Source organism: Erigeron canadensis, chromosome 8 (genome assembly GCF_010389155.1).
Source record: "Erigeron canadensis isolate Cc75 chromosome 8, C_canadensis_v1, whole genome shotgun sequence".
In the NCBI taxonomy this organism is placed as follows: Eukaryota; Viridiplantae; Streptophyta; class Magnoliopsida; order Asterales; family Asteraceae; genus Erigeron; species Erigeron canadensis.
This window is the reverse complement of record NC_057768.1, coordinates 16,188,979-16,261,067: the sequence shown is the minus strand read 5'-3', so window position 1 is coordinate 16,261,067 and position 72,089 is coordinate 16,188,979. Positions and strand designations below refer to the sequence as shown.

Genomic DNA, 72,089 nt, shown 5'->3' with positions numbered 1-72,089 from the left:
ATGCTTTAATCTACAAAACCCATTTTTGAATACGAAGGTACAACTTGTTCTTGAGTGCCACGACTTGTTCGTGTGTTATTTGATCTTGAAAAGCATTAAAAGTGTTATTGGTTAGTGTTAGTGTGCATATATGTGCTAGTGCTATGTCTAAACAAGTTCTGAAATCGATCTAGACATTCGTTTGTGTTTGTTCAGCCCGTTTTGGAACTGGGACGGTCCTGATGGGACGATCTTGAAGCCAAGATCGTCCTAGGGCAGCCCTGGTTCTATCGTGCTTGCTCGTTTGATCTCGTGTGAAAGTTGTGTTGTGTTGTTGTGTTGGTACACTCCTGGGTAACTGATCTTCTAAGATCGGTTTCGCTCAATCTGTGTTCTTGAATAGGAAATGATCTCGATCTTGTACTTAGTCATGTGAAACGATCTTGTGCTTAAGGTAACTAAAACGATCTTGACTTGGCAACTAAAACGATCTTGTACTTAAGATAACTTGAAACGATCTTGGACTAGTCAAGTAGGACGATCTTGAGCTAAGGAAATGGGACGATCTTGAGCTAGACAAGTAAGACGATCTGGAACCTTGGAACCCTATGACGACCTTGACACTCATAAGGCATTAAAACGATTTTAAAACTAGGAAGATCTTGTACTCTAAAACGACCTAATCATGAACCTAATCACCAAATCAATCCTTAGTTTCATTATCAAATGATTTATCACATTCAAGGCTACATTCTAAGAATAATGCTAGTTCCTAAAACAATCTAGAACTAGGTTCATTTTTGCAAATCCTAATCGAGTACATTACAAACATGTTTCATCTTAATTATTAAAGTACGAGTTCCATGAACGACTAAATTGAGTTCTTAAACCTAAAGTTTGTTATTAAAGACGCATTCAACCCTTTAACATGGTAGTCACTTATGTGTGAGTTCAAAGACGTTCGGATCGAGTCCAGTTCTAGTACATAAAGTTCATTCAACCTCTTTTGAGTCAAAACGTTCAAAGATCTTCGAGGACCAAATCATCAGTTCATCAAGGACATTTCAATGATTAATTAATCACATGAATTAATACGTGTGTTCATTTATGATCAATGATTTATATATAGGTTTCCATCAAGGTGTACTTGGATTTTGATAGATATAACCTATCTATCTCGGTGCTTGTTCTCTGTGCTTATAAACTGTGCTTGTACCAGATCACTGCGAGTTTCGTAGTCCCTTTTTACTTATATAAATATTTTGGGGTGAAAGGATACTCGTGCCTTTGTGTCTATCATCATTTATGGCTATTTGACTGTACTGTATGATGTGCACTATGATACTTGATACTTGATGCTTGATACTTATGTTGGAGTTTGAGATGCTTGATACTTGATACTTATGGTGGAGTTGGAGGCACCAGTTGAGATACTTGATACTTGCACCGTTAGGCCTGGTATACCGTAAGTGTTGGTTGCATAGTAAAACTTGATTCTTGCTATCATAAGTAAGTTGTTAGCCATATTGCTGTGTGGAGTTTGATGATATTTCGACCTGGCACCAAATCTTGATTCTTGTTTACAAAACCTACGAACTCACCAACCTTTGTGTTGACACTTTTGAGTATTCCTTTCAGGTGTTCAAGCTAATCATGGCTAGAATTGGAATTGGGACTTGTAGCAGACCCCAGGCATAGGATTTGGAGTTTTGCATATCTTCTTTTGTGTTTGATGGCATTAGGCCTAATCTCTTCCCCTGCGTGGGAATTTATCTCATACTTTATTTGAATGCTTGGAAACTTGAGGTTGTGAACTGTGTTGCATGTTTGAATTATGAAATTGACTATCCATGCTTAATTTATGCACACATATAGCTATTCCAATGTAACATCCATGTGCGCGTGTGCTTTATCTTGCATCCCTAGTTTTTCGCCTTAGTCGGGGTGTGACATATATTTTGAACAATTCCTATAGTAATGCTAGATCTTTCACAAAATTTAAGGACTAGATCAATTAATTACTGAAAAGCAAGCATTCTCAGCCATATATCTGAATATGTTTCCCACAAGAACATTGTATAATTTAAGTTCAGATTCAGGAAACCTTGCTACTTTGTGTCTACCAATATATCCCAAATTGTAATCACTGAACTAAGCAGGTATATTACGATTAAGCAGACTTAAAAGCTAAGTATCCTCACTTCTAATCATCTTACAGCATTAACTTAAATCTCTTCATATTTTTGTCATTTTCTGATTTTTCACATTTTTATGGTTTTTTATGACACCAAGAACTCTTTTTTTGTATTTTTATGACTCTAGCTATTTACAAACACAAACTTACAAAATCAGTTCTTTGAGAGATTTAATATGAATCAGCATTCTTCATCCCATTGAGAAGAATTAACTTCTCAAACCGAATCTTATCAAATGCTTTGGTATACAGATCAGCTAAATTATCATCGGTTATAACCTTTTCCAAATGAATTAACTTCTTTTGGGCACAATCACGCAAGAAATGATGCCTAATATCAATATGCTTGGTGACCTTATGCATGACAGGATTATTTGTAATGTCTATAGCTGACTTATTGTCTATTCTAATAGGAGTATCAAGAAAATCCATACCGTAGTCACGAAGTTGTTGCTGAATCCACAATACCCGGGAACAACAGCTACCAGCAGCCATATACTCTGCCTCACATGAAGACTGAGCAACACATGTCTGCTTCTTGCACTGCCACGATACTAATCTTCCTCCTAACAACTGACAACCTCCAGGCGTAGACTTTCTGTCATTGTTACAACCGCCAAAGTTCGAATCAGTATATGCAACAAAATCAAACGTTCCTCCCATTGGATACCATAGACCAAGCCCTTGGTTTCCCTTAAGATAACGTAGAATACATTTTGCTGCAACCAAATGTGACTCTTTCGGACTAGCTTGAAATCTAGCGCAAAGACAAACAGCAAACATAATATCTGGACACGAAGCAGTCAGATACATCAATGTGCCAATAATAGCACGATAATAAGTTGCATCCACAAGTTCATCTTTTGGATCAAGAACTCCTAAACCATGATTTTGCTGAATAGGAGTACCATATGTCTTGGATTCTAACATTTGAAACCTCTCGAAGATGTCATCGACATACTTAGACTGGTGAATAAAGAATCCATCTTTCCTTTGATCAACTTGCAGTCCGAGGAAAAATTGAAGTTCCCCCATATCAATCATTTCAAATTCATTTTTCATGCTCATTTCAAACTCTTTGCACATCTTTATATTAGATGAACCAAAAATGATATCATCCACGTAAACTTGTACAATTAGATAATCTCGCTTCTTCCACTTGATAAATAATGTGCTGTCTATCGATCCTCTTGTAAAACCATTTGTCAACAAATGTGTCGACAACTTTTCATACCACACTCTGGGTGCTTGATGCGATCCATAAAGAGCCTTATCCAGTCGATATGCTCTTCTTGGATAATTAGGATCTTCAAACCCCGGTGGTTGGTGAACATATACTTCTTCTTTGACTTCACCGTATAAGAAGGACTCTTAACGTCTAACTGATACACCTTTATACCTTTGAAACTTGCATAGGCTAAAAAACCTTATAGCTTCAATCCTAGCAACTGGTGCAAAAGTTTCGTTATAGTCATATCCTTCTCGTTGTGCAAACCCCTGAACAACCAGACGTGCTTTATTTCTAGTAACGATCCCTTTGTCATCTTGTTTGCATTTATATACCCAACGAGTTCCAATCGGTTCTTTACCTCTAGGCACATCTACTAACTCCCAAACTCCAAGTTTTTCAAATTGAGCTAATTCTTCTTGCATAGCTTCAACCCAACATGTTCCCGGTCTATAACCCATGAAAAATCCCTCTTGAACCTTTGGATCAAACTTTAACTGAGGTAGATACTTCAAGAAAGTACACGGTACACCAAATGGTTCAACATTATGTAAATTCGGTTTCTTATTATGTAGAAGCTCATAACATGTCTTATTATGACGCTTAACTACAGTAACCCTATTTAAAATATGACAAGTTGTATTCACTGCCTCCCTCCAAAACATAGTAGGAAGCCCTGAATCTCCAAGCAGAGTTCTGGCTGTCTCGATTAGAGTCCTATTCTTTCTTTACGGTGAACTGTATTGATGTTGGATTCCTTTTGACAAACAAAAGACATCCATCACATTATTCTTAAATTCAGTTTCGTTGTCACTCCTGATTCTCTTAACACGAACTCCATAAATGTTTTCAGTTTCGACAAAGAAATTTATCAAAATATGCGGAGTTTCATCTTTCGATTTAAGAAAGAATACCCATGAGAATCTCAAGTAATCATCAGTAACCACCAAACAGTAGTACATCCCACCAATACTTCTTACATTTACTGGACCAAATAAATCCATGTGAAGTAATTCGAAAGGATTGGCAATAGAGTTTTCTTGCTTCAGTTTATGTGCAGACTTTTTTTGTTTACCTTTCAGACAAGGTACACATCTGTCTTCCATTCCAAACCGTTTCATGGGAACGCCGTCAACCAAACCATGTTTGACAATGTCATTCATCTTTCGGAAATTGATATGTCCCATTCTTCTATGCCATAACAAAGATTCAGATTCTTTTGCTTTCGATAACAAGCAAACAGACTCCTTTGGATCATCAACACCTAACACAAGGCTATAGATGTCTCTCTTCCTAGGAGCTTTTAGCAGGATCCAGTCATCAGGAATAACATATCCTGGTTTCAATATAAGTGCTTCTTTCTCAGTTAAATGGACATTGTTTCCCTTGTCACAAATCTGAGAAACACTCAATAGATTATGTGCTAACTGTTCCACATAATTGACTTTCTCCAGCGTAATCTTCCCATTGACAACATCACCTTGGCCCGAGATGTTGCCGCCCTTGGGACCTGCGAAACTAACATACGAACCATTTACATCTTCATAATTGGACAACACATTCTTGTCCCCTGTCATGTGCCGAAAGCATCCACTGTTAACATACCAAAGACTGATAGGCTTCCTTGGTTCTCCCTGCACATCAGACAATAAAATGGTTAGTTTCTGAAGGGAACCCAAACCTTCTGAGGTTTGGATTTACCGAATTCATCTTTCATAATTAATTCGGTCCAATATCCATCGCTCTGTAAAGGAGCCTTGGATAAGGATGGTGTCATTGACTGTTTCTTAGGTGAAGTGAAACGAGTCTTAGGAGGTGAATTCCTTGGAGAGTGAGTACTAAATCTAGGTTGACTCCCAAATCGATCATAGAATTTAGATAAACTATTAATTCTAGAAGGAGGAGATCGGTTTTGTTGAGCCATCTTCCTAGGTGAATAACTCCTTTGAGGTGTACGAGAACGACTCGGACTTACACTACTAGAAGTAGTATTCTGTGAAGGTCCCTGTCGTTTTAGTGTCTTAGATCTATTGAAATTAATCCCTTGATCTATAACTGTAGACTTAGCATATGACACATTTTTAACTTAACATAATTCTGTGCATCTTTATTATCAGGATGTCTTTTTGCATACCCCTTATAATAATCTCTTATATATGCACTCACAAAATTGTGGTGAAGCTACTTGTTCAACTAATTTACCCTTTCCTTTAGTATTAGGAATATCACCAACATCCTTTGACTTGACTTGACTGCCATTCTTAGGATTCTTGACCTTCCTATTTGGACATTCAATAGCTATATGACCTTTCTCACGACAAGTATAACACTTCTTTGCTTGTTGTTTTCTAAATTGACCATATTCTATTTTAGGGATTGGTATACCATACTCCTTCATTTCATTTATGGTATCAAGCGTCTGTATTGCTTCTTCCATAGTTCTTGCTGGTTTAAAAGGAGCATAATGTCTATCCTTATATGAAATTTGTTCAGCTAACCATTCTTCTTTATTTTTCACAAACCATACTTTATCAATTTTTGATTTAGGTTCAATCCTATTTATAGATACTTCTTTATCATAGAAAACTGTATCACAGTCTTTCAATGTGTAGTATACTACTTCATCTGGATTAAAATCTAATTTCGTTTGTTGGTGATCTCTTTGTAGAAGTAAATCAGAATCTTTAATCACGTTACTTTCCTTCTTAAGAATAACATTTTCAGTAGTTAAACTAGTTAAATTTTCTTTCAATATTAATACCTCAAGTTTCAAATCTGACACTATTTTACAAACGTCAACTATAGAAAACAAAGAACAAGATACCTTCTGATCTGCAACCCTGCAATCTGCCATGTATGCAACAAAGTCTTCAGTTGTCATACCTTCAGGTATCACGAAGTTCTTCATTTGTTCTTCAATGCTCTTCATAGAAATGTCATCAGCAGGACTCGATGACTCTTCCTTTTCTTCAGATGCTTTCACTACTGTCATAGGTTCACTCTCAGATCTTACAGTTTCAGCAACATTATGTACATTTTGCTTAACTGTCTCAAATGCACTTTCTTCACTTGAGTATACAGCATAATCAATTGTTGCGGCTACCTCATCATATAATTCTACCATGTAGGCTTGATTCGAGGTATCATCAGATTGTGTATCCCATTGATAAGTACCATCCGGATTCTGAACAACAACGGCCTTTGACTCCGAAAACGGTGACGAAACTGGCTGTTGTGGAGTAGCAGGATACGTAATCATTGCTTAAGTTTTCTGATTACTTGGAGTAATACCGCCTTGATTGTAATTTTGACGACCAGCAACGGTATTATCAATCCTCTTAGGTCGTTGACACTCTCTTGCAAAGTGACCAAATCCATCGCAATTGAAATATTTCACCTTGGATTTGTCAAAGCCTTTGGTGCCATTACCTATAGGTCTCCCAGTTCTCTGAGTGAATCTTCTGACCTTAATAGTGAGCATAGCTAGCTGCCATTGTAGATCCATTTCTTCCAAATCATCAGGATCTATTTGGTTATAATCCTCATCAATCACTGCAGGATCAGTAATCTTTCCTCCAATAAATGCTTCATGAGCATTACAAAAGGCTGAGTAAACACTCATTCTACCTTCTGCAGAACTCATATTCATTGGCATAGAGTGAAAAGATTGTACATTGCTCTTGACATTTGTATTTGTATTGTCATAAGCAACATATCCAGCAAGACCTTCAGCATCTACTATTGGTGTAGCTTCTGCACCACTTAGAAATGCATTGTTCCCCGAGCTAGAACTTGCTAAATGAACAGACTTAGCATGATACAATGATGGATCTTGAGTGAAATCCGAGTAAGTATCTTTAATTCTTCTCTTCATGTCTCTGTTCTTCAGCTTGGAAACTACCTTTTCAAAGTCCCATGTACTGTATTCTTGATCATCTTGCAGTTGATGAACATAATCAGTCCATGTCTTAGGCAGTGAGTCCAAAAACTTATCGCCTAGCTCAGTTAAACAACCTCAAAATATGACAACTCAGTAGTCAAATGACTGAATCGAATAATAATCTCGTCAAGAGATTCTCCTTTCAGTCCATTGAAAGCTTCATACTGGCGCTTCAGAAGTTTGATAGTTATCTTCTTCAAGGTTACATCGCCCTCACAATATCTTTCAAGAGCGTCCCATAAATCCTTTGAAGTAGTGTATTTCTTGAACAAGTGTACACTATCTTGAGGTAAGGCCATAGTAAGAGTGGACAAGGCCTTTCCCTCAATTGCGTACCTTTTTCGTTCTTTAATCGGCATATCAGCATAAGTATACCTACCGATCACTCCATTCTTCTCATACGAAGGCCAATCAAAACCTTGAGTTATCACAAGCCACATGTCCATGTCAGTGAGACGAATGTAGTCTTCAAAACGTCTCTTCCACATCCAATAGTTTTCCATACGGAACAACTTTGGAGGTGTGTTTCCACGACCAACCTCATGATCGTGCATGATCATCTGACTGATAAGTAGGGCATTTGGTGAATTTGCGGCAGCTGGTATGGTAGTCATTTCAAATCTTTTGAAATCAAATCAAACGAAATAACACAAAAGGGATGCGTGGCATGAAGTCAGACGAGGATCGCACGAAGTGCACGTGACACGAAGTAGACACGAAGTACACTTGTCACGAACCGTAGCACGAAGAGCAGTTCGTGCAGACGTGGCACGAAGTGAACACGAAGTCACTGGATGACGTAAGCACGAACACGAAGTACACCTCGTGCTGACGTAAGCACGAAGTGACACGAAAATCACGAAAATGGTAAATAACACGAATTTCGAATCAAATTTGCAATCAATAGCAAATCAAACGATCTTACACCTTCTGGTAATCAACCTTAGGGCTCTGATACCACTTGTAAGGTACCCTATTGTTGTGTGGATCGTAATAAGACATGATTTGTTATGTCAAGAGTGCGGAATCCTCTTGAAATAACTAGATTGCTATTGCCTTTTGCTGATTAATGAGTAATTAATCAACCCAAGCATATGCACAAGACTTTTGGTTCGTGTAGGAGGTCACACGAAGGAACAATTAACCTTAATTCGTAATTTCGTGAATATCTTCAAAATGATCAACTAAGATTAACCTAATTCCGTAGATTAGGTCTTGTATTTATACTAGAAGCGTATTGCATTGTGTGGGCTTAGGCCTTAATCGAAGATTAGGCCCGAAACAATAAACCAATCGACTTGCCTCGTGCTGACGTCAGCACGAGGGACGACCCTTTGGCTCTTTGTTTAGCTTCGTTTGGCTTGTACATAACATCCAATCATCGTTTAAGTGTTCTACGACACTTATAAACCTTGATTCTATGTTCTTGTACCTGCAAAACAATATATAACACACAAACATAATACAAAACATAAACAGATATAATATTGAAGTTCAAAAGTAATCATTAAATATCAACACAAGTTAGTTGTTATTCAAATGATTACAAACATAGTTTTTAAAAACATAAACGATAATCAAATCTATGTTGCGATTGTCACAACGAATCTGCATCTACAATTATTTTATATATACAAAAAATTTATAGATTATTATAATATAAAAACAAAACTTGTTTATTTTAATAGATATAATATGCTAATTTTATTAATAAAAAAAACAATATATCTATGTCTCGAATTTATAATAATCTACTAATGTAAAAAAGGTGATTGGAAATTTTAAAACGACATGAATCATTACCTATGTAAAAATGATATTGAATCTTAACTAATAATTTTATTAAAAATATCTGTCGCTTTTAGACAACTTATACAAAGTAGACGAAATATGAATTTTATTTTCTTTTTTGTAAAACCAATCTTATGATACGTATATTAGTAGTAGTTTACGAATCATATATATATATATATTATAAGACAGTTGAACTAATGATTTATTAACCAATCAAATCGCTCAGTTTTATCAAATTGATTTTCGCTTATGTCATCATTTAGATTTATTACAAATTAAAAAATTCTAATACTCATTATCCAAATATATTATTATATTAGTATTTATATTAATTTGTGGAAAAATCTCATTAATTTACACTTTTTATTTTCCATCAATAAGTTACACTTTTTAACTCAAATATTTAGTTTTTATTTATTTTTAGCCATCAACTTAAGAGAATTTAATAAAATTTATAATCATTTAATTAAATTTAAAAATTTTAATATATGAAATATTGTATTTAAAAAATTATTTTAAAATCTAATGACTTATTAACAAATATTAGATTAGATTTTTATAAATTAAAATATTAATATTTAGTTTAACAGATGACGATATACAACATAATAACAGATGACGATATACAACATCATTATCCTAAACACAACAGGAATCACAGAACAAAACACGATTTACAACAGAGGGTTACTTGAATACTAAATCTAAATCAATATAAACTCCAAACAAGATTCATTCTATCTCTTAGTCGAAAATGTTTTATATATTAGTTTTGCGTCTTAATTTTTAAAGTTACAGTAGTTACTCAAATCAACAGTCCTAATTGCTATCAAAGAATATATAAAAACAATCCTAATTGTTATCTAATTAACATAGGACAAGTGATTGAAAATAAACCTATGCGTGTCATGGGTCCGCATCATGATCAAATACATATACTTGAATGTCAAGTACAATATCACAAGTATTTTTATATTTTAATTCTTAATTATCTTTCATAATAATGTCATATTATGAGTACAATTGGTTTCCAAATATTCAATAATAAGAAAATGTGTTTTGTGGAATGATTACGGCAAACAACTCATCAATATGTCTCGCCTAATAATGACAGCGACGAACATATGATTATTGTACCACAAGTTGCAAAATATAACACTTAGGACCGTATATATTCAAAATTATAAGCTTTTATTACTTAAATGTATGAAGATCTTATATTGATAATATCGTAAACCCCGTGTCCAGCATTGAACACGGGTCTATAATCTATTCAATCTATAGACCAGTTCAATGGACGGATGGTCTTAAAATATATTAACCAAAACTAATATGATTCGAGCAACCATCAATATGACCAATATCATAACTTTATCAATACGAAAGATAAAGAAGAAACATATGAAAATTAACTCCATATAAATATTGATTCCAGTTTACCTTTTTTTTTCAAATTTAGTTCAATAAAAAATTTGTAACAAAATATATAATTTGAAAAATACATATCAATTCATCAACAAAGACCATCTCGAACGTTTTGATTTTCTTCGGGTTGTTTCAATCCGAAACAATCCATAAATGCACAACACGGAGTCATAGATGATGGTTAACATGTGTTGGTTAAGATCTTCAAGATGAACTAATGTGGTCTTATTTTTTGTTGTTGAAGAAAAGCCATACGAACATATAATGGAAAACAAACTAAATTAAAAGAGACAATAATAACAATAACATAAGAATGAAATGTCAAATAATAATAATGATTAAATATGAGCAAAGTATATAAACAAAAAACTCTTTTGATAGTCGATCGTAGTTTTTTTTTTTTTTTTGGCCGTAGGTTTTTTTTGGGTTGATATATAATATGTCAGGGTTTTTTCTAGGTTGTATATATAGATAAATAATTTTTGGGAGACTTTTAAGGATAAAAAGAGTTTTTAATTAATAATAAGTAGGTTTTTTTTTGTTAATAATATGTGAGGTTTTTTCAAGATTGTATATATAGATAAATAATTTTTGGAAGACTTATAAGGATAAAAAGAGTTTTTAATTAATAATAAGGTTGGCCATTTATTAAATTAAATAAAATATTAAAAAGATAGAGGATTAATAAGGTGGAAAGATTAGGCTCAAAGAAAGGAATTAGGGGTGACAAGTGTACCCACAACCTACTCTTTTAATTATATTATAGATAAACTAACAGTGATTTATTAGACTTAGTATAACTTTGGAACCTTCTTTCATAAATGTAAGTGTGGGTTTAACTTAAAGTTTATAAATTATTAATTATTAACTTTTGTGAATAAAATTATCTTCACTTTATTTACATTAAAGTGCACAATTTTTTTTTTTTTATATTAACTTGTTTATAAAATTTTATTGTAATTTTATATTTACGAAGTTATGTACATGAAATATTTTAATATAGCCAACAAGGAATTAGCCTAGTGGTAAGGCAAGCACTTGGTGGCCTTAAGGTCTCAGGTTCGATCCCCGCTGGCGACAAAAAATAACTCTTTTAAGGTACTCGTTACCAATGAAGCCTAAACCCATATGTGAAGTTTAAATACGCGGGTTCGATCCTTCGGGGTGCCCACATCATGTGGGGATTAGGATGGAGTTATTTTACCGGCATCATATGGCTCATACGGGGTGGGTCGATGGGTATCCGATTGTGGTACCGGGGCTAGGATTCCCCATTACCCTAAATATTTTAATTTATTGTTTTTATAATTTTGTTAAAATAATGAATAGTTAATGACTCAATGAGCAATCATACTTTTTAGTCGTCATTTAACGATTAAGCTAAGCTTATTCCAATTATTAATAGGTGATATACATCAATTATTACAAGCATAGTGCCCGTACGTTGCGACAACAGTGGAGATGAAGGGCTGTAACATCCTAAACATTTCTATTATTGCTTTGACATTGACCGTTAGTTGACTTTGACATCAAATTGACTCTCGCTTATGTCATCATTTAGATTAACTATAAATTAAAATTCTTAATAATCATTATCCAAATATATTGTTATATTAGTATTTATATTAATTTGTAGAAAAAGTCTGATTAATTTACACTTTTTTTGTTTTCCTTCAACAATTTACATTTTTTAGCCTTGAATATTTAAATTATATTTATTTTTATCCATCAATTTGAAGAGATTTATTTTTAGCCATCAATTTGAAGAGATTTTTAAATGAAAAAATTAAAAAGTTATAAAAAGTATTTATACTTAAAATTTTAAAGTAACAATTGTCAATAAAATCAAAAGTCCTAATACTTATAAAAGAATATGAAAACAATCCTAATTGTTATCTAATTATCATAGAACAAGTGATTAAAAATAAAACTATTCGTGTTATGAGCCTGCATCACGATCAAATACATATACTTGAATGTCAATTATAAGATCACAATTATGTTTATATTTTAATTCTTAATTACCTTTCATAACAATATCACATTATAATTACAACTAATAATGTAACAAGTGCCTTGTGGAATGACTATGGCAAACATTTTCATCAATATGTATCAACAAATAATGATAGTGACGAACATGTGATTATTATACTACAACTTGCAAAGTATAACACTTAGTCGTATATCTTCAAAGTTATAAGTTTTTATGAATTAAATGTATGAAGATTATATCATAAGTTCCGTGTCCAGTATTGGACACGTAACTAAAATCTAGTATATACTAAAACAATCTTTTCATCGACTATGTTTCCAACAGATATCACTTTATTGATGCATCTTTCACACCACCACGTTATCAATAGCTAGCGTGAACACTAATGATATTTCTTCAAAAGTAAATAACTTTTAACATATTTAACTAATAACTTGAAGTTCTTAACTGGGTTTTAGGTAAAATAAAACAAATAAAACAATAGATTTTTCTTCGGTGATAATCACCGTGCATCATGAAAATCATCGTACATCAATTGCTTCGTGAATCTTCGTGCATCAGTTTAACCATGATCTAAGGATCAAAATCCTGTCTTATTTGTTTTACTTTAATACTTGTTTTACAATATCCAACCCTTTCTTAATTATCTATAAAGATCCCTTTGGAGAAAGAAGGTATAAAAGGAGTACAACAAAGCATAGGCGTACAAAATAATAATAATAATAATAATAATAATAATACAACAAAGTATAGGGTCAAAAACTCGAAATACAAGAAAGAATTGCTTTCTTCCTTTATGTGAAAACCAAGCTGTCTACCTAAGTGCAACCCACGTTGTACTTCAAATATTTTCTTTCATTGATTATATACATGTAATTTTGGTTCAATATATATATATATATATTATAAGTGTTGGCTATATATCTTGACCCTTAGATCATAATAAAATTGATGCACAATATATAATCATTTCTTCTAAACTAAGTACTCATATGGTAGTATATCATGAAAATCGCATCAATATATACTAGTCATATGTCTATGGGTTGCGTCGGTGTAGTGGCATTGGTGGTGGTGGTGGTGAAGGGTGCCGACGGGTATGGTGGTGGCAACAACAGTAGCGATGTCGTTATTAATGTAAACGTAATTGATATAAATGGGGTAATGTAGTTATTTAATTAAGAGTTAGGAATAAATATTGTAATTAAGTTAATTAAGGGTATTATAGGTATTTCAAGTAGATATTATAGGTATTGTAGGTGGAGATCATTTAAAATAATGAATAAAAAAAGAAAGAATATTTATGGTTATCGATAAGTTAGAAAAAATAATATGGAACTAAATGTTTTATAATATAATATAGATATAGATATTTGTGTTTAATCAATTTTCATACATCACTTTTATCATGATCCATTATTATCTATTAAAAGATGTATCTTATTAGTTTTACTTTAATATTTATTGAATAATCACTTACCTTAAGTAAATAATCGAATATAAATCATCAATTCATCAATAACTAGTTATTGAACCCGGATCAACCCGAACCGTTTAATTAAAAAGTTAAAACCAAAAACTATATAGAAATATGTATGTAATGTGTTGTCGATACATTATAATTTGATATGGAGATAGCAACATCTTTATATATAATAAAGAAAGATTGTTTTTCAAAAGTATTTTTAGAAAGATTATGATGTGTCATGATCACACATTTTTTTAAAAGTTTTTTCTTTCATTTATGATGTCATATCTGACAAAAAAAAAAAACTCACTTAATGCTTATTTAAAATTCCTAATCAAATTCTTAATCTTTTATTTGAAACAAATAAATCTTAATTTTTTCTATAAAATATTATGAAATGTCTTTTTATACTTTGTTAACGCAACAGGTACCCTTATTTTACGTATCATTGTATTAGTCGATTCACTATCTTCATATCAATTATAATATATTGATAAGAAAAATTACATACATTCTTTTACATTTTATTGGTTTTAAAATTTTGATTACAATGCCCGGGTTGAACCTGGGTTGCTTAGCTAGTACTTATAAAGATGAACATTAATATATTAAACCGATTAAGGTGATGAAAAGGTAAAAGAACTACGTTAAAGAAATGGTAGATATGAATTTAAAAGTAAGGAGTTAAGATAAAATCGATCATTTTTCATATTAATTAAAAATAAATAAATTAATGTTAGACAAATGATATGAAAAAATGAGATGGCCTAATTAAAAATATATTAAAAGAAAACAAAAATGATTATGACATCATATATGTTTAAAAAATAGTTTAGAAAAAATATTGACATACCACATAGGAAAAAAACTTCTAAAAAGAATTTTGTTTTATTTATATAAGAGATGTTTTCTATAAGAAAGAAATGATAGTAACTTACTAACTTAAGAACCATTTAAGCAAGGAAAATGATTGATCTTCCTAAAAGTTAGCCTAAAAATCCTCCTAAAAGCTTAAAAATGTGACAAGTGAAATCCACTTAATCTCTTTCCTAATCTCCTCCTTGATTTTCTACATGTCGACATCCAATGAATTAGGAGGATTTTTAGGCTAATGAATTAGGAGGATTAATAATCTCTCAGCAAGCAAATATGGTTATCGCCATTTTACTTCCAAATCTTCAAAATTTGCCAAATCTAGTTAGAATAATAAAGTAACAATAATAATAATAGAACAATGATTAAAACCGACATTTTTGATTTTTTTTTTTTTTCCGAACATTCAGTTGGTATGCGACATTAGAAAAACCTCATCGTATAAGCCTTACACCTAGACAACAAGATTAACATTTTACTGGGAAACAAATATAGTTGAAGATTGAAGTAGTTAGCACCCAACAATCATTTTAGAAATAATGATCTAACGTCTTTAAAAGCCTTGGGTTCAAATATGTGATTAACATTTAGTTTTAGCTTGAAAAAAAATAACTATCTATCCTATAATTAAAATAGAAGGTTAGTTATACACTTGACATTATTAAGAACTCTTTTTGAGCCTAAAACTCTTTCTTATTACTCTAGGTGCTCTCTTTTTTATTTGGATTTTTTTTCTTCTTTTATTGTTTATTAAATTCATAATTATATTTAATACTTTATCATAAATATTTTCCTATCAAAACAATATTATCAAATTTTAAAGATATATATTATCCTTAAAATTATTCCAAAGAATTCTTATATATACAATCTAAATTTTTAGTAAGCATTTTCATTCATATCATTCTTTCCTCCTCGTCTTAAAAAAAAACCACAATCATATATGCCTTCTAAAAAAATTTAAATATCACTTAAATTTATTTATGTTATTTTGTTAATCCTTGTTTATTATTTGATATTGAATTGTTATATTATTGTTATTTTTCTATATCTTTTAGTTTATCTTGTTAATTGTAGGTTGGTTATGACTTCTTCTACTACAACAAAAGGTTGTATTTTTTATAATTTGTTTTGTTCATGTTTGCTCATTAATTTATTTTGCTCACTATTTATATTTTTTTTAAAATTTAAAATGTGAACATATATTTTGTTATTTTTTTTAGATGAAAGAGAGACCATACTGGTTAACTTTGAAGATTTAAATCCAACACATATTAATCATCGTCTAAAACTATATATGTGATGTGCAAATGGACCCTTCTCTCAATTGTCGATCCTACGTTGGATTGGAACAACGTGAAGAAACTCAAAACATTTGAGATATTTTTGTTGATGCATTAAGCATGTATTTTTCTAAAACAAATATTTTGTTAAATTTAATGATTATTTTATTTTGTTGATGATCATGGATTATTTGGATAGTTTTAAGTTTTTATTTAATGTATTTGAACTGATTTATATTTTACTGTTAAAGGTTTTGGTTTTTTGATATTTCTTATTAAATGTTATTTTGATATTTACTTTTAATATATATATATATATGGAAAAGTGAGTATGGAGTTGTCACACATCTAAATTGTGTGAAAAACCTCTCACATATTAATATTTTAATACTAATGAATAAATGATGGGATCCTGATTTTTATGGAATAAAAAAATCAAGATATGAAGAGTTTTTCACCTAAGTTGGGTGTGGGACAACCCCACCTTCACTTCTCCCATATATCTATCTATACTATATTATAAAGCAAATTCACTTTTCAACTTTCAATATTCAATTTCAACAATGTACACATGATAATGCATGATATACCATACATCAATGCATACAACTTTCTCTCTCCTCCATAAATCATTTTAATCCTTTAATTCTTTCAAAATCTTTTATCTCAATAACAGTACATCGATAAATTATAAAAATTATATGGGTGTTCTTAAAATTTCATGCTCTTTCATTAGAGATGTCATTCGATATACTTTCGATGAATTTTTAAAACCGAGGACGGAGCCCGTACGACTAAGGCTAATGACTATGACACTCTATGACATATCACTTCCTATGACTTATCACACTCTACGACCTATCACCCTCATCATTTTACCGCTACAACGCGCGGGTCCTTGCTCTCGTATATGTATATATGGGGGATGGTAATTTAATGTTGTCGGGTATGTTAGTGTGGAACACGTACTCTCATACTAATTTTTTAAAGCATAAATATCATGGGGGCCCAAACATTTATTCATCAAAAAAGAAATAATATAATATTGGTATGTAAAAGGTTTCACAACTAAGCTTAGGTGTCAGACAGCTTTATATTCACTTCTTTCTTTTATATATATATATATATATATATATGTGTGTTAATACTACTCGTCAATCGAATGAGGCTGAAAGTTAGTTGATAATGACAAGTTGGAAAAAGAACTCTTGTTATGATACCATATTAAAGCAAAAACAAAGATACCAAAAGTCACTAATGTATTTCAGATTACTAGCACCGTGTCTGCACAATGCGGCGATGATTGTAGTGGGAACGATGTGGTGGTGGGGGAGACTGTTAATGGTGGAGGCGACGGCATGGTGTCGATAATTAATGTAAAATGTTAATGGAGATATTTTGGATAAATGACTAGTATTATAATTTAATCATTAATGGTGTTTTAAATAATTCCTCCATATTTTTTAAAAATGTTTTATTTATTAAATAGTATAAAAGTATAGATTAGGTGTATAGGGGAATTAGGTTTAAGAAATAAGGGTATTTTGGGTATAAAAAAGTGTTAAATTTTTTAAAATAAGAGAAATCAATATACTTTTTAAGGAGTTATAGATTAACTATTAATTAGTAGTATATATTTTTTTACCTAAAGCAAAACTTTTATTAACAATGAAGATAAAATGTTTTTTTTTTCCGAACACTCGTATGTGTCATAAGGGAAACCTCACCGTATAATGGTGAAGCCTTGCACGTACCCTTAACAACGAGATATTTACCATAAGCCGTTACAAGTATTCGAAGGAAAAAACCTCAAAATTTATCATCCTTAATGATCAAACTTAAAACCTTGAGTAAAACTTGGTATGTTTCTGACCAGTTGGCTAGTCATCATTGACAATGCAAATAAAATGATGCTTAACACATTTATATATACGATAGCAATTTTATTAAATCATCATGTTTTTTTTCTGACGATTAATTGTTGCGAAAGTTAATTAGTGCAATTATTGAGGCTGCCAAATCTCATTCTAAGATATCATTCCTTCGATTTTCTATCACACAACATGCCTTTCGATCACTTTCATCCCCACCACCACTTTTCATATTCTTTATACTATAACTCTTTCAATTCCCTTCTTGTCCAAGTACTTTAAACTGAACATTCTCTTTAGAATCAAGTTGATAGAACATAATTGAAATCAAACAAGCAAGCAAACTTATTTTTTTTTTGCAAGCAAACAAGCAAGCAAATTTTCGGGATCATAACACAAACAATTCAAGATTAATACTGGAATTGCAAATAAAGAAGGAAAATAGAAGACGAACTAATCAAAGAAGTACGGAATTGAAAGATGTTACAAAGGGCTGCAAGTAATGCATATTCATGGTGGTGGGCTAGCCATATTCGTACCAAACAGTCGAAATGGCTTGAGCAAAGCCTTCAAGGTACGTAAGTTTTTTCCAATATCCATTCTCTTTCGTGTTCGTCATTTATAATATATGTTACTACACATCTTGAGTTTTCGTAATGTCACACTTCCAAGTGATCGAAGTTAATAACAATGGTTTATGGAAGGGTTATTTGCATAAAATTGTAATGAAATTAAGTTGCATAAATTCAAAATCTAGAAATTTTAAGTATAAAGGTTATCTAAAATAGAAAAGTAACTTTTGATTTTTATCAATTGTATAAACTAGGGATGTGCACGGGTCAAAACCCGGCCCGACCCGGCTTGACCCGTGACCCGTAAGTGCTTGAAAAGTGAAACCGTGACCTGGACTGTTAACCTCCCGGGCGGGTCGGTTCGGGCTCGGGTTTTAACGGGTCGGGCTCGGGTTTTTAAGGGTTGAACCGAAATGGATTCTTCTTGCTGGTATTTTGTAAACTACATGTATTTTTGATGAGGCATGCCCGTGTACCTCTTCTATGATTCGCTTTTTTCTTCTGTGTGCTCAAAATTTACTCAGACAAATGAGAGAGAGAGAGAAAGAAATGCATATCGCATACATAATCTATATATGACATATGTTTGTGAAGTTCAATAGTTATGTAAATTTAAAACAAATGGATTGAAATGGGACACGTATGTTCATTTACCTTTTACATCTCCATAACATAAAGATAATATTATATATTATGGTACATGGAGTACAGGTAAGATTTGTACTAGTATTAAAAAGCTAAAATATGTACAATAATTATTATAATAATAGTATAAATGATATATATTTGTACCTTATTGCTTAAGTATTATTTATATTCTGCCTAAATAATTGAAAATGTATTCACTTCAAATATATATTTAGGTAATATTTCTTTGTGTCACTCTCAGAAAAGTTCATAGAGAAGCAACTTTTGGTCTAACACTTGAGGTAAGGTGTAGATGCTGTCATTAAAAGTTGAGAAGCAGAGTGTGAAATTTCTGTCAACAATAATATGCAAGATGATATATAACCACATACCCGTTTTTTGCAAGATCTAAATTTCCCTTTGCTTTATTATTCAATCTTCTTCTTGGTAAAGATATCTCTGGGTTACTTCCTCCTTCTTGAAAATACATAATCTTACCTTCTTCTTTCATATATATATATATATATATAGTGAATAATGTAAGCTCACGGGTCTAACGGGTCAAACCGTTAAACTGCGGGTTTAGACCCGGCCCGAACCGAACCCGGGAAACCATTGAAATCACGAACCGAGAACCAGCCCGTTTGGTGTCCGGGCGGGTCGGTTTGGGTCGGTTACGGGCGGGTTAAGGGTCGAGTTCGGGTTAACGGGTCTTTTACTCATCCCTAGTATAAACTATTCACATGTGTCAATACGTCCCTGGGTGGTTTTCTATTTTCTATCATTTTTATACATGATTTCTGGATTTTGAGAAAGTTGCAAAGTTTGATTTTTATAATCTATACTGAAAGTTGATTTCTATTTTAGATAATTCTTATATTTTGTTAATTTTAAGATTTCGAATTATATTCCCTCCTTGAGTCTTATTCCAGATTAAGGAAGCCTGGCTCGTGTCAGACTAGCTAGACAATAGAGCTGGCCAGGTCCTAGTCAAGCAGAAATCGTTTAAACCCGTGTTTTAAGGCTTGTAAAGTTCATTACCAAATAACGCACAGAATTATATATAGTTATTGTAATTGTCTTAATACTGGTTACAAGGTTATAGACTTGTTGTTAGTATATGCTTGATATGAAGAACTATAACAAACTAGCTAGTGAAATTAATCTAGTGAATCCAATAATTTATAGAGGCAGAGGGTAACACCACCAGGCAAAAGTCAACCCGACCAAGGTATTAGCGGCGACGTCGCCGTTAATACTCTGACACTGACAGAGGGCCCGCTAATTTCTCGTTCAAATTTACCATTACAGACATGGGGCCCGCAGTATTAGCGGCGACGTCGCCGCTAATACCCTCTGTGGTGGGGTTACACATTTTTCCCTGGTAGGATTACACAACTTTTCAGGATATGTTGATTGTAATGAGTATATTGTGATACTGATACAACTTGTACGTATATGAGAAGGATATAATTATCCGATATGAGACCATCCCCATCGAGGGAAATTTAGTCTAGTAGGTCGGTTAAAATGGAATCTTTTCACTGGGGCTCATTCAATAAGCCACCCACTTGTTCGGTGGTGTAAACATTAGTTGGTCGTATACTCTTATTTTTGTTATTATATATTTCTGGATCATGGAGTCATTATTTATGAAATAGAAAATTTTTATATTACTTTTTATTTTTTAATTTATAATTTAACTTATATATAATATAAAATTAGTTATTTATCTTATTAAATACGTTTAGTAAATTTGAAATATTTTTTAATCTAATTAATTTATTTTTATTATCTAATTAATTTGAAATATTTATTAAAATAAAAAATAGTTTATTTTTTTTATTAGTTTCAAATAACGAAAGTGTTAATTTTGAAGAATTATTATTTATTTAAAAAATAGTTTGGTTGGGTTATTGATGAGAATGTAAAAAACAGGTTTAGTTGGGTTGGATAGATGAAAAAAAGAGAAATTAGTTTTTTAATGAATAGTATGGTTAGGTTGGGTTGTAAATGAGGATGGTATGAACAACTTAGAAAGAATATAATTATCCCAATATGAACAACTTGAAAGAATATAATTATCCAACCATATTGCTCATGATTAACTAATTATGGATTCCGTTTCATGTTATGCTTCAGATTAATATATTATGCAACATGAAAGATGTTGAATATCTTGGTATCATGCATGGATCTTAGACCAGTTAGCTAGACCTGAAATTCTAAGGTGGAGTATTGTTGCCTAGCATTATGAAAACTCGAACTCCAAACAAGAGTCTAATTTGTAATGTTTGATTACATATTTAGCTCAAACTATATACATTATTTGTTATCGATGAAATCGATAATATATAAGAGGCGTCTAGTGTTTTCCTCTATATTTTTGTAGAAATTACATCCGAAGAAGATGAAATTAACGAAAATGATTTGGATTTGTAGATATGGAAGACCATGTTGCCAAAGCCATGAACATTGTTCAAAAAGATGGGGATTCCTTTGCCAAAAGGGCAGAAATGTATTACAAATACCGACCGGAGCTCATAGCCTTCATCGAGGAGAGTGTCAGGGCATATCGCGCATTAGCAGAAAGATACGATAAACTTTCTACCGATTTGCAAAAAGCAAACACCACTATTGCTTCGGTTTTCCCAGATCAAATTCCCTATGACACAGACTATGAGGATGATGACCATGATAACAATGGTCTCAAAATCCCAAAAAACATAAGCCCAGATCCACCAAAAGCCCCAAAGGTTCCACAAAGAAAAGACTTAAAGAGTTTCTTAACTGAGGGCCACAAGAAGAACCTACCAAAGACGGAACGCCCAAAACATTTTAAGAAAGCTGGTTTAACCAAAGAAGAGGCCGTGGAAGAAATCGATAACCTTCAAAAGGATATTCTTTCAATGCAAACCGTCAAGGAGTTCATCAAGAGCTCCTATGAAAATGGGCTTGCTAACTTTTCAGAAATTGAGAACAAGATCGTTAAATGGCAACAAAGAGTTTGCGATTTACAAGATGAGTTCAATGTAGTGAAAGGTATTGAAGATGATGATGCCCGTGTTATAATGGCGGCGGCTGCATTGAAAGCGTGTGAAGAGACTTTGTCTAATTTACAAGCAAAACACGATAAGTCAAGTGAAGATGCAAGATTGGAGAATGAAAGGATTCAAACTACTAAGAAGAAACTCCAGGTGATTAAACACAAGTACTTATTGGAAAGAAATAATGAAAAACAAGATAAAGTGCTTGAAAACAACCCGTGCAACTTAATTGTAAATGAGCAAGAGGAGTCACAAGAAAATATCAAAGAAACGTCAGATGAGCTTTCGGAGAAATCCTGGACAGTTACAGAAATGGCAGATACGATTGACAAGCTAGTGAGCAAAGTGCTTAGCTTAGAGACATTGGTTTCGTTACAAACTGGTACCATTGACAGGTTAAGAATAGAAACAGATGATCTTCAGTCGCAGATTCAGAATCTGGAAGAAGATAAAGCTAATCTGATTGACGGAAAGAATAATTTGACAAAAGGTTTCATTGAAATGGAGAAAAAACTGGATGGAGTACAAGAGTTAGGCATGAGCATTCACAACCAAATTAAAAGTCTCACGATGCAGTTCACTGAAACCCATTACAATGTTAAGCATCTGTCCGAGAATGTTCATAATGTGAAGTCCGATGAAGAAGTCAACCTAAAAGAATATCTCATGAATGGTGAAGAGATGATGCTAAGAAGTTCCTCCGCAGAATGTGAAACTTCAACTAATGACAGAACCAGAACTCCCGATCAAGGTACGCACTGTTATATAACGATTTTTTTGATCACATGTCCTATTTAACTTTGTTTAAGTTCTTCTTTTCCAACTTTGACCACCTTTTGTTTGTGTAACATTATAATTATGAAATTTTTTTTTCCCGGTAAAAAACCGTCACTCCTGCTCAGATTATATTAAAATGAAGAACACGCAACATAGCTAAGTACTATGTTGACTTTGCAAATCGTCCATGCACACCAACGTGCAAAACAGATCACAACCAATCAAACAATTAACAAAACATAAGAAGCATAACATATCACAATAAGAGACTCTAGTGATTAACTAATAACACAGGAAGATCCCAAGCAGCAAGAAATCTCTCCACATTCAAGCTTCTTTTGTATTTAAAAGTGAGCATCTTGAGACGAACAATTGAGATAATCACATCGACTAGCGTATCCATCGATCTAGATTCATTCTTAAACAATCTAGCATTCCGTTCTTTCCAAATAAAATAAACTGTCGCAGCGAGACAAAGCTTATCAACAACATTACGAACCGATTTCTTCTTAGCTCTTGGTAAAAGGATATCTACAATCAAGTCCCAGCTATGCGACCGCGGTTGTGATCCAGCCTTTTGATTGACTCGATTCCAGATATGCATACAAAAGTTACATTCAAAGAATAAATGGGAATGCGAACTAATAAAAATCCAATTAATATATTAGAACCCCAAATATTGTAGGAACTTTTAGGAACTTTTTTTAAATTAGATCTTTTTACTATATAATTGCGTACACATGTTCATATGACTATATAATTGCTTACAAATGTTCATATAACTATCTATATACATTTGATCATCACCAATTTCATAAAAAAGTAAGTAACTACTCAGTGCCGCCTTCCGCGGGTTTTGAGCCCCAATACCTCGACGGTGTATGGGGGAGGTTAAGATGTAGGCAGACCTTACCTCTACCTAAGTAGAGAGGCTGCTTCTAATTTCTACCTAAATGGTAGAAAAGGCCCTCCAACCTTTGCATGGGATGAGGATCGAACCCATGACCTCTGTCTCCAGAGGCAAGGGTGTTTACCACTGATCCAACCATGCTGCTTTTATCATCACCAATTTTATGAAAACATCAATTTACAAAATATTTACATACATATGTAATAGATTTAGCATCAATCGTTTTTCTCATTATAACATGATATATAAATAGATACAATAGTTACACTTGACCACCTACACTACTAGATAAATGCAATATACAGTATAAATAATATATATGACTAATATACCCCTTCAGTCTAAGGAGGAGGGTCTCGGATACTTAGACTGGCTCGAAAATCATTAAAAAGATGTCTTGAAGGCCTTTAGTGTAGATGTCTACCATTTGATATCTATAAGGAACATGTAAGACCCGAATTTGACCCCGTTGAACCTGTTCATGAACAAAATGAATATCTATCTCTATGTGTTTCGTTCTTTGTGTTGAACAGGATTTTGTGACAAATACATAACACTCACATTATCACAATAAACGATGGAGGTCTTACGAGGATGATGACCAAGCTCTAGGAGAAGATTTCGAACCTAACATAACTCGGCAACAACATTGGCAACCCCCCTTATTCTGCCTCAGCACTAGAACGAGATATCGTTGTTTGTCTCTTTGAAGACCAAGAGATAAGGTTGTCGCCAAGATAAATGTAATAAATTGAAGTGGAACGCCTAGTGTCGGGGCATCCTGCCCAATCTGCATCTGTGTAGGAGATTAATGTTGCTGGAGAACTCGCACGCATGTATAATCCCAATTGTAAGGTGCCCTTAAGATACTGAAGAATACGTTTCAGGGCATGTAAGTGACTTGTACATGGCGCATGCATATACATGCAAATTTGTTTTACAGCATAGGAGATATCGGGTCGTGTGATTGTCAAATACTGAAGAGCACCAGCTAGGCTATGATAGGTGGTGGGATCATCAATTAACTTACCAGAAGCAGCACCAAGTTTACCAGTTGTGTCAATTGGAGTGTGGCAAGGATTACATTCTGTCATCTTGGCTCGACTGAGAATATCAGTAGCATACCTGGCTTGAGATAAGAAGAGACCATGCAAATGGCGTGTGACAGAAATGCCAAGAAAGTAGTTAAAGGGCCAAGATCCTTCGTAGCATTTTCTGAACTGAGACGAGCGAGTAGATGTTACTTCAAGGATATGGAAGATGACGTGAGGATGATATCATCCACATAAAGTAAGAGATAAGCAGTGTGAGGACCATGTCTATAAACAAAGAGTGAATGATCGCAAGAGCTATGTTGAAAACCCAAGCTAGAGACATAATCAGTAAACCGTTGGTACCACGCCATGGGAACTTGTTTTAGCCCATATAACGACTTCTTTAACCTGCATACATGATGAAGAAACCGAGAATCACGAAAACCAAGGGGTTGATGCATGTAGACAGTCTCCGATAAATGCCCATGTAGAAAAGCATATTTTTTTATATATTTAACTAATTAATCTCCCAACCATAAAACAAGACAATACTTAATACAATCCTGATAGTGGCAGGCTTAACCACCGGGCTAAACAGGTGTGGATTGGGTTGAAGTGGCAGAAGGCTGCTACTCTAATGGAGGAGTAATAGGACTACAGGGAGTGTTAGATGGAGCGGTTGGAGGCTGGTTGTTAGTAGCCACAAAATCCAATAGAGAGGGATGAAATGAGGACGAAGACTGTAAAAATCATAGGAAGGAAGAAAGGAATGGGTTTTAGAAAATGGGAAGACGTGTTCGTCAAAGAGAACATGACGAGATATGATAATTTTGTTTGAGGACAGATCATAGCATTTGTACCCCCTATCGTTAGACGGATATCCAAGGAAGACACAAGGATAGTAACGATTAGCTAAGCGATGAATGGTAGTAGAAGGTATGAGAGGGTAGCAAAGGCATCCAAAAACATGTAGATGGTCATAAGTAGGATCTTTAAGAAAGAGGAGGCGAGTGGGTGTAGAAAATTGTTTAGTCTTGTAAGGTAAAATGTTAAGCAAATAAGTGGCCATTTGGAGAGCATGATACCAGAAGGTAGGGGGATGGGAGGCATGACTAAGTAAAGCTCGAATGATGTTGTTGATTAACCGAATAGTACGTTCAGATTTACCATTTTGGGGAGAGGTGTGAGGACAAGAAAATCTAAAGGTCATGCCATGTTTTGCACAAAAATCATGAAACAATTTGTTATTATATTCTGTTCCATTGTCATGTTGAAAACATTTAATTAGACGTTCAAATTGAGTTAGGATATACCTATGGAAGTTGGCAAAGATGTTATAGACCTAAGATTTATTAGTTAAGGGAAACGTCCAAAGATAATCAGTATAATTGTCAATAAACAGACATAATATCGATGGCCCCCTGAGCTGCAAACTAGGGAGGTCTATATGTCGCTATGAATAATATCAAAAGGCATAATAGTAGAAGAATGAGAGTCATAAAATGGTAATTTAATATGTTTGCCAAATACACATGATTGACACAAATATTTATTTGAAAACGAGGAAACAAAAATATTATTATTATTGTTCAAAACACGTAACAACGAAGATCCTGGATGACCCAACCGATGATGCCAGAGATCTTGAGACATAGTAGCAAAAGCAGAAGGGCTGGTGACTCTTGCATTTGGAAATGATAGTGGATAGAGGTCCCTCGTGCTGTCACATCGGAGGATAGGAGTCCGTGTCAGGTAGTCCTTCAAAAGAAAACCAAATGGGTCAAATTCAATAGAAATAGAGTTATTGGTTGTGAGACGAAGGATAGAGAGAAGGTTTTTGATAAGTTGTGGGGCCTGTAAAATATTATTGATGTGTTCAGGTGGATAAAATGGTTGTAAAGTGGTGTGACCAGAACCATTTATGGGGATGTGGGAACCATTACCTACAACAATGCGGTTTGACATGCTATTATTGACATAAAATGAGAAATTACCAGTTCTGATCCGGAGGATTGAAAGACATAGTGTGGAGGGCTTGATCAATGCTGGTGGGTGTATAGGAGTAGTCCGAGACTGCATAAGCATGTGAGGGAGCTGCTCCTAGAATGCCCTGAGAAGTACATGGACGTGGCTGAAAGCGGGCTATTGGTGATGCAGTTGGGTAAGGCACTAGTGGGGTGTTCCAAGAAGAAACATGCTTATTCCAGGTCTGACTTGATGGAGCCGGATAGTACCACTGACGTTGTTGCTGCTGCAGGCAATGTTGTTGCTGCTGCGGGTAATAAGAATTCGGACCTTGATAAGGCCATATCCACGGCCGCGCCCACGGCCACAGTCACTACCGCCCCTCCCCCTCCCCGATAAGATCTGTCAAACTGTCCATGTGGTGGTTGTTGGTTATGAGTGTAGGGCTATTGGTGAAAGGCTGCTGGTGAAGGTGTTTGGGAGGGCGTAGGCGGTGCTGATGATGTCCCGGTTTATAGGGCCATTGGTGGTGATGCATGAGAGTTCTTCCGTGTTTCTTCCTGGCAAAGTTTGGAGCATGTGGTGTAAATGTTTGGGAGTGGTGTGGACTGTTGTAACAAGGTGGCTACACTATCATATTGATCCGTGAGTCCCGCAATAATTTGAAGGACCAAATCTTGGTTCTCAACCTTGGCATCTACAGTGGCTAATTGATCGGATATGGATTTGAGTTCTTGACAGTAAGCATGCATGTTAGTGAAATTTTCAAGTTTAGTATTGGCAAACCTCTGTTTTAGTTGAATGGCCCGACTTGGTTTGCTATCAATGAATATGTGTTCGAGAGCCTGCCAAGCACGGTTTTCAATACTATGAAATTGTACCATAAATCCATTGCAATACTATGGCGTCTAGTCGTGCCCATTCTTCTGTATCCACGGTTTTCTCTTTATCCTTATCATCCTTTGACTTAGATGTACTAGCCGCTGGAGGTATGATGTGATGGAGAACTTCAAAAGCACGACAGTGTATCTTGAACAGTGTATCTTGAACGGTTCAACCCATGACATGTATTGTCCGTTTTCATTCTCGAGGGTGATGGGTATGTAGTTTTGAATATTGGTGACAGTGATTGCTGGATGAAGTAAGGGAGTCATGGGAAAGATTAATAAATAGCAGAGAAGAGGTTAATAGGATGTAAGAGGTTAATAGGATGTAAGAGAGAAGATTGGTGGCTGGATATATATGTAAATAATAGGGTTTGGGTTAGGGTTAGGGTTTCAGTGATTAGAGCCTTAGAGGAAGATGTGAAGATATAGAAAGGTAGAGTCATGCTCTGATACCATAATAGATTTAGCATCAATCGTTGCCTCCTTTTCTCATTATAACATGATATATAAATAGATACAATAGTTACACTTGACCACCTATACTACTAGATAAATGCAATATACAGTATAAATAATATATCTGACTAATAATATGATCAACCTGCATACACACATAGCACTATTCGTACACATGTGATTATAAAATTCATGTTTCTAAAAATTATATAATGAATGATAATCCTTGTTTCTATATAAATATAAAATCCAAAAATTGCACCTAAATAACTAATAAATAATCAAAAAACAATCACATGTAAAGAATGATCATTAATTAAGCTTGATTTAAAAAGTTACTAAAAGTTAATTTTTTGGGTTCCTGAAAGAATATTTCACAATATATATATTCAATTTAAGAACACCACTTATAATCATCAAAAAAATTTGAGGACATGCTATCTCATGAACATTTGTTGAACTTCCATTTCTCTTACATAATAATACACTTCAAAATTTCAGGATATCCAGCATACGACATCGGTGACTCAATGTCTAAAGAGCATGTGGAAGATAAATATATCCCTTGCATGAATGATAATGTTATAAATGAAAAGATCACCAAGGAAACAACAAAGGTTGTGGTCGGGGAGAAAAAAGAAGACAACAACACCATTGGAAACATTGGTGAAGTTATAGTCGACGGTGATCTTAAATCAAAAAACCTGGAGGAAGAAGCCAATGAGGACATAAACTGGCAACAACTTTTGTTGGGTGGTTTAAATGACAAGGAAAAGATTCTTTTACAAGAGTACACTTGTATCTTAAGGAAGTACAAAACTACGAAAAAAGAACTTGCAGAAGAAGAGCAGAAAAACCAAGGAGTTGTGGATGAAATGAAACTACAAGTGCAAGACCTGAAAACACTTCTAGCCAATAGGGACACTCAAATTCAACAAATGAAACGAAAACTCACACTTCTTCAGAAAGATGGAAGTAGAGTTGAGATGTTAGCCGATAAACAAGAAATACTGAATGATGAGGATGACATGAAGTCCATCCTTATCGACAAATCTGAACCATTTTCAGAAATAGAAGAGAAACTAAGAACTAATATCGATGCACTACTTGATGAAAATCTTAATTTCTGGTTGCGATTTAGCTGTAAATTTCATCAAGTGCAGAAATTCAAGACTGAGGTAGAAAATCTACTTCAAGAGATTATCAAAGTCAAAGCTAAAAGAAGTGAGGGGAAATCAAGCATGCAATCAGAAATCAATGCAATATACAAACACATTAAAGAAATACAAAATGAACTCATGATATGGTTAGACCAAAGTGCACTACTGAAGAACGAACTACAAAGACGATGCTCATCATTATCCAACATCCAGGAGGAAATAACAACAGCTTTGAGGGATGGTGTTGAAGAGGAAAAAATTACGTTTAGTACACATCAGGCTGCAAAGTTTCAAGGTGAGGTATTAAACATGCAACAAGAAAATAGCAAAGTTAACCAAGAACTTGAAGCAGGGTTAGACCATATAGCCACATTACAAGTCAAGACAGAGAAAACTCTGAAAAGATTAGAGGAGGAATTTGGTCTATCTGATGATCAGAAACAACCACGGTCACCACACCGTGTACATGTTCCCTTGCGCTCTTTCATTTTCGGGGTTAAATCAAAGAAGCAAAAGCCATCCATTATGGCATGTATAACCCCTCATAGGAAACTTACCGCATCGGACAGTGGCATTCTTTAATTTTTGATATTACTTTTGTGATTCTCATAGTTATTTGATTATAAATGCATTGTAGCATATACAATTCTAAACTTTTTCATAAAGATATATGCAAGATAATTTAAAGATGAGTTACAAGTTTTCAATTTTCAAAGTAAAGGCCGACTGAAACTGATATTGCTTATTTTATGCATTTTTATTTTACGCGATATCATTTCTTTTAGGTTTAAATTATATCATTTTTATAGATTTTTATAACTAATATTGTTTTTAGTGTGTGATAGGTCTATGAGATGAAATATGACAAGATTGGAGCTAAAAAATAAAAGAATGTGACATATATTAATTTATGCATTACATAAAAAATTCAATAGAACATCGATCTGGAGGAAGAATGCTACATGTGATTTGTTAGATAAAAGAAAGCAGCTATTAGACTGTTTTGGTTGTATAAGTCGGCAAGATAAAAGAAAGCAGCTATTAGACTGTTTTGGTTGTATAAGTCGGCAGGGAAATAAACGTGGCCGGGCTAAGTCCAATTTATTAATTACTCGTATATGGCTTTGGCTAGACAATGCAAGAAGAAATAAGCCCATAAATAAGCCCATAAATATTGAGTGGCTGAGAGCCCGAGAGAGAAGGTTGGAAGTTGGTTCACCACAAGTCAACATGAAAGTATAAATATGATATCATATGATAATTAGAGGGGTGGTACGTGGGGGCGTGAAGCTGCCGCCAAGGAGGTGTGTGTGCGTGAGATTGGTTTAGGAGGGACTTGGTAGCCGCCAATTTAGGATTTTTGTCGAAGTGAGGGGAACTAAAAAAGATTTTGCGGCTTCTGTTACTGTTCGATCATCACCACAAGTCTTCATTACCTTTTACTTTTATTTATTTTGCATTCAATTAGTTACAATAATTCAGGACTAAAACAAAATCCATTTTATAAAACATTTAAGGTACGTTTGGCGCATGCATTTTAGGAATTTTTGAAAACTTTTAGCTTTTAATATAATTGTATCTTATCATTCAAATTAAAAGCTAAAGCTTATGAAAAGCTTTTAAAAAACCTTGTGTCAAATATACTCTTACTTTCTCTATTTTTTTTTTTAAACTTTAAGTAGTTAACAATCCAAAAATACCTCTGTAACTTATTTATAATACTCTTAGAAGAAATCTCAATCACTTATTTTTCTCTCTCTGCTCAAATCTCAACCACTCATTTTTTCACTCCTCTCCATAAATCATTTTATTCTTTTAATTAAATCAAAATCTTTTATTTCAAAAATCGTATATCAATAAATTATAAAAAATTATATGGGTATTCTTAAAATTTCATGCTATTTCATTAAAGATGTCATTCGATATACTTTCGAAGAATTTTTAAATCCGAAAGCGGGGCCCGTACGGCTAGGGCATTTGGCTATCACATTCTAACCTATCACACTCTATGACCTATCACCTTTACTATTTCATCGCCGCAACACGCGGGTACTTTCTCTCGTCATAATAATTGATTTCATGTTTATTAGTGTTGTTATGTGTAATTAATTATTCTTATCATCTACTAAGATGAAGTGATACACTAAATAATGATGGTTGCACTATATTTATAATTCAAGTCGATTTAATTTAACGTTTTGTCGTAATCTTAATTGATTACCTCTTTATTATTTATTTTTAAATTGTTGGATGTTTAAGCGTATTTTTATTCGTAGCTAGAGACTAGAGTTGTGTATGAATGAATTTAATTGTTTAAGTCCCAACTCAAGAGATGGTACCACTGAAGACACTTCTATGTCGATGGTGAGATTACTTTGCAATACATTCACTGATCTGGACGTGATCAGTTGCAGTGAACAGTATACCAGGTTAAGGTTGGATTACTTATTAAAGGTGACAAAATGTAATAAGGACAATGCAATATTAAAGTACTTATAAAGTAAATTGGTGAGATAATATGTAATTTTCAAGTGTAATTTATTTATTGATGTTAAAAAAATTACAAGGTTGTTGCGGAACTAAGATAATACAATAATGTAAATATCATGACAACCTATGAAATACAGTTGACCTATATTTGGAAATTCTCTTGTCAATTGAAACACTTAAAATTGTGAAATATTCCTTTTTGCGATTGAGAGAATATTGCACAAGTTCACCAGGAATATTACAAAAGCAGAATATGCAAACTACTTTCTTGGTTATGCAAAGACCTCTATTTATAGGCAAAGTTGGTATTAGGATTCCAACTTTGCCGTACAAATATGGTTGAGAGCATTTAAGGAAGTTATTTACATTCCTTTGAAATGCTTGATCAAGTAAGATATAAAGTCACTTTATCAACCTGCTTTATGCAATTTTATACTTTAATCAAACACAATTGCTATTGTCCGGATAAAGGTACGTAAAGCAAAAAGATCTTCCTTGTAATCAGTGTAAAGCTTTGTAAGTACTTTACAGTGATGCTCTCTAGTCTTGATCTGGGTAGAATGTCACTGGGCTTCGCTGCCATGGTCATTCTCTATCTTCCACTTGTTGTCTTCGACTTCAACTGGAATGTCTTCAGGTTTATGAACAGATCTCAACTAGAGGAAGTCTTCAGTTGCATTAATTGTAAACTTGCAACTGAACTTCAAATATTTCTGGACAATTCTTCAGGTCTCCAGATGCAACTGGAGATGCTCCAGTTTATTAGTAAATTGGACCTAACAAATTGCTTAGGTATAAGTGATTGGTCCTATGACATGTAGGGTAGAAAGCAATTGATCGATAATAAGAGTTAAAGAATTAATGGTCTGGTACAATTATTAGACATAATTGTTATCTGAATGACCAAAAAAATCAATTGATTAGGAAAGTTATGAAAGGCGTCTTAGGGTACCGGTCTTAGTAATAGAACTAGTTAATTAAGAGGATTGGATAAAGTAACGAAGTTGACGGGTACGGGGTAAGTTTTTGTTTAATTCTCGGTTATTAATCAACATAGTTGAATTAAGTCTTCATTTAAGTGAAACATGAATTTATAGTGTCATGGATTCAAAGTAGATGACATTTATTATTGTTCTAAATCAATTTTCACTATCGTCTTCGGATGATCCTTGCCCCGTTCATATTAGATTCCATTGTCTTTTATTATTATTAGTTTAAGCATAGTGACAACTCGGTCACACCCCCCCCCTCCCCAATCTTTTAGAATTACATTAAACTCACATTTTTCTAGAATAAATAGTCCTTGTGTTCGATCTTGACTTACCATTTTTCTATACTGTACTTGAACAAACCCACTACCCAAAAGTGTACTTTAGTTAATTAATTGGTATATATTGTTTATAAATTTAAGACTCGATTTTGCACATTAAGTTTTTGGCACCGTGATGAGTGGGAAGTTTAACTTAATTTCCCTAATAAGTTTTAAATTTATAATTTCAAGGTTAACTTCTCTACTACACTCACTCACGGGCAGTGTACCCGTTCGTTTGTAATATAGTAAATAGGTAAGACTAGGATCGTTCGCATGGACTATGTCTAAGAAAGTAGCTAAGTGTAATTCTAGGATTTTTGGGGTTTGTCACGATTTCGGGTAAAAGGGATTACCGTGGTTAGATTTGTATTAAATCAAACAAAAGAAGTTCAGGCGTACTAAATAATTGTTAGTACGACTATTTACGAAACCATGCACATTGTGCAAACAACCAACACCAAGACAAGTGACATGCCACTTATCAAGACATACTAGTACCTAACATAAACAAACATGTAGATACAAACCGAACCAAGACACTAAAATTGAAATCGGCAGCCTCCAAGTGTCCAAATGCCTTCCCGATTGAGGAGTCTTCCAAAAACGACAAGATAGAATCTTTAGTCTAACCGTCATAAAGATAACCTCAATTAATTGATGGTTCGTTCTCCTTTTTTGTTGAAACAACCGGAAATTTCTCTCTTGCCAAATAAAGTATAGAGATGCTGCAAGAGTCAGTTTTGCTATAATAGCATCGGCTGTTTTCAATTTTGCAATTGAAACAAAGCTAGACAAAACAATTTCCCAATATTCAGAATAGTAATCAAGATTAACACGATTACAAATGCCTTTCCACACTTGTGAAGCAAAACCACACTAAAAAAATGTAACACCCGTCGTTTAAACATATGGATTTCCAAAAACTTTCGCCTAATGGTGTTAAAAGAAAGCGGAATTAAATTTTAAAAGTCCAAACCAGCAAAATCCGTTTGGTTTATTCATAAAATGGTGTTAGCCATATCATCAAAACAAGTCTAAATGGAAATCCATTGGTTGCCCAACATTAAACAACCGACATTATAGTAAATACAAATCATAAATATCTAAACATAAATGAATGTCTAATGCGAGCAGCCACTATGGGTAAACTACAACCAGCTTCAAGATCATCTACCCATGTGATATGTCCATTTATATATACATTCTCATATCGTTTCTAAGTCGTTTTAAGCTTAATTATGAGCAAATTACATGTATATTTGATGCTTTGATGGTATTGTTAGTGGTTGCAGGCTTAGAACAGGTGAAATGGTTAGAAATAGCTTTCGGATGACTAGAAGATGCTTTAGGTTGGTTCATGGACGCATATGAGTGAAGACGGAATGAAAACTACAAGATTTGGCTGAAAACAGAGCAGGTGCGTCGTACCTGGAAGATTGGTGCGGAGCATTTTCTTTTCAGAAAGTTGGAAGATGTGAGAAAGCAGGGAGGTGCGGTGCACCAACCCTGTGGTGCGTCGCATATCGGGTAGAAGGATTTTTGGAAACAAGGCTAGGTGCGTCGCACCTGATGCTTGGTGCGTCGCACCTATAGGTCGGTTTGTGAAGACTTTTTGAAAACTCTATAAATACAAGACCAAAACCCTCCCATTCGATATACATTCACCTCTAGTCGATTTTAGGGTTCTTTGGGGCAATACTCAGCAGCTTTTTCGTCCATCAAGGTACAAGGGTTGTTCGTGAGCTTCAAGGCATTCGGTTATCGATTTTCTTAGCGTTTACTTGTTTTTTACACTTTGGTACAATATGTTCTCTTATACTTTTACTATTTGTGCTTTGTTTATGATTATGAGTAGCTAAATAATTTGTCATCCACTGAGATGAAGTGACACATTGAATAATGGTTGCATAATCTTTTGAATTCAAGTTGATTTGATTTAACATTGTGTCATAATCTTAGCTTATTAATTCTTTGTTATTTAACTCTTAATTGCGGATAATTTTTGCATGATCTTAGTGGTAACTAGGCTGTGTAAAAGTTATTTTGATTGCTTGGTTAGAAGCGATTGTTTATATGACGGGTACGGTAGAAAGTAATTAATAGTTAATAAGAGTTAACGGGTTAATGGTTGGGTACAATCAATAGACACAATTGTTATCTAAATAACCAAAATAATTAGTTGACTAGGAAAGTTATGAAAGGCGTCTTGGGGTACCGGTCTTAGTAATAGAACCAGTTAATTAAGGGAATTGAATAAAGTAACGAACTTGACGGGTACGGGGTGAGTCTTTGTTTAGTTCTCGATTATTAATCAACATATTCGAATTGGTTCTTCATTTAAGTGCAACCTAAATAATGTGTGTCATGGAGTCGAAGTGAATGATCTTCTCATCCTATTTGATATAAAACAATTTTCTTTTCGATAAATTCTTAGGAATTTCTAACTCTTTCAATCAACTAACGTTTTAATATAAAAACCAAGATGACGTGGTGTCTTTAAAAAAACCAAACTCTTTTTAACTACTTAAAACTCGCTAGCTCTTTGTAGTCTCCGTGGAACGAACCTTTACTTGCTTTAATCTATATTGCATACGAACGGGTCCACTGCTTGATTGTGTGTGGTATTCGATTCGGAGTATTTTTAAGGAATTTAATTTAACTAAATTTTCACACATCACCATGCCTCACATCTTCTCACATCTACCTGCTCACTATTGTTGGACCTGAGGGCACAACACATTTTAAAAGAGCAAGTGTTAGCTAACGAATTAGCTAAGTAAGATAACACATAGTTTATAAAATGTTTGTCCATTTAAAACATTATATAAAATTCATAATTACATCGTCAAGGCACATATCACATCGATGCATCACATCAACCATAACATATTATCGCATCAAACATCATCATCATCAAACATCTTTTACTTTACATATAACATATAAGCATCATCGTATAGTGTGACATAAGTCACTTACATTAGGCGTGACATAAATAACTCATCACATATAAGGTGTAAGTTTGTGTACAGGAGGTCATAAGACCTAACAGGAAACCTCACACCCGAATAGATGGATAAGCCTTACGACGGTCCATCAATGTCGTTAAGGAATGGCAAGCCAATCCAGGAGTAGTCCGTTTGTTCAAAGACATTGGTGGTTAATCACGCCACCCGGAGATAGTCAAACCATGTAATTATGTTGCAAGGAGCCACCCAAGCAACCATATACGCACCCGCCGGGCAAGGGCAGGTACGGGTTAAGCTTAACACTTTCATATCATATACGAGCTCGGTTTAAATCACATATAGTTTAGGCATCCACGTTACCTAAACATCATAATACATGGGATATTATTGGTGCTGTTGTGATTTGTGCTGTTCAGGAGTTCTTGAATAGTGACAAACTTTTAAAGCAAATTAATCATACAGTCATAGCTCTTTTGCCAAAGAATTCTACTCATTCTAGAGTCACTGACTTCAGACCGATTTCTCTTTGTAATGTAATATTTAAATGTATTACAAAAATCATATCTGACAAGATTAAAGGATGTCTCTCTAAGCTCATCAGGCTCAACCAAACAACTTTTGTTCTCGGAAGAAGTATCTCTGATAATATCCTATTGACGCAAGTACTCATGCATAATTACCATTTAGATAGAGGTCCACCCAGGTGTGCTCTAAAGGTGGACATCCAGAAAGCTTATGACACAGTTAACTGGGAATTTCTGTGGACTATTCTATGTGGTTTTGGGTTTCATGACAGGATGATCGCCTGGATTATGAAATGTGTATCACTCCTTCTTTATCCATTAGTCTTAATGGTGATCTCCATGGGTTTTTTAATGGAAGACGAGGAATTCGTCAAGGTGATCCACTTTCTCCTTATCTTTTTACTTTGGTTATGGAGATTTTGACGCTTATCCTCCAACGTAAAGTTCGGGACTCTCAAGAATTCTCTTTTCATCACCAATGTCTTGAACATGAGGTTATTAATTTATGCTTTGCCGATGACCTTTTTATTTTTATGAGGGGTGATGTTGAATCTGCACGAGTTGTAATGGATGCATTGGAAGAATTTAAGCATGTATCTGGCTTAGCACCTAGCTTGCCAAAAAGTATTGCCTACTTCTGTAATGTTTTAAATCATGTGAAGCTTGGCATCCTTAATGTACTGCCGTTTGAAGAAGGTACACTTCCAGTTAAATACCTTGGTGTACCTCTCATTTCCTCTAGACTTATGATTCGGGATTGTAAAATTCTGTTTGAATGAGTTAAAAAAAGAGTGGATGATTACAAAAACAGGTTCTTATCTTTTGCGGGAAGATTGCAACTAATTTCTTCTGTTATTTCATCCTTACATGTCTATTGGTCCTCGGTTTTCTTATTACCTTCTAGTCCTTTGTTTGATATTGAGCAGATTATTAGAGGGTTCTTATGGTGTCAAGGAGAAATGCAAAAAGGAAAAGCGAAGGTTGCATGGGAGGTAGTTTGTTTACCGAAAGATGAAGGCGGGTTGGGATTGCGTCGTTTGGATCAGTTTAATATAGCGCTTTTATCTTCACATATTCGTAATCTGCTTACTCGAAAGGAATCATTGTGGGTTAAATGGATTCATACTCATCGGTTGCGAGCAAAAAGTTTTTGGGAAGTTTCCTCTCAAGGTAATATGTCATGGAGTTAGCGTAAGCTGCTCTCTTTCAGGCCGATCCTTCAAAAATATATTTGGTTTCAGATTGGAAATGGGAAGATTGCTTCGTTATGGTATGACAATTGGAGCACATGTGGTGCTTTAAAGGAACATGTTACCCCACGCATGATCACAAGTGCAGGGTTTCAGCTTTCTTATAAAGTATGTGATGCGGTCGATAACAACTCATGGAGATGGCCAAGTTCATGGCCTCAGATGCTTCAGAATTTGTAAGTTCCTACTCTCCTGGAAGATGTACCGGATAAACTTATTTGGAAAAACGGAAATGGGGTTACCAGTGAGATTTCTGCTACTCAAGTATGGGACACTATTCGATCTTCAGCTGTCAAGGTGACAAGGTTTCACTTAGTCTGGTATCCGTTACAAATACCAAAGCATTCATTTATATTGTGGCTAGCATTTAAAAGGAAGCTGAAGACTCAAGATGTCCTTAGTGTATGGGATGTTCATGCACAGTCTATTATACCTCACACTTGTTCATTATGTGAATCCACTCCGGACTCACATAATCATTTGTTCTTTCAATGTCCTTTTTCTTTACAGGTTTGGTTGGCTGCAAGCAGTAAAGCGGGGCTTTCTAATACTAATGGAGTTTGGGAAGATATTATTAATGAAATGCTTCCGTGTGCAAAGAGAATTTCCATGCAAAATGTGGCTGCAAAACTTCTATTGGCTGCATCATTTTACTTTCTATGGCAAAAGAGGAACTCGCGACTGTTCAAGAATAAGAAACGCTTGGTGGACAAAATAGTCGATTTGATTATATCAACGGTTCGACTCAAACTGTTAACTTGTAGATACAAGAAGACGCGACGAGTTGAGCAGTTTCTGACATCATGGGATCTTCCCGTCTCATTAGTTACTAATGTGTAATCTTTTATTGCTTTCATTACTAGATTACTAGTTCTTGTTTCTTTGGAGTGATTTGTCACTCTTTGTTGGACGTTGCACTTTTGTGCATGGGTTGTAAGTCAGTCTAGTACTTAACTAGATTGCCTGTTATTCATATTTATAAAAATTCGAACCAAGGGTGACGGCCTTTTACCGAAACAAAAAAGAAATTGAAGTATTTGAAAATGAAACATCTAACTATATGGCTAAGCTAAACAACTCTGAGGGGGCAAGCACTCCCGGTAATGATGGTTCTAATGTATAATATCGCATCATGGAATATTAGGGGTTTGAACCAGGGCCCTAAACAAAAACAGGTTCGTCAAGTTATAAGTGATAAAAATCTTTGTGTTTGTGCTATTTTGGAGTCCCATGTTGATTCGTCTAAGATGGATAACATTAGTTCATCTGTCTTTTTGAATTGGTCTTGGAGTTCAAATGTTGTGTCGTGTCCTAAGGGTATGAGAATTATTATTGGCTGGAATCCTGATGTTGTAGATTTAATGGTGATTTCACATACTGATCAAGTAGTGCATACTCAACTTTTGCTTAAAAAGGATAATAGAATGCTTCTATGTTCTTTCATTTATGCTCATAATAACTATATGGATAGGAGAGCATTATGGCATAATCTTGGTGTGCATAAATTATTTGCTAGAGATAAACCTTGGTGTATCATGGGTGATTTTAATGTTGCATTGACTTTAGATGACAAAGCTACGGGTTCATCTACCTTGGATATTGCTATGCGTGAGTTTAGAGAGTGTGTTGAGTTGATTGAAGTTTCTGATGTTTCTAGATCAAGACTGCAGTTCACTTGGACACAAAAACCTAACGGTTTGGATGGGGTTTTGAAAAAGATAGATAGGGTGATGGCGAATATTGAGTTTTATAATTTGTTCATCGGTGCAAATGCTATTTTCCAGCCTTATCGAACTTCAGATCATTCACCTGCTATATTAAGGATCCCTATGGTTTAAAATTGTAAACGTAAGCCATTCAAGTTCTCGAACTTGTTGGTGCAACAAGAACATTTTCTGTCGACAGTGGAAACAAATTGGAAGGAGGATGTTGTTGGGGTTTCTATGTTTCAGCTAGTTAAAAAACTGAAACGTTTGAAGGGAACTTTACGGAAATTACTTTACAATAAGGGCAATCTTCATACTAAAGTGTCAAAACTTCGGGTTAAACTAGATGTGGTTCAAAAGGCGCTTGATAAAGATCCAACTAATTTAGAACTTCGAGAAGAAGTTGTGGTATACTTGAAGGCCTATAGTGAAGTTGTTCTTGATGAAGAAAGGTTCCTTAAACAAAAGGCGAAAGTGAATTGGTTAAATGTTGGAGATTCGAATTCAGCTTTTTTCCATATAGTGGTTAAAAGTAGAGCTATAAGTAGTAGAACTGATACGGTGTTGGACTCTCAAGGGGTGCGATGTGATGGGTATAAAGTTCCTAATATTTTAGTTAATCATTATGTTAATTTTTTAGGTAAAACACGGACGACGCAACCACTCAATGCTCAAGGACTTTTTATGAAGAGACTTACTCCAGAACAAAAGTTGCATATGGTTAGAGAAGTTTCTGATGAAGAAGTTAAAAATGCTATTTTTTCTATGGGGGATGACAAAGCTACCGGTCCGGATGGTTATTCGGTAGATTTCTTTAAAGGTGCATGGTCGATAGTTGGAAATGATGTTGTTCGGGATGTTAAGATTTTTTTCGCTAGTGGCAAGCTTCTCAAAGAAGTCAACCACACGATCATATCTCTGCTTACTAAAATAAAGGCTCCGACAGGGGTAAATGACTTCCCTCCTATTTCATTGTGCAATGTGGTTTTTAAGTGTATAACAAATATCATTGCCAACCGTATAAAGGATTGTCTTGCTTCTCTGGTAAATATTAATCAATCTGCGTTTGTCCAGGGTAGAAGAATTTCCGATAATATTTTATTAACGCAAGAGTTGATGCATAATTACCATTTGGATAAGGGTCTTCCTCGTTGCACGTTCAAAGTGGATATCTAGAAAGCATATGATACTATTGATTGGGGTTTCTTGAGATCTATTCTTGTGAATTTTGATTTCCATCCACAGATGATTGCTTAGATAATGGAGTGTGTGACTTCTACGTCCTTTTCTATTTGTATCAATGAAGAGATGCATGGTTTATTTAAAGAGAAACGGGGTCTTTGGCAAGGCAATCCATTGTCTCCTTATTTATTTACTTTGGTTATGGAAGTTTTATCTTTGATGTTACACCGTGGGATTAATGAGTGGTTCTTTTCGTTACCATCATCTCTGTGAAGATCCAAAGATTAAAAACCTTTGTTTTGCTGATGATTTGTTTATCTTTTTAAGGGGTGATGCTTCTTCTGCTAAGGTGGTGTGGGAGGGTTTGGAAGAGTTCAAAAGCGTTTCTCGCTTATCTCCAAGTATTCTGAAAAGTATTGCTTATTTTTCTAAAGTTCTTAATCATGTAAAGCTAGCTATCCTGAGGATTTTACCATTTGAAGAAGGAAAATTACCGATCAAGTATTTGGGTGTTCTTTTGGTGTCAACTAGACTACAAGGAGCTTGTGGAAAGAATTCGAGATAGGGTTACCAATTGGAAAAATAAGTTTTTGTCTTTTGCAGGTCGATTGCAACTTGTTCAATTAGTTTCGTTTATTGGTCTTCAGTGTTTATACTTCCTACGAGGGTGACTACTGAGATTGAACAAATTTTGCGCGGGTTTCTTTGGAGCCAAGGTGTTTTGAAAAAAGGGCAGGCTAAAGTAGCATGGGATGTCGTTTGCCTTCCAAAGCAAGAGGGTAGACTCGGTATACAATGGCTGGATATCTGGAATTCTGTTTTAATGACTACTCATGTGTGTAATTTACTGATTTTGAAAGAGTCATTGCGGGTTAAGTGGATACATGCGCATAGGCTTCGGGGGAAGAACTTTTGGGACGTTCAGGTGAAAGGAAACTTATCTTGGAGCTGGAGGAAACTTGTTCAGATTCGCCCCACAATCAAAAAGCGTTTTTGGTTTGTTCTTGGTAATGGTAATTCAGCTTCTGTATGGTATGATAACTGTGCAGATTGTTGTCCGATTTTAAATCATGTTACTACTAGAATGATTAAGAGTGCAGGTCATAGTTTGGAGTCAAAAGTGGTAGACATTGTTGATAATGGTATATGGAAGCTTCCTGCGAATTGGGATCAACAAGTTTTGGCGACTACCGCTCCTGTTCTGGATTCAAATTCGAGGGATTCTCTTAAATAGAAGTCTAATTCTGGTAGATTGGAGGAGTTGTCGGTCTCTATTGCATGGAATGATCTCCGGGTTAGTGCGCCTCTTGTTGATTGGTATCATATTGTTTGGTATAAACAATGTGTGCCTAAGTTCTCTTTTCTTCTTTGGCTTGTCATTAAAAGAAAATTAAAAACTCAAGATATGTTAAGGCCATGAGATATGCAGCAAACTTCTACTTTGAGTCTAGTTTGTCCGTTTTGTGGTAATCAACCGGATTCTCACTCCCATTTATTTTTTGAATGTGATTTCTCTAAACGGGTATGGTTAGAAGTCAATGTTGCTGCAGGTTTGAATCAGAATTCTGTTGAGCTCGATGACATTATTCGTGGAATTATTCCTATGTCAAAGAAAAGTTCTTGTGCTAGTGTTATATCCAAATTGGTTTTAGCAACCTATGTTTATCATCTTTGGCAAGAAACAAACATAAGATTATTCCAACAAAAGAAGAGAATTGAGGCTCAGCTAATTGAAGTGATTCTTTCCACAATTCGGCTAAGGCTTATGACGTTTAGATTAAAAAAAAAAAGTAAAAGAGTACAAGAGACCTTGGATCGATGCAAGCTTCCTTCTTTGCTGATGGAGCTCACGTAGTTGTTCTCCTTTGATTGCTGCCTATCTAGTTAAGATTATTAAGATTAGAATCTAAGTACTTATCAATTTATCTCATACAATAAGTATCCTTAATTCAATTATTCACGGTAAATTGCAAATCAAAATATCGGTCAAATACATCAATTGAATGACTCCGTTTGACCTATTTTGACCGAAACCTTAAGTATTTAAATTCACTCAATCTTTCATGCAATTTACATGTAAGACCTAATTCAAGGTGTACCAGACATACTCAAATTAGAGTCTTAAAGCACACTATTACCTTGATACGACATGCGTTTATTTTGTGTTCATCAAGAACACTACCAAGTCTTTCTGGAAACCAGATACCCTATTTAGCATTATCTCTCATGCATTAGAACCCTTTTATTATTAGCAAGAACCTTACGGAGCATAAAGTTACAAAATCGAGCACAGTAATTTTAGTGTCAAAATCACTCTAACAAATCTTGTAATAGTCATGCTTAATATTGTCCTTACAATATGCCTTACGAAGCATAAAACTAAAAAATTAGTCACGATTATTTTAAGATCAAAATTACTCTAACCCATCTTAAAATAATTATGCTTAATCCGGCATATTTAAAGAGTTTTAGAAGGAACAATTACTACAGAAGTGATCGGGTATAGCAAATGAGTAAACTTAAATGCCATATGTTCTCGTCATTTCTTTCGCAGTAACGACTCCCCCTTAAACTGTTGCGGAAGTTTTAGAAGAAATAATTACTTACAAGATGATCGGATGTAGAAAATGAGTAAACTTAAATGCCACGATTTCTTCATTTCTCTTGCAGTAATGACTCCCCCTTAAACTACTTTGGTACACTGAGAAAGCTTTAGAGGGACTAATTACTTACAAGTAGATCGGATGTAGCAAATGAGTAAACTTGAATGCCACGTCTTTTCTTCTTATCTCTTGTAGTAATGACTCCCCCTTAAACCATTATTATATTTTTGTGTTGTATTTTCTGAATAGAAGATAGTTTTTGAGAGATGGTCACTAAAGGTTTCTCATTCCAATCAGCTGGACTAGCAATTCGAAACGCGATTGATCAAAGGCCTTAGTGTAACCATCATAAGTAAATATATTTTTCATATTCATTATGGGATAACAACCATTAATTTTATTATAAATCAACATACATGAGACTTGCACTATGATTTATAATGAAGAAAATACAAAATAAGTACGATAACCCACTATGTTATCTAAAGAAAGTGTGCTCAGAACTCAGTCACCGATCACCGAAATAACATGGTCCTCATTGACTGTGTTCTCCGCACGAAAGATATACACCTAGTTGCTGAACGGCACCCAAGCCTCAATAGACTTGAATTTACCGTCCTTATCTTTCATTGAGACATTTGTCCAATAACCATCACTCTTAGTAGGAGTCCTGGATTTTGAAGTATGTCTCTTGTTTCTTGGCACCCTCTCAAGAGATATCTCAATCTTTATTCTGGGACTATGCTTTTGAAACAGAGAGGAATGGCCAGTCTTAATTGTTCCTGTGAATCGATCATAGAAATATGTATCATCTTCACCAACACGATTAAAGACTTCTCGTTTTGGAGTGGGATTCCTCTTTGGTGTTTTGCTCTGAGCTTGGCCACCATTTGAAGGTTTCTTAGGAGATACTCTTTTTGGCTTACTTTGCTCCTTAGCATTGTAACCCGAGGAATTTCTAGGAGATCCACTCCGTGCGGGTGAGTTCCTTTCAAAAAGTTTACCCTTGTTCTTTTTCAATTGAACATTTATATCTTCTATATCTTTGTCATTTGAGTCATTAGACTGCCTTGATCTGCTGATTTTACCATTCTATGGACAATTGCTTGCTACATGACCCCTTTCTCTACAAATGAAGCAAGAGATTCTGTCAATAGTTTTCACCCTTTTCTTTTTATCCTTTTCATGATATAAGTGAAGTGTATCTTGAACATGTAAGGCATAAGAACTTGGATCTTTAGAAGTAATCTCTTGTAATTTCAATTTTGCAGATTATTCAAGAGAAACTTTTGATTGAGCGGCAGGATCAACTTTTGATTTGGTAAGAGGAGGATTTTTGTTCAGCTTCTTTGATGACAATCTTTTAGGACTTCTTTCTCTGAAGTGTCTGTTTTTCTGCTCAAAGTCAGTCACATCAACTTCCCAAACTTTGTCAATCAATACTTTCCAAGGAATACTTGATGCGCGTATTTTAGTGCATATTTTATTAAATCGTTTTGATCGTAAAAATCACCCAAGTTTTAAATTTATAAAACAAGAATATACTAATAATTATATTACAAACATGGGTAGTGTACCCCTCGCATATAGTATAGCTAGTAGTAAGTTCAGGATCGTCCATGGGAATTAGTTTAGTAGTTAATAACAATATTAAATCTAGTCTAAAAAAGAAAGTGTAAAATTGGGGGGTTTTGTGACCGAGTTGTCACGTTGCTTAACAAACTGCAAGTAATTTTTTTGAAAGCTTTTAAATGACTGAAATGTAAATTTTGGCATAAGAGGAGCAAAAGATAAATCTTAAGGTCATTACAGCCTAAAAATAGTTTTTTAACTATTTTTAACGAAAAGAGTTTTTTCGATTTTTGTAACCAGAAAATGCTTTCAACCCCCCAGTTTATAATCAGACTGTCACTATCCAATTGATAAACTAATAAGTTAAAATGAGATTCTAACCTTGAAATGGTAAATCAAGGACAGTTAACCTCTACTCAAAATAATATCCCATCGGCTTCTCCACTAAACCCTTGTGATCTACCCAATTGTAGCTTGAAAAATAATACCAATAACTAAAACTAAATTTTGGTGAATTTTAACTAAACTTGATGAGACTTTTCGCACAATAACTTTTATCGAAACCGAATTTATTATTAACTTCTAAAAGTAACTTCAACGAACAACATTCTCACAATTATTAATTGAATGATCTAAACTTGAACTTGAGAATAACTTAGGAGTTTAACATAAACAATTTGATTTTACAAACTAAAACTAATGAACAAAAGTACAATTATTTTTTTTGGTGAAGTGGTTGTGCCCAAGATATAACGAAAAGGTGTGGAGAAACTTTTCCTGAGCACCTGAGCACCCCCTGCAATGATCTTTTAAAAGTGCTATTTATAGCCAAAATCATCAAATGTTGTAATGAATTCACTGGCATTTGGTCTAGGTCTACAGTGCTGAATAGTGAAGCTCTGCGTGAAATAGTATCAGGAACGTGCCTATTGAAATGTAATATTTCAATTCATTGTCTAATATATTAATTGAATGGGGTCGAGGTGCTTAATGTCGCTTTCATGTTTTATCTTTATGCTTCAAAGTTCCAAAACGTGATTATGGTGGCTAATTCATCGAAAATTATCTACATGAAACTTGTAGATAATAATCTTCTGAATCCGTTGAAAGTTGAATCGTCTTGATCAGAGTCCGAATGAATAAACTATGGCCAAAACAGTGCAACGACATTTTTATTCTCTTTTTTTAGTGCATTTCCTCATCAATTTTCATGCAACCTACAAAAACACTTATACAAATAATAAGTAGCTAAAATACATTAACTTACATTCAAATGGGTCAGATTATACGTTAAATAGCACGACAACGCTCAAATAAATATGTATAATTTGAGCGTTATCAAATTCCCCACACTTGAACATTGTTTGTCCTCAAGCAAACTATTGTTTAAATGGAAAACTTCCTTGACTTGACTTTTCCACATTCGATTTTTAAAAAGATATAGGATTATTTCTAATTCTATGTAGTTTAAATTAGTTTATGAAAATCGAGATGTTTATATCGCTTCGAATGATTCTCAAGCACAAATATACATGACTTAGCACCGCTTAATGATAGTGTATGATTCTCACATTTCTAAAATATCTATCGAGCTAAATATCTCAGGGAGGTGTATATTTGAATCACTCATATATGGCCAAGTCATGTTGCACAAATAATCATAGGCTTGTAATAGAATCACTTCTCCACCGACATGGCGTAAGCACCTAGCATGATTATCCAAAGAGGTAATTTAATCGGTTGTAATGTTTCTGAAGGTTTAGGGTCTAAGGTATACCGAAAGGCATGTGGTATATATTTTTTTTTGGTAAAAGGCCGTCACCCATGGTTATTTGTATATATCAATTAAAAATAGGTGCTTGACTGAATGTCAAGACGACTTACAACCCATGTACTAACGTGCAACAACCAAAAGAAAGTGACATGCCACTTTCAATTGTTCAGAAAAACAGAAAAATTTAGACACAATAAAAAAAAAATACAAAGACTTAGTTAATGAAAATGGAAGATCCCATGAAGTGAGAAAATGCTCCACTCGTCTTGTCCTCTTGTATCTGCAAGTAGCAAGCTTCAATCGAACAGTAGAAACAATACATGTAGCAATTTCTTTGCATGACCTTCGTTTCTTTTAAAGATCCGTGCATTCCTTTCTCGCCATATATAGTAAACAGAAGCTGCAAGTACCAGTTTGGCGACCACACTAAACATGGACTTTTTGTTAGCAACAGGAAGGATTTCATTTTTAATATCATTCCAAACACCTGACTGATTAGCCAGGCCACCCTTAATTCGCACCTCATTCCATACCTGTAAGGAGAATGAGCACTCAAAAAATAAATGACTATGGGAATCCGGTTGCAGCCTAGAAAATACACAAACTTGAGGAGGGGCTGATAGCGAATGGACATTCCAAGAACTCAGCATATCCTGTGTTTTAAGCTTTTGTTTGAACACCAACCACAGAATGAAGGCATGCTTAGGAATATGCTGATTGAACCACACCAAATGAAACCAGTCTACCTTTGGAGAAGAGTGCCGAATTGATTCCCAAACACGAGCAACAGAAAACTCATGAGTAGCACCATTAGTGTCCCTTCAAACCACCAAGTCACAGACATGTTCTTGCATCACAGGAGGCTGTAAGTTGGGCAGTCGGGCATTCCACGAATCTGGCCATTTCCACACTCCTTGAATAATATCTCGCACAATAGCATCCAATCCATATCCTGCATTAGCAATTTGCCGTGGAGAAACATAGGATATTAAAGGGTCAAACTGATGCCAATTATCAAACCAGGCCGATGCCAATCTTCCATTCCCTATTTGAAACCAAAAAAACCGCCTTAGGACATTTCTACATTGAAGTAGTTTCCGCAAACTCCAAGAGAGGTTCCCTTGGCAAGGAACTTCCCAAAAATTCTTACCTCATAATTTATAAGTATGAATCCATTTAACCCAAAGCGACTCCTTACGAGACAATAAATGCCTGATATGAGAAGAAAGCAAGGCAATATTAAACTGATTCAAGTTGCGAAGACCTAGACCACCTTCCTCTTTAGGCAAACAAACAATCTCCCAGGCAACTTTAGCTTTACCTTTTTGAAGATCACCTTGACACCACAGAAAACCTCGCATAATTTGCTCAATGTCACATAAAGTACTCGAAGGAAGGAGAAAAACTGAGGCCCAATAGACATGCATAGAAGAAATCACTGACGAAATCAATTGAAGCCTTCCTGCAAAAGATAAGAACTTATTTTTCCAGTCTCCCACCCTTTTCTTTACACGGTCAACCAAAAATTTGCAGTCCCTAATCATTAATCGGGACGAGATAAATGGTACCCCTAAGTATTTAACAGGTAGAGTACCTTCTTCAAAAGGAAGAATGCTCAAAATAGCCAATTTAACATGATTCAATACATTACAGAAATAAGCCGTGCTCTTAGGGAGACTAGGTACAAGACCTGAAACAAGCTTAAATTCCTCCAAAGCCTCCATGATGACTTTTGCAGAATTAGCATCACCCCGCATAAATATAAACAAATCGTCAGCAAAACACAAGTTAATAACCTTATGTTCACGACAATGATGATGATAGGAAAAATCCTCCGATTGTCTCACTTTTCGTTGCAAGATCAACGTGAGCATCTGCATGACCAAGGTAAACAAATATGGAGATAACAGATCTCCTTGACGCAAACCTCTTCTTCCTTTAAAAAAACCGTGAAGAACACCATTTATATTAAGAGAAAAAGAGGTTGTAGTAACACATTCCATAATCCACCCAACCATTCGCTCCGGGAATCCAAAACAAATCAGAATATGCTTTAGGAAGTCCCAGTTAACCGTGTCATAAGCTTTCTGGATATCAACTTTAAGAGCATAACGAGGAGGGCCTCTATCCAGATGATAGTTATGCATGAGCTCCTGAGTCAAGAGGATATTATCCGAGATTCTTCTATCTGGAACAAATGCCGATTGATTGACACTAACAAGCTTAGCCAGAGAATCTTTTATACGATTAGCAATTATCTTTGTAATACACTTAAACAGAACATTACAAAGAGAAATTGGTCGATAATCAGTAATATTTAAAGGAGTATCAGTCTTAGAGATAAGTGCAATAACAGTATGATTAAGTTCCTTCAACAGCTTTCCACTAACAAAAAAATCCTGAATCGCAAGAATCACTTCCTCCCCAAGAATATCCCACGCATGCTTAAAGAAACATGCAGAAAACCATCAGGGCCTGGAGACTTATCATCTCCCATAGAAAACATGGCTTGCTTTATTTCCTCTCTAGACACCGACTTTATCATTTCCAAAGCTTGCTCAGAAGATGGCACATTAACAAATAGATCCGAAGTGTCAAGAGAGTTAACCACACCAGCCTGACTAAGAAAATTAAGATAATAATCAAGAAAAGCCGAATTGACCTGATCTCCATCATTGACATTTCCTTTAGAATCCATGACTGCATCAATTCTACTCCTAGCTGTTCTTGCTTTAACAACTTGATGAAAATAAGCAAAATTCGAGTCACGAACATTAAGCCAATCAACTTTAGCCTTTTGCTTAAGAAACCGTTCTTCATCCAAAACTGCTTCATTAAACGCCTGAAGACACATGACTGCTTCATTTCTAAGCTCAATATTAAAAGGATCACGATCTAAAGCAATTTGTACTTCATCTAAATCCGCCCTTAGTTTATTCACTCTTTCATGCAGATTACCTTTATTATAAAGTAATTCGCGAAAAGGATTTTTAAGGTCCTTCAGCTTACTCACCACTCTATAAATAGGGTGACCAACAACTTCAAGAGCCCAACCTTCAGCAACAACTTCTTTACATCTATCATGATGAACCAAGACATTGGAAAATTTAAAAGGCTTCCATCGATACTTAGAAGCTTTAGGAAACCTCAAAATAGCAGGAGCATGATTAGAAATCCTATAAGGTTGAAAAATAGCAACAGCACTTGAAAAGACACTCTGAAATTTGACATTAGCTAATATCCGATCCAGTTTCTTCAAAACACCATGATTTCCCTGTGGTTTCTGATTCCACGTGAATTAAAGGCCAATTCTATTAACATCAACCACTTCAATATCCCTTACACACTCATTGAATTCCCTCATAGCAATATCCATAGCCGAGGTACCACTAGCATGATCATTCAGAGTTAAAGTAGCATTGAAATCACCAAATAAGCACCACGGATTATCCCCTACAAATCTCTTATGTAAAGATAAATTATCCCAAAGCTCTCTACGTTGAACATATCTATTATGTGCATAAACAAATGAGCAAAAGACACTCTTATTATCAGTTTTAAAAAACACTTGGGCATGAATGACCTGATCTGACTGAGAAAGAACCATAAGGTCAACATCATCCGAATTCCAGCCAATAATAATTCTAGGACTCTTCACACACACAGCCATGTTAGAAACCCAACTCCATTTACGAAAAACTCGACTACACACATTGGTCAGCATAGATGCCGCAACATGTACCAAAATAGCACGTACAGACAAATGATTATCTATAAGTACCTGTTGAACCTCTTTTTGCTTGGGGGTTTGGTTCATCCCCTTAATATTCCAAGTTGCAATATTATACATTAGGCACACCTAAATCAGGAGTGCTTGCCCCTATAGTGCCAAAAGAAAATGATTGCTTGAATTCATCAAATCCATCTTCAACTTCATCATCATCTGAATCACGAACATCAAAAGCCTGTTTAGGATCCTTCTGATAATTTGAACCCCCACCCCTAGTATCACCAGAAGTCTTCTGAAAATTAGGTCCCCCACCCTTATCACTAGGGACATCATCCACCATATCAGAAAAGGCAGCAAAAGAATTACTAGTGCTCACATTTGAAGTACCCGGATCATCCTTTTTTACATGCAAGTTATCTTTATTCTTATTTGGAACATTCACAGGAGACTTTTTAAGATCCGAAGGATTCTGTTGCTTCTGTTTGTGCACCCATTTAGGCTTAGGCTTGTTCAACTTGACACCCTTAATCTGTTTTTCCTTGGATTTCCCTTTTTTCCGATTAACCACAGTAAAACCATCATCATTCTGAACTTCCTTACCTTTTGCTTCCTTTAGTTTCGTTACTTGTAAAGGACAGCCTAGATCATCATGTTGACAATGAGGAGGGTCCCATTCGCATTCCACTCCTACTACCTCCTTTGCTATACCATCCCCATTCAAACTAGGAATACCAATAACCAATTCATCCTTCCATTCAAGAGAAGCATCCAACTCAATTAAAGCTCTAGCATAACTATGTCTCCCCCACGAACTCAAACACATTTGACTGGTATACGAATCAATGAGAATCGGTCTCCCCAGTTTCGAAGCTAACATACTCCATCCTCTGTATATGCCGCTAAAGGAACATCGTACAGTTTCACCCAAACAGGGACCTTTTTCAGCTCATTTTTAATCAAGCAAGTATTAGGAGTCCACTCATTCAAAAATAAAGAAGTTGAGCGAATCATCCATGGACCCTTTTCTAATACTTGTTTCATTCCATTTGCCGATTCAAATTGAAAGAAAAAGAAACCAACGTTATTCATCATTACTTTCTTCAATCCGAACTTGGCCCAAGCATTTTTCACGTAATTCTCCACCACAGGATATGCCAGTCGAGTACCAAGGAAATAACCATACAATGAATTCAGAAACCTATTATTCACTTCCTTTACCGGCTCAATGGGTAGCACCAAATCTATCCCATCTTTACCTGCTTCAGTATCAATGTACCTAAATTTAACTTTTTTCTGCATATTATTTTTCTTTAATGTCGAAGCATAAGAATGAGTATCCTTCTTCAACTTCGAAGCATAAGACCCAGTACCGGAGCTTAGTTCCTCCATACCCTTCTGATCTGATCAAATGATTGATAGGAAGGAGGAGGAGGCATGGGTGGAATCTCAGACTTTGCATACGACTCATCATTACCAGCTTCATCAGTTGAAGCTTTCTTCAAATCCCCATTATCTTTTCCCTCATCAGAAAAAGTTCCAGAATTAGGGTTAGAAGAAGTAGGAACCCTAACTGGTTTATGGACGTCATCCATATTCATACGATCAGAAGCTCTACTCTTAATTCTATCAAAAGTACTAAGTAAATCAGATAAATCAATTGAACCAGCTCTCTTCATAAATTAGGTTACCATAATACCATGCAAGAAAAACGGCAGCAAAGAGAAACCCTAAGCCTAAGAAATCCTAAAACAATCAACTTAACCTTAATCCGTTAGCAAGATGGCCGGCGATCTAGCTGAACTAAACAATTTGCCGCGATCTGGCAAGGTTGCTAAAAGATCAGAAGAAGAGAACGTCTAGGATTTCGGCAATCAAAAGAAAAACGGAAAGAAAACCCTAAATTGAAACGACACTACACCTCTAACATGCACATCACCGAATTCAGAAGTCTAAAGGACTCAAGAACTAGGGAGAGGGACACATTAACAAGGAATAAGAAATCGAATCAATAGAGGGCAGCCATGGGATCGAAAATCGCCAAGAGGGGAGAGCGTTTTAGGGTTCTATTGTTTGTTCCATAAATTCCAAAAGCTTCCATGTGGTATATATTCAAATGGTTTTAAAGAAAAATTATAGTCTAATCCAACACAACCGTGTTATTAGTTGCCACAAACCACAAACCCTTAAGTTGATCATCCAAATAAAAAAAAACATACAATAGATCAATCCGGATTGACCATTGTTGTGTACAATATTCGAACTTACTTAAAAACCTTTCGATACTTTGCTGCAAAATACATGAAGTTATGCCCAAAAAGTGATTTGTCCTTGGGGAATACCGATAGACAGTCCTAGTTCTTTTTTTATTATTATTTTTATTATTTTTTTTACGAAAAGAAATCACACTCTTACTGTGGTCTTTCAGAATACTTAAACTATAGTGTCATTTGTGTTCCCTAGACTGGGTCCAATGTCATTTCGGGGTTCATGCCACTTAATGTGCTCATTGAATTAGAGTGTTGGCGACATATGAAAGATGGTTTTGGTAAGAAAATTTTTTATTTTTTATTTTTAAGGTGTAATGTGGCGTGAAGTATGGGTGAGAAATGCGTAACAAAGAAAAGGTAGAACGAGTTATGAAACTGATGAAAATGATGTGATGTAAGGTGGTTGTTTCTAAGTGAGATATGAGAATTGGGTTGAAAGATGGAATGCCAAAACTCCTACAAAGTTAGCGAACCATGATAGAAACTTTCTTATTGATCCATGTAACCACATACATATGTGCATTAAAGCATTTCTACATATGTATTATTTTTTTGCTTTTATTGAAAGACTTTTTAACACACACAAACATTTTTTTTCTTTTTTTTTTTTTTGAACTTAATTTTACCCTGTAACAAATCGGTATTCTTCTTGACGAAACGATGACAAAATCACTTCTTTCTTCAACGTCAATTTGACAAAAAGATTTAGGAATAACCAAATATTATAACAAACTGAACAATTTCTCAAAATTGAGAATTTCCAAAATGACTACCCACCATGGATTTCGACTATGGGTATGGCTAGGATGGGTGTACAATTTCATGGTAGTTTAAAGAAATAAACAAAGACTAGGCTCAACATGGTTTCTACGTGTATCTAGCACTAAAAATGAGTGCTAAAAGGGTTTTCACATGGTGATTAACTAACCAGTGTAGTTAGCTAATTTAACAAATTCTCTTTTTTTTTTTAATTTTGGCTAATTTTTTGAAAATCATGTTTATCCTAATATTACCTCTTTATCGAATCATGCAATCACAAAAGTGATCTCACTGCGGTCTCGAAATGTATCGACTAGAACAAGTTCTAACATTTATTGCAACACCGGCACACTCATAGCAAAGACTGTAAGTCCCAACTCAATAGATGGTACTCTCTGGAGACATCTTTATGTCAATAGTGAAGTTTCTTTGCAATACGTTCACCGAATCTGGACGAGACCAGTTACAATGAACAATATACCAGGTTAATCTGGAAGGTTTACTTGTTAAGGTGACAAGTGTAAATAAGTAAATACAAAGCAATAAGTAAATAACTTGAAAAGTAAAGGTGAGACAATATGTATTTTTCACATGTATTTTATTTATTGAATATAAACGAAATACAAGGTTGATGCGGAAACAAGATATTACAAGTATGTAAATATCCTAACAACCTATGAAGTACAATTGATCTAAACTTGGAAATTCTCTTTGTCAATCGAAACACTTAAAATTGTGAAATGTCCCTTTTAGTGATTGAGAGAATATTGCACAAGCACACCAAAGTATTGCAGAGTATATTTTGCAAAGATGTAATATTGTGTTGTGCAATGGCCTCTATTTATAGGCAAAATGTCAATCTTGCCGTACAAATATGGTTGAGAGCATTTAAGGAAGTGTTTACTTTTCCTTGAAAATGCTTGATAAAGTATGACAGAGAGTATACTTTATCCAACCTGCTTTATGTACTTTGTACTTTATAAAAGGATAATATCTATTATACGGGTAATAGCACATAAAGCAATAAAGGCCTTTTCCTCGTAATCAGTGTAAAGCTTTGTAAGTACTTTACACTGATGCTCTCCAGTTTTGATCTATTCAGATTGCCACTGGGCTTCGCTGCCATGGTCAATCTCTTTCTTCCATTTGATGTCTTTGACTTCAACTGGACCGTCTTCTGGTTTGGGTCAGATCTTTAACTGGAGGAGGTCACCAGTTGCATAAACTGTACATTGTAACTGGACCTCTTATATTTATGGACAAATCTTTTAGGTCTCCAGATTCAATTGGAGACTGGCCAGTTCTGCTAAAACTGGACCTAACAAATTCCCCCTATTTGTACATAAATATACACAAGTCTTTTCAAGTTTTGTATCTATACAAGTATTAACTTGAAGGGACTTGGTTTGACAAAATCTATCTAATTTTCTAAGGCATTTTTATAGATCATCATATGCCTTAGGTATTTTTCTTTTTGACTTGTTAGATTTTATCACTTATCTATCTTGTGGATTACAATCTGGCAACTTGTATATACATGATGTAAAAATTTCATAAGTTACAAGAAGGTAAATAAAAATACAAGTAGATAAAACAGAAGTAGAACTCAAACAGATGGCCCTTCGTCAGTTCTCCTTCTCTTGGTCAACGAACCAATAGGCTGACCATCCTCAGGGTCGATGTGTAGCTTTTCTTCCAATTGTTCCTTGTGATCAATTTTGTGTTTCAACAAGCTCAACCACACCTTTTCAAACCTATTCTTCGTCGGCTTTTGTTCCAGAATATTCACCATTTCCACCCATTTAGAAAATCCATATCCAAGCACCCAAGCATTTTCAGTCTTCACCAATGGACCTCTGGAATAATTGACTGACAAATAAAAGGTTTTGGTACCTGGCCGGATGGTTACATCAACTACAGTGATCTTCCCAACGTGGTTTCTTTTGCTCATTATTGACTGATAATAGGCTCTTGCATCTGATTCATTTTCAAGTTTGGGGGCACCAGTTCCAGCAAATTGCACAGCAGCCTTAATATCTTCATGGGAAACCTCACCATTTGGTTCGATCGAAGTTCTCAGATTGGCATCCCTGGGCAGAGGTTTGGGCTTTGACTGGGAGTGCTTCCTTGGTGGATTCAATACCCTTTTAACAACTTTGTTGACATTATCAACTCTTTTCTGAATCCTACCAGCCCGAATCTCCTTTATCTTCTCAACTGTACAACTCAGATTCTTAGCATCATATTCAACTTCATTGTCTGGATATACTTTATCAATTTGTATATCCAACATTTCGTTAAGAACACCAATAATCCTTTGATCATGCTTGATTTTCTGATATTGCTCCAGTATGATGCTCAACAAACCAGCATCACTAGCATCTAAGGCACCCAGGTCAGAAATATGGGCCCTTGCGAGTCTTTGATTTTGCTTTTCAATTTTCCTTTGTTCTTTGAACTGCTCGCCCATCTTTGCCAGTCTTTTACTTTCAGATGAAGACACTGGTGGCAATCTATCAACATTACCAGTTTCAAGCATATCCTTAGTACCAGTTTTCTTGGCAGATTCATCAGTCACCTGCCCTTTGCCCTTATCAATCTTTCCCCTGGGATCAGCCACATCCTCAAACTGTTCAATCACATGCTGACTGGCATCAGTACCAGCAGCCTCAACATTCTCACCAGCCACACTTTCTTGCACTTGGCCAGATGAGCCTTCAGGGATTATTGTCCTTGGTGCAACAGCCATTCTTCTTTCCCCCTTGGCAGCATCTAGACCCTTCCGGATTGCATCCCAGTCAGCTTGGTTGGATGGCAATCGGTCTAGAGGTTGCCACGACTGATGGTCCTTGCACTTCTTGAAGATAGAACACATCATCCTGAAGGACCTCCACAGATGATTTACCTCTTTGGACTGGGCTAACACATTGTCACCAGTTTGAGCTTGCCCATCCTTTAATTCTTGTAACAGTTTTAAATCATCTGGAGAGAGACCAGCATTTACCATTTCCTTAACAATTTCCTTCTCTTTTTCCTTGTCAACCTCAGTTACCAGTTTATCAATGGCAGTTGAATGTTCAGACACCTTAGTAGCTAGAGAGTCTGGACTACCTCTGAACTGGGTGATCTCATTTGTAATTGGAGTCAGATCAACCTGAGGAGAGGCAATCTTGGTGATTTCAGACATCACCTTTTCAATTAATTGTTGTTCTCTAGTAGCCAAAGTATCTTCAATTTTCTGGCCAACTGAGGTGGATAACTGCTGTCCAAGCTCAGTTACATTGAGGCCAGGTTTCTTAACCAGTGCTTTCACCTGCCTTTCTAACTCCTTCAGTTCTGCTTCTGATGATCTAACAGTTGTGCCCAACAGATTGGAGATAGAAGATGTAACCTTTGATTAAGCTAGGTCAAAGGCTTCCTTCAGTGTTGTTGCCAGATTATTGAAGCTAGTGACCAACTCATTGAGCTTGTTTACCACCAAGTCTTCATTTTTTGTAAACTTATTGATGGCCAGATCAACCACTTTAACATTTGTCATATGATCCTTGTGGTATCTGGACAAAGACTTGGTGTTTTTGTCAATTGTCTTTTGAACACCGTCCATCCTACCAATAAGGTTTTTGATGTCGGCAATGAAGGAGACAAATTGATTGTCCAGTGACAGAGGGGAAGGTGTCACTGGACCAGTAGTAAAAGCAACTTTAGTCACTGGAGGTGGCAACTGTAAGGATGCCTCCTCAGTAGACTGGCCAGAAGCCAAAGAAAAGTAACCAACAGTTGGGTGAGGAAAAGAAGAAGGAAAAACTGGTTGTTGCACATGCTGAGAATGCTCAGGTGTGTGCAACGGCGGCGGTGGTGGTGGCATATGTCTATTTCTGTACATAAATGGAGAGATAATTGAAGAGGGAGCATATGTGGGATTTAATTGTATGGATGGTGAAACTGAAATTGGAACATCTGGAAAACTGACAAGAGATGAAGGGTCTTGATCTTGTACAGAATGGTCAAGAATCTCATTGTCAGATGCAGTTTCCTCAGAATCCGAAGACTCTATTGGAATATCCTGATTATTAACATTCATGTCCAGATCCATGAATGTAATCGAGGGCTGAGTAGTGGGCCCAGACTCCTGATGTACTTGGTTAGTTTCTGTAAGGTGCTCTATTGTTGCGTGGATTGTAATAAGATGTGATTCGTTATGTCAAGAGTGCGGAATCCTCTTGAGATAACTAGATTGCTATTGCCTTTTGTTGATTAATAAGCAATTAACCAACCCAAGGAGATGCACAAGGCTTGTGGTTCGTGTAGGAGGTCACACGAAGGAACAAATAACCTTGATTCGTGTATAATCACTAAGATCTAAAAGGATTAGAAACGATTAACCCCGATTAACCTAATTCTGTAGATTAGGTCTTGTATTTATACTAGTTAAGTATTGGATCGTGTGGGCTTAGGCCTTAATCGCAGATTAGGCCCGAAACAATAAGTCAATCGACTTACCTCGTGCTGACGTCAGCACGAGGTTGTTCCTACATACTGATGACGTCAGCACGAGGGACGACCTTTGACTCTTTGTTTAGCTTCGTTTGGCTCGTACATAACATCCAATCATTGTTCAAGTGTTCTACGACACTTACAAACCTTGATTCTATGTTCTTGTATATGTAAAACAATATATAACACACAAACACAATACAAAACACGAACAGATATAATATTGAAGTTCAATCGTAATCATTAAATATCAACACAAGTTCTTATTTAAATGATTACAAACATAGTTCCTAAAACATAAACAATAATCAAATCTATGTTGCGATTGTCACAACGAATCTGCATCTACAGACTCCCCCTTGACGATTGCAACTAGATCTCTTTAAAGTCTTCAAAACTTGAACTTCTAAGTTATCCGTTAAATAAAAGTCTTGTGCTATTCGCATGAATTCTCTCTTGCAAACAATGTACGAGAATGTTGCGATAGCGCCTTTTTTCAATTCTCCAAAAATCCACTGCTGAACAAGGTGTATCGAAAAGTCTTCTCTGATCACCTCTTGACAAATTGACAACCTGCATTGGATCATACATGCGTAGCAACATTTGTTTTTGTGAAACATCAACAAACATCTGTGCTTCGCCTGACTTGATATCTATTTGCCAAAATGTCATCTCTGTCAGCATATCTTGATCCCATCTGATAGCGGGAACCTTCTTAACACATTTAATCCTTTTATGTTTAAAACGAAATGTGCCATCTTGATTCTTAATCTTCTTCAAAGATATTGGCTTAATCAACCTATCTTCTGGCTTCAGACCTCTATCACTGAAATTCCTAATTCTTTCATCTCTGAATCTATTCCAGTAGAAATCTGCAAGTCCATTGCTCTGAAGATTAACGAACCATCGTCTTCCCAAATCTATCATATCGAAATCACTAAGAGAGTGGAAATGTCTTTGACTCATTGACATATACTGGCATCCTTCTTTTCTCTTGATAACAAATAACTCGATTCTTTGATCATAGAACCAACTTTGTATCACTGAGAAATACTTAGGTGCATCCTTGTCTGAGACAAACTCCCAAAACATCGATGACTTATACGTATCACGTATTATCAAACCAGTATGTCCTCTATAACCTAGAATTAGTCTATTAATAATAAACTCATGATCTTACTGCACCGGAGGTATATTAAATCTTCCAAGATCAACCTCTCGCGTAGCATCTATATTCCAGAATAGATCAAAAATATTATCATGTCCTTCATCTACTATATTTGCATATACAACAAACCTCAAACTTGCTGCATTCTTAGGTTCATCTGGACTATCTCTGATTGGATTAAGATTGAGATGTTCTACTTCAGCTATTGGTTCAACTTGAATGACTTCATCTTCATTAAAGACACAATCAAAGTCATAAGGTATCTCAAGCAACCTTTTTCTATCAGCTTCCAAAGTAATGAACTCCCCTTCTTCCATATCTTCATCATTGATACTTTCTAAATCTTCTACAGCATCAAGATCGTCCAATGCACCTATCCTTTGAAGCTTATCTGCAATTCAAATGATTTACATATACAAAGATAAAGAACATAAATCATAAGTCAAGACATAATAAAATAAATACATAAAAGAAATTAAAATAAATAATACTATATCATAAATATAATGCAACAATTACATTAATATTTATCTTATAATCTTTATCTATTTTAACTTACAACAATAATATTATATCATAAATATAATGTAACAAATACATTCATATTTATCTTATAATTATTACAAAAACAAAAATCATTAGCACTAAGGTTCATAATCCGAATCTGAATCCGAATCTGACTCTGACTGTGAAGATGTATGAGTTAACCCTGACTGTTCTTTCATTTGATCCCTAAGTGATCCTGGATCATAATAATCATCATAATCCATAATCTCTGCTCTAGCTCTCATATGAGCTTGTGGATCATAACCTAATCTCTTTTCTAGTCTATGCACAATTAATGGGTGCAAATCTAACTCTGTAGAGGCATTGGTAGTAGAATCAGTCTTAGTTGACTCACTATCCTGAGTAGATTTTTCTTTGCTAAGATTTTCTTTTTCTATATGATTATAAGGATCATTCACTAACTTTTCTCGAATCTCCCTTTCTATTCTATTAGAATTAGAATCGGAGTTCCCTGAATTGGAATCTTCCTCATCATCATTATTTGGATCATCAGGATCTGCATCTGGAGCGGCCATCATAGCTTTGCCTTTATCTTGAGTCCTAGAAGTACTAGCACCAGCAATGTCTGACTCTCTTTGTCTTGATGACTCCCCGTGAATATCTACAGTCTCTGTATCCATAGCATCATCAGCAGCATCTTGACCTTGACCCTGATTCTCTGGCTCACCATCTGTTTGTTGTTGATTTGGATCTTGAGCTCGATCTTGATCATCATGATCATCATCTCTAGTCTTCTTAGCAAGCTCATCATCCTTACAACTACTTTTATCTCCCCCTTGAGCCAAGAGTTGGTCAAGTCTAGATCCAAGTGAATGAACAAGAGTTGTCATTACGTTCATCTCTTCTTGATGCTTAGCAGCTTGGAGCTGTAGCTGATTCTCCAAAGCTGTAACCCTCAACTCTAACATCTTCTTCTCAGAAAATAAACGACTCAGCTGCACTTGAACAGGAGCAACTGGACGTGACGTAGAAGCAACATCAAATGTAGAGGCATGAGGTGGCATCGTAGCTTCAAAAGAAGGCATACAAGCACTGAAAGTTCCTGTGGGAGGCATCTGAGGGCGTTGCAGAGGAGCCAACAGACGTCCCATGACAGTAGAAACAGGAACTGTCGCCTGAATAGGAGTCTTCCTTCTCTCCAAAGCAGTAGGAATCGTAACAGTTGTAGCCTTAGTAACAACTTGTGCGCGAGAACCAATTCCTCTAATGATAAACTTTGGTCTCGACCTTCTCTCCCCAATAACAACATCAGTAGAAGTAGTAGACACCGAAACAGGAATCTCAGAGACAGAAGCTCTTAAAGCAGCAACTAATGGAGTATCACCAACATTAGGTGCAAGAGACCTCTCCATAGCAGCTTGATATACAGCAAAATCTCTATCAACTTCAACTTGAGATCGTCCTTGTCTTCTTCTTCGCTTCGGCAAACGTTCTTCCTCTTCTTCATCCTCTTCTGAATCTTCAACCACATTGACAGGCAATTCAGAAGGACCAGCAACATCACCAACTGGAGCAGAGGTAGAAGTAGAAACTCCAGAAGTTGGTGGCACAAGATTTGTAGGATCATCAATATCCTCCATAAGAGCATCCATATCTGAATCATGCTCCAGATCACCAGCATACAGAGGAACATCATTGAGTCCCTCAAACTGATCAGCTCTCTCTTCCTAAGGATCATCTTGAGCCTGATCATCATCAGCAGCAGCAACAGGTTCTTCATCTTCTCAACCTTGTCGAGGAGCAACATAGTCAGGATTTATGAGATGTCCGAACAATGGTGGATTTGTAACATTATCAGGAACACCATGACCTGCAAAGCGTTTCATACTCTCAACAAACACCTTATGAGTTAGACGACCCAAATTGAAAGTAGGACCGTCAAATGGCAAATCTGCTATTTTGCGTCGAATGATTATCATTACAAATCAAGAAAGAATTTCTTATCGTTTCCAAACGCTCTCAACTGCTTAACAAAATTATCATATATGTACTGAGAAAAGCTGTAGGGCTTGTTCAGCACAAGAGCAACCATCTGAGAAGCAGTAAAAATGTTCAACTAATCATGACCTGCATTCCGATGACTAAGAGACCTCAATAAGTAGTAGGCAAGCAATCTCCATTTGCCTAAAAGACGATTCTTGCGATAAGGATGAGTAATATCACCAAGATATCCCATACGCCTGAGAGCACCGTCACAAAAGCTTTCTTCAAACTCAACAGGACCTTGCTCCATATCATCAGTTCCTAAGTCCAAAATAGTCCTTAAGTCTCCAGCAGTAAACTGAATGTTACGTCCAGCAACAGTAGTGCGAATCATATTATGATCACCAACTTGCACCAATCTGGCTGAGTTCCAGAATTCAGTAATAAGACTTATTACCAGTGGAGGATTCTCGGTCAAAGCAAAACGAATACGAGAGCGTGCTAGATACTGGAGGAAACCATGAAACTCTGGTGTGCATCCTGACTGCGTAATGCTGAGATCAATTGCAGCATTATGTTCTTTGACAAACACGCGAGGACCTTGTCCTGCCATACCAACAAATCTGGATAAGAAACGGAATGGGGAAAGAAATCGATCGAATAGAGATCACGAATGAACAGTGGCATGAAGGATGTAGTTCGTGTGAATTACTTAGGGTTAATTTTCGATTAAAGATAATTAATGAAAAGGTAAAACCCATATTTATATTCGGAGCTTCGTGGGCCGGGCTGAACACTTAGTTTGTGGGCTTCGTGATGACGTCAGCGCGAGGCATGCTGACGTCAGCACGAATGACTTTGAAATTTCAGATTTTTATTCACACAAGCTTCATTCCTTAGCCAAATTTCGTGAATTTTCCAGAAATCTTAAACAAGGAAAAATTACGAAAATTCCAGAAACATAAACCTGTAGATACTCGTTACCAAAACCTGTATCTACTCGAATATGCAATCGTAGATCATTCATACTAACTTGTCATCACAATAATGTATCAAATAAATCTTACATTATTATCTTGACATAAAATCAATCATTTCTTCACTGATGTTTAACTTTAAACAAATGCAAACTTACATTACAATATATCAAAATATCATATCAACAACCTATCACATTACATCTTAGGTTGTGATCTTGATAATACAATGGTAACCTATCACACTAAGTCTTAGGTTAAATACAAGGAAAACCATCCTTGTAGCACAGTTCTTGTAATTTCTGAGCAACTTTTATTGTCCGTCGCAATGCAATTCTAATAAGCAAGCGAAAACAATTTTGCCTTCAATCACAATCTGAAATTTTTGATGCCAAATTCATTATAAAATGAGTGTATCATCTGTAACCTGCACACTTAACAAACTTCATCAATGCATCAAAAACAAAAAAAAATATCATAAATATGCAAAACAACCAAAATCTTAACCTAGCAATCATTACAAGATCTAAGGCAAGTCCAATCTTTGTCAAGCATACTTATCAACTAAAAACAATTGAAATTTCAAAAATTTACTTGAAACACATTCAAAAATATTTTGACTTTTCAATTTTCAAAACATTTCATTTTCTAAATTAAACAACTTATGTATTAATTAGAAAATCCATCTTTTAAACATTCATACCGTAAGCAACAAGACTTATATAGTTCACTAAGAATTATAACATTAATGCTCATCACATCTCTCGTGCAATAAGAACTAGTTTGACACACACACTGACACTTATTACAAAAAAAATAAAAATAAAAATAAAGACGAAACAAAATAAAAATAAAACACTAAGCTACTTTATTTATTTACAAGAAATTCTAAGTTTTTTGCAGATTAGATCAGATTAGCATTTACATAAGTTTGCAAGTGAGAAATAATTCTCTTATTATTAGTTATGAACAATGACTCTACCACGATTACCGGTATATTTGTCCTCTTAAACACTCGGTACTTCCAGTTTCCTTTGAGTTGTGACACTTTCGACATACCCTAGCCAAGGACAGTCACCATGTAACCCGAGTAGCCTAATATGCCACTGAATAGTTTGCGAACTTATGTGACCCACATTCAGATATACTTCCGTAATCGATACAAGCACTAACATAACAAATATTCAATATATATTCAAAAACATCCTTAAACAAATCATGAGACACTTTTTAGATAACAAAATTTAATTACTTTGTGATTTAACTTATTTTGTAACAACCGCCTTACGAATATTCTAATTAAGTTCTTAGATCATACTTTCGCCATCTGAACGGCTAGACAGTCCAATCTACTTAAGTTCTTGACGCACTTTAGACTCAAAATATGTGCTTATTTGAAGGTCAATTAGATCTTAAATCTTGATTTATGTGACGGATTAAGAATTAATTCGATAAAATATGAAGGTTCGGTTCATAAATGTTCGTGTCCATAAGTGTTCTAGTGCAAAATGTTCACAAATAGTCCCTTGGAAATACCTAGTGCATTCATTTGGAAAGGGTATAAATAGAATGTTGTAGTGTGAGGAAATTCACTATTCATTCATCACCTCCATTTCTCACTCTCTCTCTAAAAACACATAGTCAGGAACATCTCCACCACCATTTTCACACACTAAAATCACCATCTTGATTGTTGGGTTGGTTAAGTGAAATCATTTGTACTTTCGGGTTCCTTGTGACGATCAAAACACGTTTCCAACAACAAATCACAGGTAATAACAACATCTTTTGAGAATTTGATCAAAACAAAAGTGTACTTTTTTTATGTTCTTGTTCTTGATGATTTGGTCCGATTTTCGTTAAGAAATCATGTTTATAAGCAATGGGTTTGTGTCCAAAGGTGTTTAACATCATTTTGGTGAACAAATTTGGGTCATAACGTGATTAAATTGCAAAACCCATTTTTCAAATATGAGCATAACTTGTTCTTGAAACCACCAAGTGTTCATGTGTTAATTTGATTCTGAAATCTGAAAATGTGATAAGAAAATGGTGTTAATAAGTTAACATGTACTAATATTACGTCCTAACTCGTTCCAAGATCGACTTAGACCTCTTTAAGACTTGATTTCTTGGTTGTTTGGGCTCGTGTTTATGTTCTTGAGCTGCTACTGCTGCTACTCGTTGTTGTTATGGTTGGAGTGTGGTTCGGTCTTGATTCACATTCTAGGCAACTGATCATACGATAGGTTTCACTCAATCTAATGTTGAATCGACTTTAGTCACGATTATAGAATGATAGAACGAACAGAATGGTGAAACGATCTAAATGAAGCTTACACGAAACGATCCCTTTGAAGCTCACATGAAACGATCTAAATGAAGCTTACACGAAACGATCCCTTTGAAGCTCACATGAAACGATCTAAATGAAGCTTACACGAAACGATCCCTTTGAAGCTCACATGAAAGGATCTAAATGAAGCTTACATGAAACGATCCCTTTGAGATCATATAGAACGATCTATTTTGAGCAATTATAAAACGAACAAAACCTGTTTTACATCCTAATGTCGAGCCTTGTACTTATGCATCGAATTCCTGAAAGAACTTGATCAGAACCTTACTCAAGAGAAACGATCTCTTTTCTTGCAAACTAAAACGGCCTATTTTCAAAGTGAGCTAAAACAATCTAAAATTTGGATGTTTAAAACGATCTCTTACGTCAAATATAAAAGAACGATCTCTTTTGGCTAGCAATGTAAAACGATCTAAATGCTAGGCTAGGATGATCAGAACATCACATCTACAAGACGATCTCCATTTCAAATATGAAACGATCTCCTGCAAGATATTAAAACGATGTAAATAATGGGAGCTAGAACGATCTAAATATAGAGTTTATATATAACGATCTGAAACCTTGAACTCTGAAACGATTTCTTGAAACTGAACAACAAAACGACCTAATTCATCTTGACATAAGGAACGATCTAAATCGATCCAAGATAGAACGATCTCTTTTTGCTATGAAACCAGAACGACCTAAGTTCTCCTAGACTTCTAAAAACGATCTAAAGTCCCTAGTCAATTTTATACATCTAAATTAACTTGGGTACGAATGTTATGAACATCTTAAGCGAATTTGTAAACTAAAGTTCACAAGAAGGACATGTACAATCTGATAACATTGCAATTATATGTGTTCGAAAGACGTACGAGACAAGTTCAGTTCGGGTACTTAAAGTCCATTTTGTGTCAAAACGTTCTAAGTTCATCAAGGACCAAATCATCGGATCATCAAGAACATTTTCGTGATGGATTAATCACTAAGTCTAATATATGTACATATCATGTGTACATCAACGTGTACTTAGGTTTCGGTCAAGGTGTGCTTGGATTTTGATAGATATAATCTATCTATCCCTGTGCTTGTTCTCTGTGCTCAATAACCGTACTGTACCAGATCACTGTGAGTTCACTTATCCCCTTTTCATACATTTTGTTCAACGTTCTTTATCGGGGACTGAAAAGCATGAAAACTATTTTGTACTTATATATATATGTTCTTGAATCGTTCTACGTACTATTCTATGATCGTATGAAACACTTATAAAATGATTCTGAATTATCTTCTAAAGTGTATTTAGATCTTGAATGGGCAGGATCTTGAATACATAAATACTGTTATACATACTCTCTGATGTGTATTTAGGTCTTGAATGGGCAGGACCTGAATATACTTATATTGATATACTGTTCTCTATTATGTACTTATCGTTCTATGTATGAGTTCTATCTTTACTGCTATCAATTCATATCCCACAGTTCAGGGAATGAACCGTAGGTAATTATGGACAGCGCTGTTAGGGTAGGCCCATCCTCATTCTCTACAGTTTAGGAGGATGCGTATTATCTGTGTTTGTTTTGATCTAGATCATATATATAGCTTGATTATGTGAGCTTACTGGTTTGTTATTGTTCATCTTTGGCCAACCGGGTTAGCAGTAATTATATACATACACATTAAGTGCATACTTGTTCTTAAAACTATTCTTACTATTACAAAGTACTTTTAATAAACGTACTGATCTTATGACTTGTTCTTATTATACATATTATTATTATGTATAACTAATAAGTACTTTATGTGAATCTCACCAACTACTTTCGTAGTTGACCCCTTTGAACTTACATGCTTTTCAGGCTAGACTATTAGATCCTTTAGCATAGGAGTCTTCCTTCTCTCAGCTCATTCCTTTGGTGATTGTTCGTACGTTCAAGATTTGTAGCTGTGAAGACTTCCTGTGTCTTGTCCATGTTCAGAGTTCAAGATCATTTAAGACAGTTGTTCTTTCTTCTAAATATTATCTTATTCTGGGTATACCCCATGTGCTGTAATAACTTATGATACTTGTTATCCTTAATGTTATTGGTTGTGTTTGAACTTGTACTGTGCGTGCTTGTGCTTATCTGTGCATCTCGTATATTCCGCTTTAGCGGGGTGTTACATATTTGCTTTTGCATTTCATTATTTATAAGGAACCCGTCATTTTCTATGAGACCCATGTAGCGAACTTTCTGACAACCTATCCCAAGTTGGAAGCTTTAGGTAGGCTAGGTATACAAAGACACCCCGAAGACATACTTGTCCGAATCTCAAAGACCACATTAGCCCCTTAATTAACATTTATTTCATTTGCATAAACAATATCACATTTAGCTTTCATGCTCATGATTGGTAGAGGTTTTTGCCTATACATTGAACAAATCTTATAGTAATGCTAGATCTTTCACAAAATTTAAGGACTAGATAAATTCATTACTGAAAAGCAAGCATTCTCAGCCATATATCTGAATATGTTTCCCACAAGAACATTGTATAATTTAAGTTCAGATTAAGGAAACCTTGCTACTTTGTGTCTACCAATATATCCCAAATTCTAATCACTGAACTAAGCAGTTATATTACGATTAAGCAGACTTAAAAGCTAAGTATCCTTACTTCTAATCGTCTTAAAGCATTAACTTAAATTTCTCCCATATTTTTGTTATTTTCTCATTTTTCACATTTTTATGGTTTTTATGACACGAAGAACTCTTTTTGTATTTTTATGACTCTAGCTATTTACAGACACAAACTTACAAAATTAGTTCTTTGAGAGATTTAATATGAATCAGCATTCTTCATCCCATTGAGAAGAATTAACTTCTCAAATCGAGTCTTATCAAATGCTTTGGTATACAAATCGGCTAAATTATCATCAGTTATAACCTTTTCCAAATGAATTAACTTCTTTTGGGCACAATCACGCAATAAATGATGTCTAATATCAATATGCTTGATGACCTTATGCATAACAGGGTTATTTGTAATGTCTATAGCTGACTTATTGTCTATTCTAATAGGAGTATCAAGAAAATCCATACCACAGTCACGAAGTTGTTGCTGAATCCACAATACCTGGGAACAACAGCTACCAGCAGCCATATACTCTGCCTCACATGAAGACTAAGCAACACATGTCTGCTTCTTGCACTGTCACGATACTAATCTTCCTCCTAACAACTGACAACCTCCAGTCGTAGACTTTCTGTCATTGTTACAACCGCCAAAGTCCAAATCAGTATATGCAACTAAATCAAATGTTCCTCCCATTGGATACCATAGACCAAGCCCTTGGTTTCCCTTAAGATAACGTAGAATACGTTTTGCTGCAATCAAATGTGACTCTTTCAGACTAGCTTGAAATCTAGCACAAAGATAAACAGTGAACATAATATCTGGACGCGAAGCAGTCAGATACATCAATGAGCCAATAATAGCACGATAATAAGTTGCATCCACAAGTTCATCTTTCGGATCAAGAACCCCTAATCCATGATTTTGCTGAATAGGAGTACCATATGTCTTGGACTCTAACATTTGAAACCTCTCCAAGATGTCATCGACATACTTAGACTGGTGAATAAAGAATCCATCTTTCCTTTGATCTACTTGTAGTCCGAGGAAAAATTGTAATTCCCCCATAACACTCATTTCAAATACATTTTTCATGCTCATTTCAAACTCTTTGCACATCTTTATATTAGATGAACCAAAAATGATATCATCCACCTAAACTTGTACAATTAGATAATCTCGCTTCTTCCACTTGATAAACAATGTGTTGTCTATCGATCCTCTTGTAAAACCATTTGTCAACAAATGTGTCGACAATTTCTCATACCACACTCTGGGTGCTTGATGCAATCCATAAAGAGCCTTATCCAAACGATATGCTCTTCTTGGATAGTTCGGATCTTCAAACCCCGGTGGTTGGTGAACATACACTTCTTCTTTAACTTCACCGTATAAGAAGGCACTCTTAACGTCTAACTGATACACCTTTATACCTTTGAAACTGGCATAGTCTAAAAATAACCTTATAGTTTCAATCCTAGCAACTGGTGCAAAAATTTCGTTATAGTCATATCCTTCTCGTTGTGCAAACCCCTGAACAACCAAACGTGCCTTATTTCTGGTAACAACCCCTTTGTCATCTCGTTTGCATTTATATACCCAACGAGTTCCAATCGGTTCTTTACCTCTAGGCACATCTACTAACTCCCAAACTCCAAGTTTTTCAAATTGAGCTAATTCTTCTTGCATAGCTTCAACCCAACATGGATCTTGAAGTGCTGCCTTAACATTCTTAGGTTCTACTTGTGAAATGAAACCGGAATACAAACACTCAGTTATCAATCCAGTGTCTTTCACTTCACAAAACAAACTAATCAGATCCTTATTCAACAGATTTCTAGTTCGAACAGGTTCTGTAGCATTACCAAGAATATTTTCAACTGGATGATCCTTATTAATTCGATATTGAGGAACCGAATCAACATTCAGACGTTCTCCTAAGTTCGTTTTAATCTGAAACTCAGGAGAGCTAAAATCATCTTCCGATTTTTCAGAAATAGGATCATCATCAAGTAGTAAAACCTTTGATGGAGTAAGTGGTGTAGTGTTCTCGGGTTCATTATCATCTGAATCTGGTGTCTTATTCTTGTCCTTACTACTTTCATCAACATCAGTAGTAGACTGAACCTTGGTTGGAGTAGTATCGACATTTCGAGTAGGCGGAGATGTAGGAGTATTATCCATGTGATCTCTTAAAATAATCACATCATTAATGACAACATGCAAATGTGATTCTTGTGGGTTAGCCTGAAATCTGGCACATAGACATGTTGCAAACATTATATATGGTCGACTGGCAGTTAAGTACATTAATGAACCAACCATTCTATGATATTTTTTTGTCCACAGATTTGCCATTTGGGTCAGAATTTAAATTTAATGGTGCTGAAATTGGTGTAGTTTTCGATGGGATTGAATCATATTTGTATTTTCTCAACAAATCTCTGACATATTTTTCTTGGTTGATAAAAATACCATCCATGGTTTGTTTAATTTGTAAACCTAAGAAAAATGTTAATTCACCCATTAAATTCATCTCATATTCTTGAGACATTATTTTTGAAAACCTTTTACACATTCCATCATCAATTGACCCAAATATAATGTCATCAACATAAATTTGTACCAACAAGATATTACCTTTTTCTTTCAAAATAAACAAGGTATTATCTACTGCACCTCTTTTAAAGCCATTTTTTAGAAGATGTTTGGTCAAAGTATCATACCAGGCTCTTGGGGCTTGTCTAAGACCATACAAAGCTTTGTTCAGTCTATATACCCAATGTGGATGCTTTTCATCAATGAAGCCTGGTGTCTGTTGAACATACACTTCTTCTTCCAGAGTTCCATTTAGGAACGCACTTTTGACATCCATCTAGAAGACTTTAAACTGAAGATGGGCTGCATATGCCAATAAAATTCGTATGGCTTCAAGTCTTGCAACTGTAGCAAAAGTTTCATCAAAATCAACACCTTTTGCTTGACAGTAACCCTTTGCAACTAATCTGGCTTTGTTTGTGACAACATTACCATCTTCATCCATCTTGTTTCGGTGAACCCATCTTGTTCCAATCGGCTCTTTCCTCAAGCCAGGTGGACAAGGAACTATATCCAAAACATTATTCCTTTCGAACTGGTTGAGCTCTTTTTACATTGCTTCAACCTAGCTTGGATCTGCCATAGCCTCGTCAATCTTCTTCGGTTCAATCAGTGATAAGAAGGTGACGTTTAAACATTGTTCACTAGTGGCTCTTCTAGTCTGAACCCCACTAGTTGGATCACCAACAATCTGTTCAATTGGATGTGCTGCAGTCCATCTAGTGTATTGACTAGGATTATGTAATACATTATCAGTGCAAGGTATCTGGGGAGCCTCTACAGTTGTAGCAACTGGTTGAGGATCAACCCAGGCTACTTCAACATCTACATCAGAATCAACTAATTTACGATTGGCATCATGACATTCTTCATTCAAAGGCATTTCTTGAAGAACAGGAGAATCTGGAGGATTATCTGGAGCAATTTGAATAAATTCAGGTTCTGATATTGGTGTGGCACGAACATCTGATCCAATCACCAGCTTTTGTGGTAAATTAAAACTGATGGAGGGATAAAATGGTGTGTTACTAGTGGAATTGTTCTTCTTGTTATCTAGTTCCAATCTAGATTGACTGGAAACATCTTCTGGACAACCAAGTGACTGATGAACTTGATCAGGTTCTCCAAAATTTATTGGAATAACTGGAGAGATATCAAGGCTTGGTCTTTTATTAATTGCTTCATTGACTTGCATCATTTAAGATATATAATAAATCAACTTTGCCAAGTTGACTTGCATCATTTAAGATAAAAACTGGACAACCAAATACATGAAAATAACCAATATTTGGTTTCCTTTTTCTGAGTACTTCATATGCAGTCTTCCTATGTCTCTTGATATAAACTGACTGATTTTAGGTATGACAAGCAGTTGCCACAGCTTCAGCCCAAAAACTGGTTGGAAGACCTGATTCAGATAACATACTCCTGGCAGCTTCAATTAATGTACGATTCTTTCTCTCAACAACACCATTTTGCTCTGGTGTGTGAGCAAAAGAGAAATTCTAAGAGATGCCAGTGTCATTGCAAAATGATTCAAGTACTTTATTTTGAAATTCTGTACCATTCTCACTGCGCAACTGACACACTTTGTGAGTATATTTGAGCTCAATTCTTTTGATGAGAGAGATGATTTTAGTAGGTGCATCACTCTTGGATCTGAAAAACACCACCCAGCAAAATCTGGTGTATTCATCCACAACAACCAAAGTGTACTTTTTGCCAGCTTTAGTTTGAACATTCACTGGACCAAATAGATCCATATGAAGCATGTG

The 72,089-nt window shown here is 35.2% G+C and overlaps 3 protein-coding genes across 4 annotated transcripts; all 3 read left to right on the top strand.

The window, feature by feature from the left end:
- Nucleotides 1–18,318: 18,318 nt before the first annotated feature.
- On the top strand, nt 18,319–30,206 carry LOC122579987 (protein NETWORKED 2D-like). 2 transcript variants are annotated; one of them, XM_043752251.1, is made up of 3 exons: nt 18,319–18,625; nt 21,693–23,048; nt 28,828–30,206. In XM_043752251.1, the coding sequence occupies exons 1-3, from the start codon at nt 18,532–18,534 to the stop codon at nt 30,066–30,068; spliced, it is 2,691 nt and encodes an 896-aa protein (XP_043608186.1). In that variant the 5' UTR covers nt 18,319–18,531; the 3' UTR covers nt 30,069–30,206. The 2 variants fall into 2 exon arrangements, with proteins under 2 accessions (XP_043608186.1, XP_043608187.1); XM_043752252.1 differs by lacking the exon at nt 18,319–18,625 and adding an exon at nt 21,465–21,480.
- A 6,719-nt stretch (nt 30,207–36,925) lies between these two features.
- On the top strand, nt 36,926–38,871 carry LOC122610326. Its single transcript, XM_043783320.1, has 7 exons — nt 36,926–37,000; nt 37,054–37,550; nt 37,708–37,773; nt 37,879–37,951; nt 38,023–38,207; nt 38,321–38,351; nt 38,542–38,871. The coding sequence occupies exons 1-7, from the start codon at nt 36,926–36,928 to the stop codon at nt 38,869–38,871; spliced, it is 1,257 nt and encodes a 418-aa protein (XP_043639255.1).
- A 2,126-nt stretch (nt 38,872–40,997) lies between these two features.
- LOC122610325 lies at nt 40,998–42,153 on the top strand. Its single transcript, XM_043783319.1, has 3 exons — nt 40,998–41,164; nt 41,247–41,420; nt 41,523–42,153. Exons 1-3 carry the CDS (start codon nt 40,998–41,000, stop codon nt 42,151–42,153), a joined length of 972 nt encoding a protein of 323 aa, XP_043639254.1.
- The last annotated feature ends 29,936 nt before the right edge of the window (nt 42,154–72,089 follow it).

What these genes read in the sequence shown, in the direction of transcription:
- LOC122579987 (XM_043752251.1), top strand. Translation starts at nt 18,532, where the DNA reads ATGTTACAAAGGGCTGCAAGTAATGCATATTCATGGTGGTGGGCTAGC. An exon ending in GCTTGAGCAAAGCCTTCAAG is followed by an intron (nt 18,626 to 21,692) that starts GTACGTAAGTTT and finishes TTGGATTTGTAG; the next exon opens with ATATGGAAGACCATGTTGCC. An exon ending in AACCAGAACTCCCGATCAAG is followed by an intron (nt 23,049 to 28,827) that starts GTACGCACTGTT and finishes TCAAAATTTCAG; the next exon opens with GATATCCAGCATACGACATC.
- LOC122610326 (XM_043783320.1), top strand. Translation starts at nt 36,926, where the DNA reads ATGCATAATTACCATTTAGATAGAGGTCCACCCAGGTGTGCTCTAAAG. An exon ending in TCCAGAAAGCTTATGACACA is followed by an intron (nt 37,001 to 37,053) that starts GTTAACTGGGAA and finishes GTTTCATGACAG; the next exon opens with GATGATCGCCTGGATTATGA. An exon ending in CCTCAGATGCTTCAGAATTT is followed by an intron (nt 38,208 to 38,320) that starts GTAAGTTCCTAC and finishes TTCGATCTTCAG; the next exon opens with CTGTCAAGGTGACAAGGTTT.
- LOC122610325 (XM_043783319.1), top strand. Translation starts at nt 40,998, where the DNA reads ATGGAGTGTGTGACTTCTACGTCCTTTTCTATTTGTATCAATGAAGAG. An exon ending in CACCGTGGGATTAATGAGTG is followed by an intron (nt 41,165 to 41,246) that starts GTTCTTTTCGTT and finishes TATCTTTTTAAG; the next exon opens with GGGTGATGCTTCTTCTGCTA. An exon ending in GAAGGAAAATTACCGATCAA is followed by an intron (nt 41,421 to 41,522) that starts GTATTTGGGTGT and finishes TGTCTTTTGCAG; the next exon opens with GTCGATTGCAACTTGTTCAA.